Here is a 60000-nt window from a genome sequence, read left to right as displayed (position 1 = left end):
AAAAACAGCTGTAAATCCTAATGTTAGCTATAATATGTTGTGTTTGGGCCCAGAAGCCCTCCGACTTTAAGTTGCAGTGCTGCAGCTGTAAGTAATTCTCTCTCTGTTTCTCTCTTTCATTCTTTCTCTCCTCGTCCTCCCCTGTGTCTGGATAATGTAAACACCAGGAGGGAGGCAAAATCTCTGCCGTCACTACCTTTACAGCTGATCTGGAGACGGGGCTGCACTCACCGGGAGTCTGAGCCTGACACAGTCTAATGTACACAGAGGGTTAAGTGTGTTTAGTGTTTGGCTCGTTATGTTGCAACATTTTGTCGACAGTTAAACCCTATCCTGGAGCTTTTCCAGCTCAACATCAACACTGTCATAGCAGAGCCTTTTTTTGTGGAGACATCCTGCGTTCAAACATGATTAGCTCTCTCATCATTCACTTAAAACTTATAATTTTATGTGAGAAGGTTTTCAGAAAAATAATGTCTAGATTCCCTAATATGAGAAGATCTGGGTATCTGTGAACCCCAGAGGCTAGGCGAAGATCAACAAGTCAGGATTACAGGACATTTACAAGCAATGTATCATGCATGCTCTCCAGAGGATGAACCATTTGAATTTTAGACCCTCGATGAGATTTCCTAGGACAATCATCAGGTGGATCACAATATACCCAAATGAATTTCCATCATTTCATTTTATTGTGACTATTCGTGGTTCCCAGAAGACTTCTGAACACAATCATGCTCATCAGGGGACGATCCTTTGTTAATGTGGTTATTCCACAATTTACCTTTATCCTGGTGACACCCTGAGGTGAAACTTTAAAGTTTTAGCTCCTCTAACAACAAGGCAGTGAGAATAGTGCTGTTTGTTTTATCCAACAACTATTGTGGGGACTGCTGGACAACGACAGCTCTACTGGGGGGGGTTTTAGACTTCCTGCATTGTTTTCTGTTTGATGTCACAATCATGCAGCGACTTCCATAAAACCTCTAAACACTAGCATGTTACTTGAAGCTCTTTAAAAGCCATTTCTCACAGAAACATCGGTTCCCTTTACCCCCTTAAATACGTATACCCCCCCACTCATTCCCAACATCTCAAAACTGATTTCCAACCCCAAAATCCCAAGGCCACCACCACCCCCCCCCCCCCCTCTTATTTCTTTCTCTGCTGAAGTATTTGAACAAATTACCTCCATATGTGTCTGAAGGAGCCCCATGGGGACGGAGCCAAGAAGAATATACTGCTGACGGAACACAAACATTGACTTCATCAAACATTGTGAGCAGCGTGCTCTGATGCTCTCCATATGCTCACCTGGCACTGGCAGCCATTTGCTGACAGCACAGCAACATCTTACCAGCGAGGCTCTTTATCTTTTTATGACACATGCTTAATAATTGGAGATAAGGAGGTAAATGGAGGTTGGTCATGCAGCTTGCCATCACCGTTGAGGTAACATGTCACCATATAGCAGAGGGTTTGTGTTTCCTCAGGCCTTCCCGTGATACGGTAATCGAGTGATAATAAACATTTAATGTGTCAATCAAATGTAAACGTTTTGTGTGTACAACGGAGGTGAGCGAAATCCCAGAACCCCCTTCTATAGGGTCTCATGTGTTTTCATTTAGTAACCAGAGAAACGGCGCAGGGGGAAGAATGAGACAGGACAGAAATATTGAGAAAAGAAGAAAAAAAAAGGGAGCAGAGTAGGAAGACGGGGTATAACTTTCCCTGCGTGATTAACTTTAAATCTCAGGTACCGCACTCATTCTCGCTGAAACCTGTATTTCCTTTGGCACCTGGCCAGAGGCTTTTTGACCTTGTTCACTTCTCTTTCTCGTGTCACTCGGCAGGCGCTCGGTTGTGACCTTTAAAGCAATGAATACGCGTCTCTGGAGAAAGATCACTTTACAGGATGCCTTCGCAGGCCTTACAGAGAAAAATCACCCAATCAACAACAGCCATATTTCACTCAACCATCACTGTGTCCGGAGCTGTAGTCCTTCCTCAATGCTGACCTCCAACATTAGGAATGTGTGATTCACCAGGGGAGGAGAAGGGTGGACTCTGGTCCTATCTAGCTAACTCCGAGCTGCACTGCAACGGAGCAACAGGTCGATCCGGAGGAATCCTCCTCCCCAGACATCTAACGCCACAACATGCACAGATAGAGCGAGGGGGAGACATCGTCAAGAATTTGGCAATAACTGACTTTTCTGAGTAGAAGGGGAGCTATGAAACAAGCAAGGCTTTTTTATTGTGTAGCATTCAGTTTGGAGCCACTAGTGAGCTGTTTGACAGGTCGTTTAATGGAGGAATCAGAATTCCAACAACCCAGTTGACGTAAGGCTGAAGAATAGAGCAGAGCGACTGCTTGGTCGTGTCCAGCATTGTACAATGACACTCTACAAGTAAAGCTCTTTGAGGGCAAATTCAACAACTAGTTGTGATTCAAAACTAACTGGGGTTTTCGACTGATCATATTGACTCATAATTGATGATGTTGATGTTGAAAATACCTTTCCAAATCACGCTCAATTCTGACTTGGCCACATATTTGGCAACAGCAAAAACACCGGCTGCTGCAGGCAGCTGTTTTCAGTGAAAAAAAATTCGAAAGACCAACTGCACACTTCCTGCTCTGCACCAAAACAGCAAGCAGACCAAGTTATTGCTACTAGCTGATGAACATTGTGGAGCATTTAGAGAAGCATTTAGCAGCTGAAGGAAAGCAAAACAGAGCTGGAAACACTCGATCTTCTAACTAGAGAGTGAATATTTTTGACTCAAAATTGTCAGACCACCACAAACCTGACTCTAAAATGAATGCTAATGTTTCTCCATGTTTAAATAGACAACCGTTGGCTAACATAACTGCAATTACAACTTCAGTACAGTGTTTTCAGCTTGTTGCACTATCCCCAAGTGGCCCAAAAAAAATCAATCAATGCAGGTTTAAAAAAAGAAGAAGAAGAGGGAACATCGATTGTCACTCTTCAAATGAGATGCAGCATTGATTGGAAACACTCACTTCCCCCAGTGGTATCACTATTGATTATGAATGCCTGAATGGAATTGTGTTCTTCACGGTAACAGTGCAAACTGAGGAGTAATTGTATCACATGTACAGTGATGAGTTACCAGCATGTGTAATATGCTATGAAAGATTGGAGAGGTCTGATGTGGCAGTTAGTGACGTATGCAAAACTACCTGGAAACACTCGATCGTCAAAGTTAAACACAATATTAAACAATGTCACGTAGTTCAGCAAAGCTTACCTGCTTTTATTAGCCTTATATTAGCTAATTTGTGATATGAGACTATATAAATAAGATTCACTTGACTTGCCTATACTTAACCTCTCCACCCCTGCTGGTCCCGCTGAAAGTCCATTATTACGAACACATGTTGCATGGAAAACAATGGGAACCCCATCGTGTGGTCGACACAGCAGAATCCAGAAAGATGTAAAATATTTAGTACTATGCCTGTTAATGGAAAGGTATAAACATGATATAAAATATGTGTTTGTGCTTGGTAATATCACTGGTTGGTCAGATGTGTTTGTATGTACACTGGCAGGAACATTATATAAACACCTATTTTTTTTCTTGTGTACACAACAGTCCCGCCGCTCTCTACCTTTATTTGTTCAGCTTTGTTGTCCTTGTCCCTCGCTGTTATTTAAATTCATGTGAAAGTACATCCGGAGAGATGAAAAAGAAACTGAGACAAAATTCCTTGCATGTGCACACACACTGGGCAAATACATCTGATTCTGAGGAACAATATCTAAATGACGCAGAATCACCAGAATTATTTCCTGTGGTGCAATTGGCAATTGGAAGGAAGGAAAGGATAGAAGGGGGGTTTAAAAAGCTCTTCATTTTGGCACCGGCTGCTTTAGCTCCTCCTAACCCGAGGCGATGGAGACGCCAGAGTGATGCCTGGTCGTTCTCCTGCGCTCTGGGAGGAAAATCCTGTTTAACGTCTCCACAATAACATTCCCTGGGGTTATTTATTCAGGAATGTTAATGTGCTTGGAATCTACTGGCCCCGGTGGCCTCTGACACAGGCTCCTCTGGGCTTTCCTATCAAGCATTCGATCAGGCCCAGCACAAGCTCTTTGGTGCCGCCGACATCTGTTTAAACAACAAAGATTGATGCAGCAGGAATCTATTGATGACCCTGCAGTCCGACAGCACGGGCTATCTGTTTGTGCGCCATGTGCATCTCTGTTTTAGTTTTGCCCCAATTGACAATGCAAATTGCACTTTGGTATCGTAAGCTTTCCAGTGGAAACTAATGGGCTCCATAGCATGCCTCTCACACACTGTAAACTCTGTATTTATGTGTCTTCTCAGCTCTGCGATCTGTGCTTTATGTCATGGTTTGAATAAACACAACACAATTACAGGATGTAAATGGGCCTCTGCATACATATGAGATCCATTACGTTTCCACACTCATTTAATCTCTCTGTAGGTTCCTAAATGGAAACAGATGCACAAAGCAGCGTGATCGCCTAACTAAAAATTCATGAGCAGCGGGAGTTATTAACTAACTGTTTCTCTTTTAATCTTGGGCCTTTTTGCATAATTTTGAAACACGTCAGTTAGATCCTTAAAGGAACTGTTCAGCATTTTCGGTAAATATGCTTTGCGAATAGATTGATACCATTCTTATATTTGTACAGTAAATATGAAGCTACAGCTAGCAGCTGGCTAACTTAGCTTAGCATAAAGACTGAAAGCAGAGGGAAACAGCTAGCCTGGTTCTGTCCAAAGGTAACAAAAACAGACAGGTGAAGATTTCCACACTTGAGAGCTTATTTTTTTGGGGGGAAACATATGAACCATTGAGTGATTTCTGGCCTAATTGTGCTGTAAAGTTCAGGGGTCTCCTCCCTCCTTGATTGGCTTTGTTTGTACATGAGGGTCTTTCCACAGACCATGTGAACCTGGAGGATTTCCTGGCCTCAGCTGTTATGCTGTTTTTCTGACCCTTGACTCGATGCATGCAAACACACACACGCCACGCTTCAGGCTGATTCACTGGGGAATTAGGCTACAACACGAGAATAGTAAAATATCTATTCCTCTATTCCCAGGAACGTGTTCCCTATGTGTAAGAGACTTCAGGATAAATTCAATCCACGTGAGTGAATGTGTCTCTGCTTTTCTCGTTTCAGGTGGTTTGGCAAAAAAAAAAAAAAGTAGGGCAACTCCCCTATTAAACCCCCACATCTTCTTTATGATTCTTAGTAAATCACACTTAACAGCCCTGACAGATGCTGTAAAATCCTATCTGCTCATAATTCTGGCCTTTCAATGACACAATTTGACCATTTTTTTGTAATGTTTGAGTAAGTTTATGATTTCCCTAAAACTGGAAGTAGGAGGCCCCGACTCGTAAAAAACATAATTCCTTCTCTGTGTAACATTTTTTATGCTCACCCTCGACCTCATGTAACGCTGACCCCAGGGTTAGTCTGAGCTACCCTGAGAACACTTGCTAATACGTGGGTAATGTTTTACGGCCACCCCCCCCCTGGGCTCACAGTACCCAGATTTATTTATCGTCTCGTCATTCCAACTTCCCACTTGCGTTTTCATTCCATGGACATTACAAGAATGTTGTGTCAAGTATGACATATTTCCTGTCAGTATTATGCCTCTCCGATGAAATCATGGAATGCGCTCGCAGCGGTAGAGCATGTTTGTTAAGAAACCTGGAGAATTAATGGCCGAAACTCTCCTATAAAATTACAGAAAACATTATGATTCATAAGTTGAGATGACCTCAGAGTGTTGACTTGGGCTCAGTTTCCAGGGTTTGAAACGTAATCTGTACTCTTAAGAAAACAGAGCTAATGAATGAAATCCCAGTGGGAGCGAGAATCAGGCTTGATTGTTCAACCTCTGAGAATGTCGTCAAATATCTGAGCGCTTGAACGTCTGCTGCCATCTACAGGTCTTTGCAGAGGAAACAAGCTATTTGATTTGAGTTGGCTGATTCCCCAAAACACATCAACTGCCAGATCATGTCAACAGAAGCCGTACGTTATGAGCAAAAGTCAGAGCGTGTGGCTGAGCAGATGTCTCGTCTCTTACAAAGACTTTTTTTTGTTATGCTGCAGCAGACAGCGAGTGTGGAGGGAATATTAATGCTTCATCTTATGTCCGTTAGAAATGAAGGGGAATCAATTTAAAGCTTTTAAACATGAACGTTAGCAACAGCTGTAACAATACAACAGCTAACGTTTCAGATATATTTATGTGCACACACATTTATTATTTTAGTGGAAGGGAAGTTAACAGTTAGTCTAGCACTATGACCCAGGAAGGGACAGAGTCTATAAAAAGGGGTGGGAAGCTCACCTGGGCAGCATTTGTTTGGTTTTTTATTTTGTAGGTTTGAAAATATGTTTAAAATCTCAGTTTTAGTGAAATTTTAGAGCCATGAAATCTTTATTTTAGCTCATAGTATTAAATTAAAGATTTGTTGATTAAAAAAAATGTGTTATTTGTTTGATTCGTCATGTTCGGAGGGACTTGCTAAAGCACATCAGCCGTTATGCTCAAGCAGATCAGAGATGTTGTAACATTTTAGTCCTTTTAATACAATATTAACATGGTTCTTTATAAATATAGATTTCAGTCACCGATTGGGGGCTTGTGTTCCAGTCTAGCAAAGTGTATAATTTGTTTTTACATTACATATGTTTTGTAAAATGTTTCTTGTAAAGGTTCCTTTTGTATATCAATGTGCTCCTGTTTCTATTAGATTTTAATCGAAGATGCTACGAGAGCAGCCAACACTTTTCTTCAGACCTCTTCCCTTTTAGTGTGTTGTTAGCTGATCAATTAGAGGAGCCATATTCAGTTTTATTTGTTCTTGTGGGGCTTTTAGCTGTGTTAAAGGGGGGGGCTGAGTATGCATTGGAGTAGCCATCTTGCATGTGTGCATCATTGTGTGGTTTGAGTCGCCTTAGAGTGTCAAATTGGTTCATGTGTCTTGGTGGTTCATTCATAATTTGTCTACATATTTTGTGATGATTTCTTAAATCATATTTAAGTATATATATATATATATATCTAAATCCTACCTTGTATTCATATTCATTAATTCACCTGGGACTGTCTTATACTGGTCTCCACATAGCAGCTCCAGTGAAATGAACCAGGGGATTCTGTTGCACAGCTGAGATTTAAAGGTGACTGAACTGAGTTTAGCCTCTATACTGGAGTAAGGGAGGTAAGGCAATAGGCTAGTAATATTTCATCTTTTAAGTAGATCGAGAGATCGAGATTAATTCATTGAAACATGGTTCTACCCTCCTTTTATATTTTTGTTGTATTTAGTTGCTGTCTCTTATTTGTTGTGTTTGTATTTGTTTTGTGGGACTGTGTGCTATTTTTTTGTATATGATATAAATTGTTTTTTACAAACTTGAAATGAAGATATTAAGTGTTTTTCTGAGCATCCTCCCAACTACAGTGTGTATGTTGTAAGAGACTTATGCTTATCATGCTAATGGTCCATTGCATACTTTTATATGTTAATTACATTCTCTTTAAAACAGTTGGAAACGTTGGAGCTTCCTGATTCTCAGTCAAAGCCACTCGGCTGATAACAGCTGACACAAAGGTCTCCACCAGTCTGTGTTGGATGCAGTGGTGTTTGTCTCCCTCTAACAGTGGCCAGTGGTAAAACCCTCAACGTTTTAATTAAAGATGCCTCCGACTTTTTCACATAAAACTAACTTTGCCCTCTGAGGTCTCAGCTTAGTTTTCTGTAAACAGATGAAGCATCATAAACTTATTTTCAGTTCATGCATTCTGCTAGTTGCTTTATCTTTTTTTCTCAGGCTGCCACTGTCATCTATTAATATATTATTATTATTTGTATTATATACTATTTTAACAATTCACTTAATGCACAACTGGTCTTATCCTCAATCATAAAGGACGCAAGAACCTCCCATAACCGTTGCTCTGATTTTGAAAGCCATCAATATGGGGCAAGATGACGGATGAATAAAAATAAATCATCTATTTGAGTGTGTGGCAGATGTTAGCTTGCTAACTATTTATATCTCCGTGTCTAAAAGTGAGCTGTGCAACAGCACAGACCTGCTTCTTATACAGAATATCTTTGAGGGACAGTTCACCCCAAAATCAAAAATACCATAGATGAACCTGCTTACAACAAGGTCTGTGGATTATTTTGAATAACTGGTTCATGCTTTCTGTTAAGAGACACTGCTGTTGAGTTTTAAAAAAGGTTATTTGGTGCTTTGAGCACCGCAAGCCGAGTGCCATACAGTCCCATTACATTGGAGAGAAGGCAGACTGCAAAACAGGAACATCCATCTGCAAAACTAGGCAACGTATTTCAAAACAATCTTGATTGATAAATAGCACATGTAAGAGCAAAAGTATGCATTTTGGATTTTAGGAGAACTGTCCCTTTTAAGCACTTCCACAATATGATCCAAAATGTCTCAAAACACATTTTTACAACGTAATAAAATATATATATATCTTTGCCATTGCCTACACCTACTGTATATTAATTCAACTTATTTGAACAAGATATCTACATTTTAAAACAAAAACCTTTATCACCATAATACCCCCAAATGAATGAACAAACAGAGGTTGACATGAGGACATTTAAATTTGATCACAGGAAAAGTTAAAGACACTAATGATTCTGCATATCCTAAATTACATGTTATACAACTACAGGTTTACTGCCTTTAGTTACATGCTGATGGATTAAATATTTACATAATCAATTATAAGTAATACGTAGCCCTACTCTGTCTGGAATCAAGGTTAAACATATAAAGACAGGCTAATAAAGAGATTTTTTTTTACAGATTTAACGTGCGCTTCTCACATCACAAGCAGCTCGGTGCGCACAGGTGTTGCCTCTTCACGTGACTGCTGGTATATGGAACTCCCACCATTGTTTGAGGACTACACAAAGAGCATTTCCACTTTCCAGCAACACATTCTGTGCTACATACCATCAATACCTCAGCAGCGTGAATGGCGACGGCCTGTCAGCAGGTACAGGTGATCTGTCGTTCCAGCGTTTTCACGGCTCGTGCTGCGCCTCTGTGGCACGTTTGTCATTCGTGGTCACGGTTTGTTGTTGAGTGTTCAGGAATATAACGTGTGGGACTTTGCTGTAAGTGTGGGAGATTTATGGGTGCGCGGTTTCCCCGCTGTGGAGTCTTAACTTCTCACAGTGGAATTTGGAAAGCGACTTTACGCGCGAGCTCTTCTCCATCCAAAGCCACCGATCGGAGGACTTGGAAGTAAAATACGGCGCGGTGGGATGGATGAGGAAATCCTCAACGATTCCTTCCCAGATCTGACAGAAGTGGAAAATAAGGTTGGCATGAAAACACCGGAAAGTCTTCTGATTTGGATGAGGGATGCTGCGGACTGCGAAGATGGTTGGAGGTCCGATGTGGTCGACAGGGGAGACCGCAGCTCTGCCTTCAGCGATAGCTTTTCTGACAAAATAAGCAGCTTAAAACAAGAGATGGTAAAGACTCCTATTCTGTTATCAGCATTGAATCTATCATAGAGAATATACAGTAGCCTATAATTATGCATTTACCTAAATTAACCAACTTCTGTTTTGTGGTGTGTACTGTCTGAGTGCGCCTGCATGTCCACCTGCATATCTTTCCATGTTTGGCAAACACTTGCACAACTTGTTCCAGGAATAACTCCTCTGTTTATTCTGATGACAGACGAATGTTTTTTTCTCTGAACAGCAGAAATGTCAAAACCACTGCTTTCAGTTCGGAGCCACTTCACCTGCTTATTATTTATTTCTGATGACAGAGCGTGTCACCTGTCTCTTCACCCCACCCATCACCTGGCCTCTCTCTCATTCCTCTCAATTCATTTCACACATTCTGCTCATTCTCTGAACACCTTTTCACCTTAAGTTCCTCCAACATACTTCTAATTTAGTTTTGCTCTTTTGTTCTGCTTCATGCTTTGTTGTCAAATGAGTACACAAGCAAGGGCCTCACTAGTGTGTGTGTGTGTGTGTGTGTGTGTGTGTGTGTGTGTGTGTGTGTGTGTGTGTGTGTGTGGATGATTTATGTCTGATGGCCTCTGAGAGAGGTTAAATACATACCTCTCTCCCCCCATATACATACCTGCAGTGCACACACACACACACACACACACACACACACACACACACACACACACACACACATATCAAGTTCCCTTATATATACTTGTATCACACTTATCTAACTCCTCTCTATTCTTGCAGAGGTGGCTGCGTTCTGCCGATGTGAAGATTCTGCGCCAGCTGGTGGCCGTTCACGAGGGTATTGAGGCCATGCGTTGGTTGATGGAGGAGCGGGGGGCCTTAGCCAGCCGTGGCAGCAGCTTGACAAGCAGCCTGAGCAGCCTGGTCACTGTGGAGGAGCACGGGCTCTCGATGTCCCCCTGCAGGTACCGTACAGTTTAGGTTTGGCAGGTGTACAGGAAGCTGTTCTGATTGAAAATGTGCGCTAATTTAAAAAATAATAGATTATCTATGTGTTCCAATACCCAGACGACCATACTATTTAGTATGCCAGGAAAAAAGATTTAGTATGTCCCAATACATAATATATAAAATGCAGTATGCCAAAAATACCAGGATGTCCTACTTAATCCGGTTGCATTCAGTATGCAAGCCAACATGCTTTTCTGGCCAACAATCCTCGGCGCGGAATATATATGAGCAAGCTGGTCAAAGTTCATGTTATGATGAAGTATTTACCAATTGAATGCATACTGCATGCAACACGTTTGTACTTTGTCAAGGCAGATGTAGTATGTAGTACTCTTACAAGAAAAAGTAAGCAATTTGGAACCCAGTGCAGATGTACAAAAAAGTGTATTAAACAGAGTCATGCCATGGCCAAAATCTTGCCAAACTATTGGTTGGCGTGTCTTCAGTGTCACCAGGGGCATTTGTATTTCAGAAAGCAATATGTCCATAGAAGTGACATATAAACACAAATTGTATTATAAACTTCAGAGTTATAAAGATCATATGTGGCATGTTCAGTGTTCAAAAGAGAATATGTCAGTGAATTGTCATGAAAATGGTTTACTTTTCATAGGATAGCCTACAAGTAGTGTGGTTAAACTTTTGAACTTGAACAGAAAATTCCATATAATCGTTGCAGTGGTCATTAAACAAACAACTTCTGAAACCTAAAACAAAAAAAAAAATCTAAATTTGACTTCACTGCTTAATTTACTGCTTCAATCAGTCAGATTCAGAAATTCAGTAAAAACTTGGAGAAACGTGCAGGATGTAGATTTAAAGTATTTGTTAGCTTTAGGGCTCAGGCTTCATATGTGGCTCAGTAATTATATCGTTGCTCCCACAGAGAAAGTCAAAGTCCAACTCAGGATTTGACTGAAAACTCTGGCGAGGAATCAGCGGATCACCCACCGCACGCTGATGATGGCGAATCAAACCACAAGAGCTACTTTGACACGCCGATCCAAGAGTCTACTGAGGAAAGACCTCCGAGTCCTTCCACCTTCAAGTTTGAAGTCAGTCGTTCCGCACATGGCAGCCGTGGTCGGTCATTATCTGGTCTTGCCAACTGTTTGGTTGGTGCCAAATCAGAAAAGTCACAACCACAGGACTCAGATGTAGCTCCGTTACAAGACATCAAAGGCGACGCTGGCATCATCAGAAGAGCTCTCCTCAGATCTAACAGGGCAAGAAAAAAAGGGAATAATTTTCCCCTCACTAAACAGTCAGGAGAGACACAGACGGAGCACCAAACTCAGGAGAGTTTCAGAGCCCTGCAGCACAATACGATGGAAGAGGAAGAGAGCGCGCCTAATAGAGACTCGGCTTTGCTGGGCTATGATGCTCAGTGGTGCTGGGTGGAGTCACAGGACGATGTAACGTTTCTATGATCTTCTATAAAGCAAAATTTGAATGTATGATGTTTGGTTTGAAGCTATTCCCCTCAACAGTTAACTGCCAGTAATGCAGTGGGATTTAAAATGCATTTTGACACTGATGAATGAACGATGAATGATGCTTGAAGGTGAATGGGCCCCTTTCTCTTTTTCACTAATCATTTGCTTTTGATTGGGATGTACACTGTTTGATGTGTGTATTTTAGGTGTTCCAAGAGACAAAAAAACACTTTTATTAACAATTAAAAACATTACAAATATGAGGAAGCTCTACTAGGAAATATCTAAACATGTCCTTGTCTAATAAATGTTTTAGACATGGGTGACTTGAATTGCAGAGATACTGATCATGGACTCCTTTTTTCTGTCATTTTCATGTATACTGAATTTCATTTGATTGTCTTATCTTATTCATAATAATATCTTATATCACATATATTGTCCAGTCTCTTTGAAATATTTCACAGTTGTGGATGTAAGGCAATGAGCCTGTGAGGATTTTAAAGATGGTGTCATTGTTCTGCTGCAATGATGAGCTTAATATGTCGGTTGGTAATAAACAAGACAAAAAAAGAGTCTATATTAATGCTCTTGCTCGTCTCACAACCCAAACAGCAGAGAAGTATGAATGCTGAATGAATGTGGCATGTGTAAACATGAAATTCATTATAATGTAATGGTAAACACATTTAAAAATGGACATTAGTGATGATTATATACACATTAAAATTAGACATTTCAGAGCTGTTTCAATAGGACAGCGTTGCCTTCCATGGTTCTCTTAAGCTTGTACATTACCATTATAATTAACACACGCGCTGCATTCAAGGCCTAATATGTGCTGTACCTTATTCACTGCTGTGCATTATGTTTTGCATCAGCAACAAAAACTTGTTGTTTATGTCAATTAACAATATTTCAATATTATCTATTTTAAAATTACACAAATTATCAATGAAATGCCATTTTGTTCTCGGTCGTTCATGTGAATGATGTTAATTTTTCCGACGGGCCCAAAGGAAGCACGTGACGTCATGTATTTACATAGAAATCCAGGAAGTGCTGCGCGTGAAGAACTACTGCTCCTCAGCGATAGACTGGTTTGACATTACAGGTAGTTAAAGGACGGTGTAATGGTTCAGACGCTCGTGAGGGAAACATGGAGTATTGTTTTCTACGCGGTCTCCTTCTCGTCGCCCTGACGACTCGGATGTTAGCAGACGGTGAGTGTTGTTCAGCACGAGAGACGAAGACAGAGCTAACTAGACTGTGCTAACTGGTCCTTTTAGCATGTTTGCTAACTAGTTTACCTGAAGAAACGTTTTAGTCCTCTCCTGCACTCACGTTCACATTGTTCAAGAGACATTTCTGTCTTCACTATGATGGTATGAATGTGACGACGTGTGTCTTTACAGTATATGCCATCGAACCATTCTACTAATTGGTTATCCAACTTAATAACAACAAACTTCATCTCTCTGGCTACATTTCACCAGTGTGTTATTTTTAATTAAAATAATATATTGTATCATTAATGGTCTTTTATCACATACATAGAACAGCGTATTTGTATAAGATAAGATAATCCTTTATTAGTCCCGCAATGGGGAAATGTACAGGATCACAGCAGCAAAGTGGACAGTGGACACAAGGTACATGGTAAAAGACAAGAGCAGCAAGTATTATAAATAAGTAATAAACAGTAAAGAATATCAACTAAGTAAAAAAATCCACAATTACTAAATATAACTAAAAATAAAAATATTATATAGTATTTTTTTATTGCACAGTGTAATTATTGCACTGATTGTTTAGTGTTGTGTGGTCTACTGGGAGCACAGCTGGTTGTGCAGCCTGACAGCAGCAGAAGGAAGGACCTGCGGTACCTCTTCTTCACACACAGAGCTGCCAGGACGTCCCGCATGAGGTGGGAGGTGTTGTTCATCAGGGATGATAGCTTATCCATCATCCTCCTGACTCCCACCACCTCCACCGTATCCAGTGGACACCCCAGCACACTGCTGGCCTTCTTGATCAGTTTGTTGAGTCTGTTCCTGTCAGCTGTCGAGATGCTGCCGCCCCAGCAGACCACTCCATAGAAGATGGCTGATGCCACCACGGAGTCAAAGAAGGTCCTCAGGAGGGCTCCCTGCAGTCCAAAAGACCTGAGTCTCCTCAGCAGATAGAGTCTGCTCTGACATCTTTTTGTAGAGTGCGTGTGTGTGTGTGTGTGTGGTCAGTCCAGTCCAGTTTATTGTTCAAGTCAACACCCAGGTACTTATAAGATCTCACGATCTCAATGTCCATTCCCTGGATGTTCACTGGTACCGGAGGAGAGCGTTTACCCCGGCGGAAGTCCACCACCAGCTCCTTGGTTTTACCAGAGTTGATCTGGAGGCGGTTCCGCCGGTACCATCCTATAAAGTCCTGGTTCAGTTCCAGTTCCAGTTATTTACAAACTACTAACTTACTGACTCATACATTATGTATATTGCTTTACCACACTCAGCAGTGAATCTGTGTTTGTGCACTTTCATACAATGAACTCTTGTCCCCTGAAGATGGACAGGTGACGTTTGTCTCCGAGCTCTCGTCCAAACCGGCTCAGAAGTTGTCCAAGTACGGCTGGTACGGCAACGTGAGGCTGCAGAGGTTTCATATACCAGAGGAAACGGCCATCGCTCGCTGGCTGTTCTCCGTCACCAAGGGCCACACCTTCCACTGTGGGCAGCACAATGTCACCATGTGAGATCATGACAACGTCTACCCACTTTCTACTGTGATTTATTCTACTGTACTCTACCGTTGTGACTCTTCTTCATCTCTTTTTATCGTTTTTCTGGATTTACTGCTGACGCTTTTATTTTGTTCTTTGAAACTTATTTTGAAACTCTCTCTGTCTTTCTCTTTCTCTCTCTCTCTGTCTCTCTTTCTGTCTTTCTCTCTCTGTCTCTCTTTCTGTCTCTCTCTCACTCTGTCTGTTTGTCTCTCTGCTCTCTGTCTCTCTGTCTTGCTCTGTCTCTGTCTGTCTCTCTCTCTCTCTCTGTCTCTCTTGCTCTCTGTCTCTGTCGCTCTCTGTCTCTCTCTCTCTCTCTCTCTCTCTCTCTCTCTCTGTCTGTCTCTCTTGCTCTCTGTCTCTCTCTGTCTGTGTGTCTCTCTCTCTCTCTCTGTCTCTCTCTCTCTCTCTCTCTCTCTCTCTCTCTCTCTCTCTCTCTCTCTCTCTCTCTCTCTCTCTCTCTCTCTCTCTCTCGTAGCCATATTCAGTATGGTGCCCCTCCAGTGATAAACCCAACAGGGACGGTGTTTCCCAACGCTACACTATGGAGCCCCTGTCTGTCTCTGATCCTACCGGTGACTTCACAAAGCTCCACAACCTTCAACCTCTCCAATCCTGCTCCTGGTGATTGGTACGTTGGGGCCCACTTGCCTGAAGACGATGGGCGCATCGAGCAGAAGGTTTGTATACAGTATGTGCTTTTCACTTTTTGTAACCGTTTTCATGCGCCACTTGATGATCCTTTTATCCCAACCTGGTCCACCGTTGCAGGGGGGTCGGTGGATTGTGTCTTACATAAAGTAGCTAAACCACATTCTTCAGCTTCTTCTCTTTTTGGCCTCCGTTCATATTTCAGACTTGCAGCAGGTAGTGCGGTCTTATTTACCAACGGCTGGCCTTGAAAGAAACTTCCTACTTACATTTTATCTTACATCTCTATAATTGTATTTTTTTGTGTGCATTTGTCCCCCATTGTTGTACATTGTTTTATTTATTCATTTTTTCTATCAGGGCTTTCCGTCTTGCTCGTACTTCTTCCAGCCTCAGCTATCAATCAGGAGAGCGGTGGACACGCCCATTTTACCTCAGGGCACATTCCTCCGGCAGACTGCAGCGCCTGACCGACCTGCCCGCCTTAAGTAAGAACTGTCTTTGTGCACACCTACAGTTTCTCCTCTTATCAGTCTGTAAAAGTCCAGTTGATTTATCTGTGTCTGTCTCAGGCTGTATGTTCCACAGTTTGCCTCGTCTCTCTCTGTCTCTGTGGCCGACTGTTCGTCAGAGGAGGGGCCCGACGGTGGGAACTGTTCGCTGGTCCTCAGGCTTGGCTCTACCTCTCTGCAGCACCGCCCGGTAACGGTGAACTGCTCAGGGATCGGCTGCTCTGCAGCTCTTTCTAACCCACCTTGGGATGCCTGGGTACGAGTTGTCGTGGAGAGCAGCCTAGACAACCGTACCGTGAGCTTTAGTATCGTCTCAAACACCACAGGTGAACACAGACACACATTACATTACATTACATTACATTACAGTCATTTAGCAGACGCTTTTATCCAAAGCGACTTACAATAAGTGCATTCAACATTGGTAATCAAAAGAACTACTAGTCACCAGAAGTCATAAGTACATTTCCTTTTCCAAACAAGCATCTAAGAGCCTGAAGCAGAGCATAACTCAGAGCCAAAGTACAGTGCAGAAACAAGAAAAACAGTTAGTGCTATAAGTAATACGAATACAATAAGTGCAACAAGCTAATATGAATACAATAAGTGCTGAGTGGAAGGCTCAGGGTAGCACTTCCTGAAGAGGTGGGTTTTCAGCCTGATGAAAGATGGGCAGCGACTCCGCTGTCCTGACGTCAGTGGGGAGTTCATTCCACCACTGTGGGGCCAGGACAGAAAACAGATGTGACCGGGTCGATCGGCCGCCAGGAAATCTGAGCGACGGGGCAACCGATCGCCCCGAGGCAGCAGAGCGAACACACACACACACACACACCCACACACCCTTAAACAAACATTCCACACACCACGTCTCTGTTCCCTACCGGTGTGTGTAACTTACTCCATCCCGCTCTGTGTGTGTCTCCCTCAGTGGGGTGCAAGCCAAAAAGCGTCGGCCTCAAAGTAGATAACGACATCACCATGCTCCGAGGCAACCGCAGCTTTACCAACTCGACATCAGCCGGCAACGACTCCACGATGACGGACGCGGCCGCCTTAAGCAACGACTCGGCGTCCCTGTTCACCCCTCTGTCGGCGTGTGTGTGGAGCATCCCGGTGCTCTACGAGGAGGTAGACGTCCTGTCGCTCCGATTCACTCCGGCCAGTGGACCCAACGTCAGCATCACGGACACACATCCGACGCTGCTCACCTACCCGCTGTACGCACACGCCACCGGGGGAACACTCAACCTACAGCTCACGCTCAACTCTGTGAGTACTGGTGAAAGACTACACATTCACTCATACGCTATTCTGATCATTTGGATTTGAGAGTGTCAGGGTTAAGCTTACGTGCCGTTTACTTGTATGTGTGTGTGTGTGTGTGTGTGTGTGTGTGTGTGTGTGTGTGTGTGTAGACTAATGTAACCCTAGGAAATACTAGCAGCAGTGTGGTGGCCTGTCTCTCTCCGCGGGCTCCAGTCCTCGAACTCAACCACTCTCAACCCTGTCGCACAGGTAGCACAGACAGTCACAGTAGAACTTCTAAGCTCTTATTAATAAGAAATAGGTCTCATTGAACCCTGTAGACAAAACTAGATCGTATGAGAAACGTCTCTTGTGTGTATCTGCAGCTTTGTTTGGAGGGTACGGAGTTCAAGTGAATGCCAGCGTTCCCAAAGCTGTGGTCCGGCTGCCTTTCCCTCAGTCAACAACATGGTACCTCACCCTGCAGCTTACATGCAACAGGTAACACACACACACACACACACACACACACACACACACACACACACACACGTTGCATTTCTATCTCCATCTAAAAATGTGTGTCTTGAATATCTTCTACATATTTTCTGAACCTATGACATATTGTCCTTGTGCATCCTTCCTTAGATCTGGATAACACTACTCTCAACAGACAATAATGGGTTTTTTTAAAAATTCACACACATATAGTCTACACGCATGTCACATCATAAACATGTTCACACCATGTTGTAAACTCACCTATATGTGCTAAATGTTGGGAATTAAAGTGCATAAAACTAGTGTGTGTGTGTGTGCGTGTGCGTGTGCGTGTGTGTGTGTGTGTGTGTGTGTGTGTGCGTGCGTGTGTGTGTCTCTCTTGCAGCAGTGACTGTGGAAATACATCATTGGTGTCTGTGGTCCCGGAGGTGTTCATCAGTGCCTGTGTAGAGGACTGTGGGACATACGGTGAATGTAGACTACTGAGATCCTACAGCTACCTGTACGCTGCCTGTGTTTGCAAGGCTGGTAAGAGACACACACACACACACACACACACACACACACACACACACACACACACACACACACACACACACACACACACATACACACACACACATACTTTTCTTTGACTTAAATAACTGAAGTAACAAGTCTCTTTGCTTAAACTAAAATAAGAAGTGTCCTCACTGTATCCTGTCTTGTAATTTACTGATTAATTCCGCTATGTATTTATTTGATGTGTGTGTGTGTGTGTGTGTGTGTCTGTGTGTGTGTGTGTGTGTGTTTGCAGGCTGGAGCGGTTGGGGCTGCACTGATAATTCAACAGCTCAGTCGTTCCGCCGCCAGTTGACGGCCACTATGCTGCTCACGCTCAGTAACCTGTCCTTCCTGCCGGCCATGGCGGTGGCCATCAAACGCTGCTACATCACTGAGGCCTCCGTCTACCTTTTCACAATGTTCTTCTCTACGGTAACACACACACACACACACACACACACTCAGAAACACACAAACACAGGCATAATGTAGGGAAATTGCATTTTAGCCATGTTTCTAGAGGACTGTTCATCTTCTAGAAGTATAAAGTTATGTAAGAGGGAAGGATCTCCTTTGAGTTTACGTTCTGTCAGTCATTTACGTCCATTAAAGGAGTTGTTTTTGCCACTGACAGGTTCTGATAGTGTCTGACATTATGGAAAGAGTCGCTCAAGGAGAAGTCTCATTCTGAAATCTAACGAGGTGACTTGGTGCTGGAAGACAACAGTAGAAACACGAGTGTTCTGTACAGAAAGCGCTCATTGTTATCCAAAAGATTTTTAAAGTTAACGGGCTGAACATTTAAGATGATTTCAATAATGTGGATGAGGTGTTTTGAATCCGGAGTACATGGATGAAGAGCTCCACCAAATTTTAAGAGGGTGGGAGAGGGAGAGAGAGAGAGAGCTGATGACGCTCTGGGACACTATGAGGCCCACAGAGGAAGAGAGTGGGACATTCAGATTTCACAACAAAAAGTTCTCTTTGAGCGGGACTTGGACACAATAACAAACGGAGCGGATCAAGATAAAGGTAAGGAAATGCTTTATTTTGAATGTTGACAGACACTCTTTTTATTACGCCAGTGGCAAAAACAAACACTTTTAGTGAACTCACTTCTTAAGCATTTAGTTAACTCCCTTTAATCGCTTCTTACTACCAGGTATGGTAGTAGAAATGTCTGTTTACTATGTAGTCCTATTAATGGGGTAGAAGCCTCCAGTTCAAAATATAGATCAATCCAGATCACACAACACACACATTTTAAGCGTTTGTCCCATTCTGGATTATTATTATTTGTCCCATTTCTGTAATAAGATGATTTTTGAGTTATATTAGTCCTTTATGACCACATCTATATGCATGTGTTATATGTGACTGTGGGGAAGAAGAGCCTTCATTCTTATTAAGGCAGTTTAGTGACATTCAGAGTAATGTTTTTTTTTTTCTTCTTCTTCTCTTCGTATTGTAGTTTTACCACGCCTGTGACCAGCCGGGTGTAGCAGTAATGTGTATAATGGACTACGATACCCTACAGTATTGTGACTTTCTGGGGTCGGTCTGTTCCATCTGGGTCACCATCCTGTGCATGGCTCGCATCAGAGACACATTCAAATATGTAAGACGCCGCCTACTGCCTGTTATCACGCCGAACTTTTAAAATGAATACATTTGAAGTGCTGTGATTTGTTTGTAACGGTCTTTCTCTTGCGTTGTGCAGACTCTGTTCCTGCTCGGGGCTCTGCTTATCGCCATGTCAATGCAGCTGGACCGCAAAGGCCTGTGGAACCTGTTGGGTCCCGTCCTCTGTGCCATACTGTGCATGGTCACTGCCTGGGTGAGACGTCCAATAAAGGGAGTTTATGAGTTCTGATGGGAATATGCTGCTGACTTCCTCGTTGATAAGAAAAAAACTAGGCGGTCCCAATGGGGAGAAAAGAAAGATTGTTAATAAAACAATGAACGTTCGGTGATTCAGTTTTTTCTTTGTTTACAGGTGTACCGAGGAGTGCAGCGACGTCATTGTTACCCGCCCTCGTGGAGACGCTGGGTCTTCTTCCTGATCCCCGGGGCAACCTGTGCCCTCGTCGGGGTATGTTTGTACATCTTCACCGAGACGGAGGACAACTACTACTACACACACTCGCTGTGGCACATCCTGGTGGCCAGCTGCGTGGTGTTCCTGCTGCCGCCGAAGGAGAAGAACAGGGAGGCGGTGGGCTGGAGCAGGGGCTGGAGCTGGAGCTGGAGCTGGAGCTGGAGCTGGAGACCCCGGGTTTGTGGGTACACCCTCTGTCAGAGCGACAAGGATGAGCTCTACGCTGTCACATAGGAGGACGGGAGAGGCTGTACGGAAGCAGACATTCACATAAGGTAAAAAGATATTGTGTTGACAAAATCTTTTAAGACTCTGACTCTTCAAAAGTCTCTTAATATCTTGAATAAAACATTTAAAAAATCTAATTTAGACCTATGTTCTCACAGGTCTACCATTTTCATGTTCAAATGTACAGATGGTTTGAAACTCTTCTTATATTTGAATGCAAAACATCTGTAAAAGTCTTAAATAATCTTGCAGACATCCTGAAATACACACACACACACACACACACACACACACACACACACACACACACACACACACACACACACACCCACACACACACACACCCACCATTTAATCCAAATGAAATCGGCTGAAAAACCGTCAAGGTGGTCCATTCCACAAGCTTAGGTATGACCATTAAAACCTCCAGGTAGCAAACCACCTGACCTTTGACCTCATGACCAGCGGCCTGTACTATGAAGCGAGTTCAACGCGTCACCGCTCAGCGGCGGTCATCATCTCGGTAAATCAACCCTGGGTTCCTCAATCTGGCTCTGAATGCGTTCGCACAACGGGGCCGTTTTTTCAGCATTTGACTGATCGCAAACACGGACAGGTCTGTTGATAGTCGAGCGGCACGTTTTACAAACGATAACATTAGACGAATACGAAGACTTCCAGGCTGAAAGCAACACTGTTTGCAGCTGCAAAACGTAGGAAGAACAGCTGGCAACAAAAAAAAATCGCTGACTGTGTGAATGTGTAGATTAAGAGGCTGAACTGAAAACACAAATGCAATGATAGTTAGATCTATCGTCCTCTAGGTGGGGGATGTTATGAGCTTTTTTTATTCACGCATTCACGCCTGTCAGTTTCCACAGGAAGTGAGGTTTAGGCAACCAAACTAAATGTAGGTTTAGCATAACAGCGTGGTTGATGTTAACTTTACTGACGAATGACTTCTGGTTTACTTCTAGTTTTCGTCCTGCGTTTGTTTGTTTAACCCTGACGTTACCTCGCTCTCCGTAGTACAGGGCCCTGCTATTTGTACATATTGTGTTTGTACATGTAGGCTATGAAATCAATGTTTTGAAATATTTATATAAGGAATCGCACTTTGTGGAGCTACTTTTAATCTTTATATTCAGATTATCATTGAGTCCGCTGATAAAATACACAATATTTATAGTCGATGTAAACACTCCTCTCGTTCTTCGATCTTCCTGAATTCAGTGCAAAAAATAAATAAATTGAAAACTATTTCATCTTTTTGATCCATTTGAGATGCGCTTGATTATTAACTGCCATGTAGTTTAAACAACCTTTCAAATAGTTTGGCGTCTGCTTGATAAGTTGCTGACCACGTGTGTCATGCCTTCCCACAATCCACCTCTTTACTGTACTGTAGGCCTGTAGTAGACGGCCCGATGTTATGTCCACCTTTCTTTTCTCGTCTGCTCTCTGATCGTCTCCCGTTTTATTTTCCCACTCTTTTATGATTAAAGAGCTAACTCCGCTATGTAATGTACATTGCCCATATGTATATGAGTGGCCGCTATGAATGTATATTCAGATTGCTGTGTCCAGTGCCTCCTCTTGTCTTTATCTTCCTGTAAAGAGTGCTCTGTATGAATGTGTGTGTGTTTTTGTCTCCAGTGAAGCTACTGAGCACTATGCATACTTTATGTAATGTAAGACATATGAAATATGTGTTGTCTTTTTTTCTAAGCGTCCCATGTTGTGATGATTTCCTCATTATGATTTTGCACAGGTTCAAATTGAACGCTTCTGGCACACTTGAATAGCCTTCCTTTCTTTGAGATATTGTGTTTTTACTCTTGTATGAGAGCGTGTGAATCACCTTTTTAAGTTGTCACATTTAATTAAGAGTATGAAAGGCATTCGACCACTACAACACGCTGTAGCTCTCATGTGTGTAAGGATGAAGAAATGTGATGTTCCATGTAAAACATGATTTTACTTCCTTTATCGGTCTACTACTTTTCAATCTGTTAAGAAAATCCAAACCGCATTTATCCCACCAAAAATAAATCTGTGGTATAAAAAGAACGGCTTCATGTTTTTTATTTTTTTTCCTCAGGGACACACACACACACACACACACACACACACACACACACACACACACACACACACACACACACACACACACACACACACACACACTCGTCACGCAACAAGAGTGGATGGGGCAATGGAGGAAAGCGGATTATCATAATCCTCAGAAATATAGCAAGTGCTTGTTTGTTGGAATACACATTTTTGTGTGTGTGTGTGTGTGTGTGTGTGTGTGTGTGTGTGTGCACGCACTTGTATAAGTATATTTGCTTGTGTGCCCATATATGGCTTACCTCCATTAGTAAATCCGGTGGGCTCTCATGTCCTGCAGTGCTGACACAGATCAGTGCTGCAGATCACAGCATCTAGCCTTACCGCTCATTGTTTTCGATATCGAAGCAGCAAAGGCCGACATTTAATCCCTGGTATGAACCAAGCTTATAGAAACTGGATTCGACATTCCCCATATGCAACTCCAAGCTATATTTCATTAGATCTAAATGCCCTCCTCTTTAAAACTCCTTGTCAACAGTTTATAACAAAGGTTTTCTATTTATAGACACAGCTGTAAAACACAGACTGAGTGGTGCTCCTTGTGATGAATAACCTGACAGCTGTAAAATCAGTGGAATGCCGCTTTAACCTGAATTACCACTTAAAAGGGAACTTTGCTCCGTAGTATTGGTAATATGTTATAAGGTTTTAACATAATTAATAGGGGTGAAAAAAGAATGTGTTGTCAGCAAAATGATGTTTATTTCTTGTAAATATTCTGTCCTTTTGAAATACCTTGTCAGCCCTCACCTGTATATACAATGATCTGAACTCTCTCATGTTCACACTCAGCCCTTAACCTGTGATGACGGGTAGACAAGATGAAAAAGGTCGTGACCCACTAATTTACACGGGTAAACAACGCGAGTTACTTTGACCACATGCAGCCAGTAGAGGGAGCCAATCCAGTAGAGGAAACGGCAGTTTCCATGGAATCAATGGAGGGAATCAAAATCTGAAAGGTTATTAGATGAAGGGTAAAAAAAGAAATGAATCAGACACAGTAGCAGAAGATAAAGAGAACAGCGGGGAGCAGACCTGAGCCAATAGCAGCTGGTTGTTCAGCTCCTGGAAGTTGCTGTCGAATGAACGGAGTGACTGGAGCTCTATAATTCAATATTACAAAGTCATCACATGTGGAGTTTAAGAAATGCTCAAACAAACCATACAAAGGCTTTGTGCTTAAAATAGACCCGAGGGCTACAAAGAAACAGACGACGTGAGAGGAAGAGAAGAAACGAATGAGAAGAATTCACAGGAAAAGAAGTAAAGAAAATGAAAGCATATCCACACATTCGTAGTTTACCACAGTATGCAAAGCCGAGAGCAAAACACAACACTGAATGCTCTTGTGACATTTTATTGGGATGAAAACATGCTCGAGCAAAAATGAACAGCGAGACCCATGACAAATGAGAATTTCCAGCATGGAATGAACAAAACAGCGGACTGTACGATAATCACACACATGCTGAGGCAAAGTTTTGACAAAATACATATTTTACATCTCCATTGCTCCATAAACAACCCTTTTTTGCCTAAGCCTGCTTATGAGGGTAGATTCTATATAAAGGCTGTAGAGGCAGAAAGGAAGACTTGGTCTTAGAAATCAAGAACAGGGGCTGAGGACTGAGATGCAGGACTGAGATGGGATGTAGATGCAGAATGACTATGCAGCACTAAAAGCTTTTTTTTTTTTTTTTTTTTTTTTTCTTCCTCCTCTGCTGTTTACTGCTCGTGCTCTGGGAATAAGATGTGCTGCTGCTGAGGTACGCATCAACACCTGTAACGGAGATATCCTCGGTCTGGTACTGTCGCAGTGAAGTGAAAAGCTCTGCTTTCACACCGAAAGTTTGACTTGCAAGAAAAAAAGTCCTTGGGTGGTTATTATGATGACCAACGAAGACCAACGGAGACTGAGATTGCGTCTCAAGGTGTCTTTTTTTTTTTGGCCCGACATCAGACATGGGAGCCGGCTGCAGAGTTGGTACCTGCTTGTCCGGCCCCCTTTACGTGCCCGTCTTCTTCTGTCGCGTGGATGACAGCCTGAGCAGGCGAGGGGCTGGAGTGCCGCTGGCGCCTCATGAAGGGGAACACACTGAGAGGAAGAAGCGTAACGTTGGAGAATTAAATCTATTCATGTAAACGTAAAAGTAAAAGTGGTAATTAATGTGTACTTTTACCTTTTCTTTGTCTCCTGGGGGACAATAGCTTTGGCCAGCATGTTCTTATATAGGTCAGACTTAAGGTATCTTGGGTAAGAGTCCTTTACACACACAAACACACAAAATCAGCATCACCACCTAAATATGTTCTAATAAAACTTAAAAATAAACTTTAAAGTTGCCATTGTGATGTGTCTTCTTTAATAAAATGTGCTTAGTTTGCATTCTGTCTGTTTGGATGACATTCTTTTTGTTTATCTCTGTTTTTGGGAATTGAACTCCTAGGAGAGGAAAAGGGCATCAAAATCCGGAAAACCCAATTCAAATGATCATTATTACGTTGGTGATACGCGGTCATACCGATCCTTGTCCCCTTCAGATCTAAAACATGCATTAAATCGCTGTTAAATCATACCCTTACAGGCATCCATTGATTTTTTTTTATTCTTCTTTCCTGAATGGTATAAAAATCAATTAGCAGATTTATGAAGCTTGTTAAGAGATCCTCATATTCTACAGGAATCAATTGAAACCATTGGATGCCTGGAAGACACGAAAAGGTGCATTCAGATTCTTCACACAGTCGCATGTTTGGGAAATAATTTGCTGAAATTGTAATTTATAATATGGTCCATTCAGACTGAGCTTGTGTTAAGTGTCCTGTTATTCTAGAGCCACACCTAAAAGGTGAAAGTCTCAAACTACAACGTGTCAGAGGTCAAACCTTCTTCATGAGAAAGTAGATGTGCATTTGTGCGTCGTCCATGACAAAACGGTGCGGATGTCTGATCCCCTCGAGAGTTTTATCCATCGTCTTGCTGTCGATGTTGACCCAACGAGCAGCTCCGGGAGCCAGGAAGGTTCTGAGCCGCACACAAACGAGTTGCAGTCACCCGACAGTGAATATAAGCGGTGCACTTTCTGTGCGTTTGTGTGCGTTTGTACGCTTACTTGTAGATCTCTTCCACTTTCTCTATGATCCTGGAGCTTTCTCCGTGCCTGATATCCTCACAGGCCTGCCAGAAACACAGGTTCTCCGCTAGCAGAGAGACAGACAGTGAGACGTTGGGTATGTATGGAGGTGGACAGCGCAACATGTGACAAACAATGAGAGACTTTTTATATATCGTGGTTAGCCTCTGGGGGAAAACCTTTGGCCCTTGGCAATATTTCATAAGTCTGCATGAGTGAACAGATCCCTTTCCTGCTTTATGTCTCGACTCGTCCTCCCTATCTATTCTTTCCATTCCCTCAACTAACCATGTCCTTAACTTCATCTTCTTTTCCACTACCTCATCTCATCTCGTCTTTCACTGCTGGGATTGGAAAATTGTCATTCGGGGAAATAATAAAATTCTAAATACTAATAAGTTTAAGTTTAAGATGATTGAACAGTTGCATTCATTTTTCTCTCTTTGATATTGTGATACACTTCTCCATATGTAATTCCACTGAACATATTTTGACTATATTCCAACTCTTCCTCACCGCTAAACTCTTTCTCCAGGTAGATCATGAACTCCCGCCTCCCCATGATGTCTTTGAGAAGCTCCATGAAGCTGAAGCTCCAGCGTTCCACTCTCAGACGCGTCGGCGTCGGCACACTGCTCATAAAAAACAACACAAGCATCATCAGCTGACACTATGACTCACTGCGGTAACTTTGTAGAGACGTTACAGAGGCTGAAACCAGCTGAACTAAATTTACTTCCATTCTTTGGACCACAACAGTGGACCGTGGTTTGGATTTGTTATAACGTGTGTGTGTGTGTGTGTATCTGTGTGTATTTTCTCACATTTCTAAATTCATTGTCCAATGCGCGGTGTCATCAGAGATCCAGGGGTTACTGGGAAGGCAGCCTTGCATAATGGGGTCGTGGTTCTGGTACTGCTCGCTGTATTTCACAAAACTGCACATACACACACACATGCAGAGGCACATCATACACAAAAAAAAACACACACAGTTCTATTGGATTAGTGCTGCCGATCATAAGAGTTAATGGCCACTAATTCCGACTTGCCTCGGGAAGCATCCATTAGTGGCTCTTATAGCGGGAGCACTAAGCCTTATGTGCATGTGTGTGTGTGTGTGTGTGTGTGTGTGTGTGTGTGTGTGTGTGTGTGTGTGTGTGTGTGCGTGCGTGCATGCTGGAGACGTAGCGCTCGGTCCAGGCAGTCCAGTACTGCAAGTCCATTAGTTCTTGTGTGCATGTGCGTGTGTGTGTGTGTGTGTGTGTGTGTGTGTGTGTGTGTGTGTGTGTGTGTGTGTGTCCGCACACGTTTGTTCATCAAAATTGACACATACCCTTCTAGGCAGATGGAAGACTTGACGCGGTTCCTTCCGAGGGCCCTTCGACAGGTTTCAATCTGTAAACAAAAGGCAAAAGGCGCACAAAGCGAGCTAAAATACACACTCAGTGCACTCAAAGTGAGGGTGTATACATCATATACGATGTTTACCTCATTTTTGTAGTGGTCGCTGTTCTGGTTCTGTTAAAAGAAACACAGTGTCATCACTTTGGGTCACACAATAAGTGCGTTTTACATGTATACAGTCATATCAATAGTAGAAGGCAGCCTCCCTGTGTCTGTATGTGTTCACCCATAACAACAGTGGCTTTAAATATTAAATATGTACATTCTGACAAATGAGGGATGTGCAGTGTGAGATTATGTACTGGTCATAACATAGAATATATATATAATTATCATCACAGATGGCCATTTGTCTTTGCTGCTGCTGCTGCTAATTAGAAATGGTTCTAATCAGCCAACCGTTTCCATGTGGGACAATGAAGGGGGCTATCATGTCATGTTCAACCTCTATTTATAATTATAAAGATATTGTAATATACTGTAAGTGTCCATACTATAGTGAAGCTTACTTTCACACTTACTTTGAAACAATCCCAGCAGCAAGGCAGAAGGAAAACAATAAAACAGGGACGGAAGAGATGCACAGGAGACACGTTATCAACAGCAGAGATCACTTTTCAGAGGGAAACGGGACATAAAGAAATGTGATGATGTCACTGACCAGCGTAACTCGTGCGCTGAAGGTATTCGGTCTCTCCAGACCCATGTCCAACACATTATGTGCCCCAGGCTGAAAGAAATACACACACATTAAATAACTAAGTGTAGTGTGTGTGTGTGTGTGTGTGTGTGTGTGTGTGTGTGTGTGTGTGATGAGAACATGCGTGAGAGTGAGCACTTATCCTTCCTTGAGCTTTCCACTCCACTGGCTCTGATTTTTACTCTCAAGCTTCTCTTTCTTTTTCTCCATGTCCTCGTCCCTAATTCATAAGAGCGAGACAAGATGGAGTCCCTCCTCCAAACCCTCCACCTCTGGTTCACCCTCCCCCTTCCTGCACCCCACTTCTTTCCCTCTGATCCTTCTCTCTACCTGTCTCCGTCTAAGAATCATCATATGGACTGCAGTGGTGTTCAGACAACATAAAGAAAGTGGAATATGATGATTATTCTTTTTCTCTCCCCCTGCCCCCCTCTCTGTCTCTCTCTCTCTCTCTCTCTCTCTCTCTCTCTCTCTCTGTCCCTCTCTCTGTCCCTCTCTCTCTCTCTCTCTCTCTCTCTCTCTCTCTCTCTGTCCCCCTCTCTGTCCCTCTCTCTGTCCCTCTCTCTCTCTCTCTCTCTGTCTCTCTCTCTCTCTCTCTCTCTCTGTCTCTCTGTCCCTCTCTCTCTCTCTCTCTGTTTCTCTGTCCCTCTCACTTTCTCTCTCTCTCTGTCTCTGTCTCTCTCTCTCTCTCTCTCTCTCTGTCTGTCTCTGTCTGTCTCTCTGTCCCTCTCACTTTCTCTCTCTCTCTCTCTCTCTGTCCCTCGCTCCCTCTCTCTCTCTCTCTCTCTCTCTCTCTCTCTCTCTCTGTCCCCCTCTCTGTCCCTCTCTCTCTCTCTCTGTCTCTCTCTCTCTCTCTCTCTCTCTCTGTCTCTCTGTCCCTCTCACTTTCTCTCTCTCTCTGTCTCTGTCTCTCTCTCTCTCTCTCTCTCTCTCTCTCTCTGTCTGTCTCTGTCTGTCTCTCTGTCCCTCTCACTTTCTCTCTCTCTCTCTGTCTCTCTGTCCCTCTCTCCCTCTCTGTCTCCCTCTCTCTCTCTCTCTCTCTCTCTCTCTGTGTAGTGTAATGCGGTACATAGTCTAATACAACACAGTAGAGTACAATAACAGTTACTGTACCGGGGGTCTGTTGATGAGCCAGTAGGCCTGCTCCTGACATTCTAGAACAATGCGGTCAGCCTTCCGCCTCTGTTTGGATGCTCTAAACATAAATCACACTGTAAGTTTGTGTATGTGTGTGTGTGTGTGTGTGTGCGTTTGTCTGTGTGTGTGTGTGTGTGTGTGTGTGTGTAAGTGTACCTGAGTTGCTCTCTGGCTTGCATCACCACAAAGTCCCAGGTGTGGTTGATCCTCTTGTGTAGCACACTGTACCTCTCCTAAAAAGTAAGAGGAAGAAGGACAAGGGACGAAGAAGAAAAGCGAAAACACAAGAGAGAAAAGAGGACGAGAATTTACAAAAAGTAATAATGACTACTGCATAATTCACAATGCACACACACACACACACACACACACACACACACACATTCTCTCACTTACTTACACACATAGACACACACTTTGCTCACCTTTTCATACTCCATCAGTTCTCCTTGTTTTCTTATGTTCTTTTTAGCCAAATAGATTGCTGATGGCATATAAGAAGGAAAACAGTAAATAAATAAACGAATGAAAGAGGCTAAGAGATGTGTAACTTGATCTCCTGTGAAAGCGTATCAGAACTCTTAGTTTTATTTGAAGCGGAAGCTTTCTATTCACGTTTTATAATGTGATGATGGATGGATAATATCTGTTCTCCCTCACAACTAAATATATAATATATAAAGGGACTTTACTGAGATCCCCTCTTACCCCTTCCGGGGTTTTTTTTTTTTTTTGCATTGCCTTACCATAGTCCAGCTCTGATGCGGGCCACCGGGTACTCGTCCAGAAGTAAGGAGTCTAAGAAAAACAAGTGATCTTTTTTTTTACATTTCTGATAGAGGTTGATCGTGAAGCGGGTGATTCAAAAGTGGCAGCAGAGAGTGGCAGATGGATGGGGGATTAGAAAGTGGGCTAATGGAGTGAGAGAGCGAAAAAAGGAAGACAGCCAGTGATCACTTTAGTCAAAAGTGGAAAAGCATTTAAACTGGAAGGAGGGACGGTGGGGTTTTTTTTTTACAAGCAGGCAGAATAAACATACTGCGTGAGGGAGGGCCGACTCACCTGGAAGCGGTAGGGCGACTCGTCGGGCCGTAACACGAGAGATCTCGGCTCTTTGAGAGGGTAAATGTACCCGTATCTCACCAGCATCCCACTAAGGTGCAGTGCTTCTGTTAAACAACCACGGAAGACACAAATCATCCTCACGGTTTCCTCGCGGTTTCAGGTTCTTTAGGTGAGGGCTACTTTAAGGCAGGTTTATCACTGTGTGATGAAAGAGCTGTTTCATTAGTGGTAAAGCTCTCAAATTCAGCAAACTGAAAGTGGAAAATCAATAATAATCAATCCATCTGTTGGCCACAAGGAATACTTACAGTTGTGTAAAATGTAAAATACTGTGGGCCTAATCTATCGTTCCTTTTCTTCTTTTTTTTTATCAAACACCTGGACCCTGTCAGCAATCTCTCTCAAATCAAGGCTTTGTCCCAGTGATGAAATGCGTCATCAATCTTCAGTCTCTCCTCATTTGTTAAAGAGCCCTACTTCCATGACTGACAGCTACCAAAAACAGCTGTGTGATGCATTTTAATCAGCTCTTACCACTCTCTCTCTCTCTCTCTCTCTCTCTCTCTCTCTCTCTCTCTCTCTCTCTCTCTCTCTCTCTCTCTCCCTTGCTGCTCTGAGGCAAAAGGGACCAGCAGGCTATTTTTTTTCCGACCTCTAATTTACTTCACCTATGATAAAGTCTCCTGAGGTGAAAACTACCACAGGGACGCTAATTAAACCCAGATCATCAGGTGAGTTAATCAAACTTGGATCCTCTGGGGCTTATCCCGTTCTGTTTACTTGAAACAGCAACCCCCACATTACACGCACACGCACACGCACGCACACACACACACGCACACACACACACACACACACACACACACACACACACACGCACACACACGCACACACACTTCACCACGTCAGTTTGAGAGAAAACACCATATCCTGGCAACACACTAGCAACAACACACAACAAGCAAGGGAGACGGAAACAGAGAATCTCTTTCTCTCTCTCTCTCTCTCTCTCTCTCTCTCTCTCTCTCTCTCTCTCTCTTTCTCACATAAACACAAAATCTATGTATCAATACACTTACCCTCCTCACAGATACTGTATTTCTGGATCAACCAGGCAATCATATCACGGCCTGAAGAAAAAGAAAGAGTAAAAAAGCAACAAAAAAAAGGAGACAAGAAAAGAGGACAAACTTTCTCCTTCTACTCTGCAAAGCACACAGTATTCTCCAAAATTCCACTGCTGCATTATGCATGATTACTAGGACAAACACAAGCTCCGATGTGCATGTCCACATAGAGATGCTAATGCCCACTGACATAAAGGGACACATATACACGCACACACACACACACACACACACACACACACACACACACACACACACACACACACACACACACACACACACTCACCTGTCATGGCGTGTGGAATGACAGTGATAAGGAGCCTCTGGTTCCTCATCTTCATACCCATGTCAGGGTCCTGCATGGCCACAATCACTTTCTCCATCTGTCAAGGGAAGACACACACACACACACACACACACACACACACACACACACACACACACACACACACACACACACACACACACACACACACACAAATGTATTCACACACGAAAATGCACACACATACATATGCAGATACACAGAACATAGAAAAACACACATGCATAGGTCAAATATTCTGATGAAACACATATTGATGTTCCACCCTTTCATACAGTAACTTGCTCTCATCTTCGCACCGGCTTTATATTTTTCGGATTCACACAGTAGGTCATGATATATCACATTTTATGTAATAAGTAAAGCAGACACAATTATTGAATCATACCTTCCGAAAGCATGCCATTTGCTCTCGGTTCCAGCCTCCTTTAGCCAGGGTGTTGATGGTCATCTTGCGGGCTGCTTGGGATCACTCGACGGGACGGTAAAGTGCAGGACCGAAGTGCAGCCGGGAGCGCGCCTCAGAGTGCACCACTGTTCTCTTTTTTTCCCCCCATCGGGCGGTCCGGTGGCTGGCGTGCGCGCCCCTGTGTAGATTAGACGGGATTACAGTTTGTCAAAGTGATTTCCAATATAATATATAGTCCCTGTACAGAAGCGAAAACAACTATTTGTCCATACGCGTTTGTTTCTCTGTAACTGATATGTTTAAGCTCAATGAAAATGTTTTAAATCTTGAAAAACTTGAGGCTTTGTTTGCTAAAATAGGCTAATTTATAAATATATCCAACGGAAATGTGGAGCCTAATGAATAAATGTAGCTATCGGTTTTTTCCCCCCCGTTTGTGTAATTATGTGCGTTATAACAAACAAAGATTACTTTTTATTTTTGAAAAACCTTACAGTGTTGGGTGAAATAACTTTTACTCCATGTTTTGAGGATTTTTAATGTGCCCCCGTGTAATTTACTCTTACCAACAAAGAATGTTGTTGACATAAAAATAACAGCACATGCACTGACTCGGCTGAAAACGTCTATTGCCCAAGTTTTGTCCCACGCAGGCTTCCGTAGTAGCAGGAAGTGGTGCTATCGACGTTTGGAGACCATTCACTAGTCTCAGCCAACGTCGGCTAACTCCTTAAGTATATTGAGAGCTTTTTGCAGAGGTAAGACATCAACGAATTAAATACATGTGTTTTCTTTAATACAAAAAAGGCCTCAACGATAACGTTAGCTAACCCACGAGAGGTTTGTTGCGCAATTTAAAAACTGTCTCTTTAGCTAACCTTGCTAACCAGCAGCTGTAGCAGGCTGAAGGAGAAGCGACTGAGTGTGAAGCTGGTCCACCAGCCTACACTAACACAGATATATAGCAACGTAACGTTACAATTAGACTTCGTGGTTGCTATTGTTGTATCGGTGTTCCTTGTACAGTAGGCTTTTTTTCTATTTCGTGTATAGAGAAGTAAACAAACTAAGAATCAGTGTATTGTTGTGTTAGATTTTGTTTTATTGTAGTTTTTCTCTGCAGTACATGAGACACATCTCTGACAAATCCATTCAAGACATTGTAAAGCAAAGTCTACAAGATCATGCCCAAGTAGCATAAATTGATGATTGCTGAAAATCACTCCCAACATGTTTGTACGGGTGTCTGTTAGGTGGTGATGGGTGACATTCGTCAGTCGTTGCTGCCTCGCGATGTGCTGAGTGCAGCCAAGGAGCTGCTGTATCACCTGGACATCTACATCTGTAACATGGTGCAGTCCGGGAGGCAGCCTCCTCAGGTCGACTCCAAAACCCAGGAGCTGGTGGAGGAGTTCATTCTGCATGCACCTAAGGACAGAAACAACCCAGCTAGGGTAAGGCATGACCCCTCAAATACAAATATATATATATATATATATATATATATATATATATATATATATATATATACACACAGTACATCTCAACGCAAACATCTGGACCGGTCTTGTGTTTGTCTTTCAGAGGATGAGTGCTCTTCAGGAGCTCCAGCTCTTGGAGATCATGTGCAGCTGCTTCCAGGAACAGAGCCGCGATACCGTCCGTCAGCTCATGTTCTCGGCCCTCTTTAGTCTCCAAGGCAACCAGGCAGACGAAAGTCGCATGGCGCTTTTAGGCAAGCTGGTCTCCATGGCAATCGCTGTGGGCAGGGTTCCCATCTTGGAATGTGCTGCTACCTGGTTACAGGTGTGTGTTCAAGCTAACCTTCACACTTTAATATGCATTGTGTGTAGTATGTGTTTTTGAGTAATATTGTGTGGGATGTATTTCAACTATTTATTTTACTCGCTCCATGTTTGTGTACTATGGATGTACTAAAAACAATATGCTTGTGGTTATGATTCCCTCAGAGAACCCACCGTGTGTACTGTGTGCGCCTGGCTCAGGTTCTAGTAGACGACTACTGTAGCATGGTGCCGGGCTCTGGGCCCACGCTGCAGAACATCCACAACGCCAGCCCACGCTTCTGCTGCCAGTTCATCACTGCTGTCACCACCCTCTATGACCTCACCACAGGTTGTACAACACAAATGTACAAAAACATCTAAAAAAAAAAAAATCGAAAACATTTTACATCCTTATTAATTATGTGTGTGTGTGTTTTCAGAGGAGCTCACCCCTCCTTTAGAACTCCTCCAGATGATTGTGTCGTGGATCCAAGATGACCCCGGTCTGGTCCTAATCAACTTCCTGAACACGGCCCTCTCTGGCAATCAGCCAATCAGCTCACTTGATGTCACACCGTTAGGGGGGTTGGTGCGCTGGTGCGTCAAAGCCCCCCTGGCCTACAGGAGAGACAAGAAGGCGGGGTTAACCAATGGCACCGCTGAGGGGGAGCCAGAGGTGGGGCCTCTTTTCTCTGCTCTCCATCTGAGTGTCCTACAGGTGTGTGGTGTGTTTTTAGATGCATTTACCTCACGGTATACATTTATATGAAGTGTACAAAACACTTCCAACATACGGAGTGAAGATAATCAAGTTGTCTTATGCCTCATGTAGGTCCTCATGCTTTTGCCAAACATACTAAATGAGAAGGGGCTTTACGGTCGCCTGGCGCTGCTCCAGATGGAGTCACTGGCCGCACTGACCTCAGACCTCTCCAGGCTGTTGGACCAGGCCGACAAACACACTCACGCGTCGTCCACAGATGCACGTGGACTGTCTCAGCTGGCCCTGGACCGGCTGGCTCAGGCCCTGCAGGTGGCCATGGCCAACGGAGCTCTACTCTGCTCGAGAGGTGAGATTATTAAAATGAAGATTATAAGTGGTCCAGATGTGGAGGCTAGAAAAGTGGATGAAGGGGAGTAATTCGATTTTAATTACAAATTCTTGCCTTGTCATAAGTTGCCTCAAGGGACAAAGTGGTTGCATTATTGGGTCAGAGGCTGCAAATTAATTTGACAGATATTCAAATACATACATCCAGGAAGTGTCTTGAGGTCTTTTTACAAGAGAGACCTCAATAAATCCATCTGCGTAGTGGAGTATCATAAACCGAATGTGCACTTTTTCAATAGTTGGAGATTCACTTCTCTGGTAATGAAGCTCGGTTAGGGCTTGTCCGGTCGTGCCTCACCTGGTTGACAGATTATTTGATTCGAAACAGAACTTGTATACTTGAAGCTTCACTTTTCACGTCCTGTTGGTGTTTTTGTGATTTTGAAAATGAAACGAGCCGAATAGCCTCACAGTTTCCTAGCTAGTGCATTTTCCTAGTTTTATAGGGACTGAAACTCAAATGAGCATCAGGCTTCCACATAACCTTCAACAGATGTGTGACGAATAAGCGACGGCGAAACAAGAAACTGACTAACGGGTTTCATCGGTTGTCACATGGATTTTCTTCATCGAGCTGTGGTGCTGTATGTTCGAGTGCTTATTTCATGCTGCCTTGTCTCTACAGAGGACCTGAGAGCCATCTGTTCCCGCCTGCCGCACAACAAGTAAGAGCCATTAGCTGTCCATTGTCCTTTTACCAAGCACAGCATCAGCTTCAGGGTCATCTACCTATGTAGAGTACGCCTTCATGTTCAGAGTAAACCTCTTCTAATGTCTTATTACAGTATAACATCATGTGCAGGGTCACACTGTAAATTGAGGTTTAGTAAACTCACCAGATAATTTACAGATGAATAAAAGCAAATTGAATTCCTGTAATTTAAGTGTGGGGGGGAAAATAAAAGGTTAAGACATAAATACTTAATTTCTGCAGCCATTTCAGGCTACTTTTCCTCGACAAATATAGAGCAATCCTCAGCCTATCCCCCTGCCAAAAAGTGCCAGGTTAATTCCACACACACTTAATGTTGTTAATAATGTAAAGAATATATTACATATAAAGAAAATTCATTTTTCCTCTTACAAATCTAAATTGTTCTAGTGCGAGTTGCCCAGTTTTGCAGTTATCGGCCGTAGAAATGTCTTCTTCTCTTGAATATAATGGGACCAAAAATATATATATATATTTGAAAAACTCAACAGCAATGTCTCTCTTCAGAAATCATGACCCAGTTACTCCACAGACAGTTTTGAGAAGTTTTATGTATTTCCTTTCTGTTGAACGACACCCGCCAACCGTATCGCAGCCTAGAAGCAAGTGTGACTTGATACTCGCTACTGCTAGCTCACCTAGCTAGCACCCCTGAGCTAGCTAGCGCGACAGCTCGTCCAAGGAGGACGCCATTACGAGCCGCTCGTCCATGAGGAGATGCACGTTTCCTTCTTCACTGTGAAACGGCTGGCGGGTAATAAAATAGTTCCTAAAAATAGCCATCTAGAGTGCCATCTAGTCCCATTATATTGGAGATTTTAGATATTTCTAAAATGAGCGTAGTTGTGATGGGGGTCATTTGTATGCTGGATGTTTCTTAACCCTTGTCCTTTGTTGTGATGTATAACTTGTGCCTAAAAATGATGAATGACGTTTTTTTTGTTTCATATTATTTTTTCTCTTTATGTCTTGCTTTCCTTCAACAGTTTGCTCCAGTTGGTGTTGTCAGGCCCAGTGCTGTACTACAACAACATCCACACGCCTCCGCTGGCCTTCAGCCCGCACGCTGCTCATTCCCCCATCGCCTCCCACCCTGCACACCCTGCACACCCTGCACACCCTGCACACCCTGCACACCCTGCACACACACCTCTAGCCACCCATCCCTCCTCTCACCCTCAGTACCCTGCTCAGCCTTTCATGACGGGGATGCCGTTCCCCTTCCGACCCAGCCACTAAAAGAAATAATGTCGAACTTGTTTGCAGATGTGAAGTTGTGTGTATGTATTTGTTGCTGTGCATGAATTAATGAATGTATGTGTGAGTGATGTATTATGTGTTATGATGTTAATGAGCAGATTTGCTTCTGCTGAAAGTCTGTGAGGCTAACATGTTTGTCCAATAAATATTTTTTTACCTCACTTTTGATGCTGTTCTTCATAACAACCACTTGTGGGCACTGGTGTCTCACTTCCAGCATCTTTAATGTACTTCAGGACTTCATTTGAATTTTTGCAAAGTACAATACGGCATGGAAAGAGAACTCTGCTGTTGCTTTATTATACTTCATGCACATAGTATGTGCTGGTTTTTTTTTTACTGTATGGAACAAGAGTTAAAGAGCTCTTAATTGTGGAAAAATATTAGAATATATTAGTTAGAAAAAAAACAAACTGCTTCTTATAATTTACACCACGCAAGACTCGTACATTTAAATGAAATACAATGGAATACACATAAGGGGAGATACAGGAAAAGCATGACTGGACCCATGTAAGTGCAGGCATACACACCACCGGAGGAGGCTACATGCTGAGCTCAAAGGGCCCAAATATCTAAGACTAGACTGTTCACCTCTGTCCTAAACCAACGTGGCTCATTACGTAACCAAAGATGTCAGAGTCTTTTGGAGCCGAGCCCTGTGTGCTCACACTTGGCCCTGTTTCTAGACAGATAGCATATCGTTCGTCTGCAGCACACCAAAAAAATTAAAAAAAAAGATGTTCAACCCTCCCAAGAACCCCAACTGCGCTCATCCTGGATGAGAATTGCATCATCCATAAGTAGTTTCAGTGACTTCGACATTTAAGTACTTTCCACATTGGTACAAGCGGGAATTGGAGATTTAGTTGAGTTTCGTGGATCCTAATGGGCATGTGTGTCTGTCTTTTTCTGTCTGTCTTTTTCTCTTTTTTTTAACCTACTTCCTGATATTCTATGCATGCTCTGTGTGTGCTGAGAAGGAAACAAACAAAAATAGCGAGAGATACCTTTGCGTGCTACTACTCGGTATTGTTGCCATAGTTATCAGTCACTGCTTCCTTATTTATTTTACCAGTAATGTCTTACAATGGTGCAGCTGTAATTTCTTTAAGACTTCCTGGAGCTTCTGTGCCAAGACGCATCAAGTCTCGAGTCACCTCCATGTGAGCGGCACCTTGGATTCCAGATGTCGCCTCACATTGTCTCTCACAAGTGTACCGTGAGACGCTGATTGTACTGCGTAAACTGCAGATTGTCTGTGGGCTCCCCCCCCCCCCTGCAGAGCTCAGGGGCGGGACAGTGATAAGAGTATCTTTTCTGGGAAAGTGATGCATTACTGTTAGGCTGGTGGAAGGCGACAACAGATAATGTTTAAGTGAAAAAGGCGGGATCGAAGAGAGAGAGAGAGAGAGAGAGAGAGAGAGAGAGAGAATGTGTGGTCACACACTTGATCAGGCTTACAGAGTCTATACACTTGTGTCGGTATTGGCAAAATCACTTCAAAAAGACGGGAGATTACACTTTCAAAATGATCTTTTACTTTTAACCTAAGATTTGTGAAGGTTTCATGATCATACGTGTATTTCTTGGTGTGAACAAAGCTCACAATTGCTCTCCTGCACCTTGTACATGATTGCTTAACTATTCAACCTAAGTTTGAAAAATTGCTTGACACCAAACATGCTGGTCAGAGCTGGTTCTGTCTGTGCACCGGTTATACTGTATAGTTCTAATGGTTTTTAGGAGAAATCTTGGTTTGGGTTGGTCCTCCTGCCCCTTGCAGGTGTGCATTGTGGTTGCGTAGGACTGTCTGTGTCAGCAGCTGCAGACTCATGGTTTCCTGTCGGAAAACTAACTCCCAAGGCCAAACACCAAATCTGATTCATTGAGAATTCAATTTTCCCAGCTAACCATAAACCAGATGGGTGAACCTTTATTTTGAGTCCCTCTGAATTTAACCATGTCAGTCATTAACCCATGCATATCTGGACTGCTGGGGCGTTTGTCAGATGAATTTCACAATGATGGTTTAAGCTTCAAGTGGGGAAACCCTAAAACTGATTCATGCTTGAAAAAACACAAATCAGAAACAGAGAAGATAACAGCACCGTTTTCGCTAACTTACTTTCCCTCTAGGTTGTTATTTTGCATACTAGAACACAGGTGTTCATTGGTTTAACCCACTTCCTCTACCGTCAATAACATAACTGCAACAGCCTGACATGAGAATTAAATGAGAAGACATTAAACCTTTACTGCAGGTAGACAAATACATCTCTTTCACCTAGCTTTTGGGAATCAGTGTACTGTCAGTAAATGTGTATACAGCTTAAGGTATCATCAACAGGCTGGTTTTGTCAGATCCTACAACATAGGACTTTATCCACAAAAGATTAGAAGCCCAGCTGTGGTTGACTCGAGACCACCCTCAAAGAAAAGATTACCGCCACTGAGAGTTTACATCCTGCAAAGCCTGAGCTCATAATTAACTTCACCTCAGAAACAAAACAGATCTGAGCAGTCTCTGTTTTTGACGAGGACACCAAACAGCTTTTAAATGGGATTTTGCAGCATTATGGGAAATGGAAGACATTTCCCTCTCACACAGGTCTGAGCTCCTCCAAGAAATGAAATTCATGATGTGTGCTTGGACAAGAAGACAAAGGCATATGCTGACAACACTAGCATGTTGATGTTCAGCAGGTAATATTTACCAGATTCACTACCTTAGTCTAACCTGAAAGCATGCGTGCATTTGGTAATCAGCAACACCATCATAGAGATGTTAATCAAATCATATGATTTAGCATTGAGGAACTAGTGGTGCTGTTGTACTCTACTGCATTATGTTTCTAATATTCTTCCCCTAAAAAATGTAAACACCTCTCAAAATAATGCAGTCCACTACAACAACACCTTTAACTGTAACCTCAGTCAGAAACATATCATTGAATTCAAACATTTCTGACAATGTAAACAAAATCGGAGCATTACGAGCTTCATAACGATAGATGTTTGTGGCAGAGTTGTTGTATTGGACTGCGTTAGATTGTAAAGGTGGGCCAAAATAAAATAAAGTGGACACTGAGTGTGTTTCTCTCTGAACCACAACGTCCACCTCGTATGGCGTGAGTGAAAAGTCACGTGATTATCAAAGTCAGTAGGAGTTAACCGCTGGGGACCTTAACATGTCTGCACAAAATGTCATTTAAATCCATCACACAGTTGTTGAGATATTTTAGTTTGTATCAAAGAGGTGGAGCGTTAGAGCCACACCGCTCTGGATTGGCTAAAGTCTATTTTGAAATCAAGCTTATTCACAGATATTATACAACTTCTGAGGAAGTCAAGAACTCCTCTGAAGTTCCTCAGTGATGTTAATAGTTAACATGTATAATCTCTTATCGCCTTGTCCCACAACAGATGGGGACACTCTTACTAGTCGGTTTACCTGTTAACATTTTAAAAAAAACAACTACATTTCTTGTGCTTCTGCTTTGGACCAACAGTTAAATGCTCGTCAACCATTACTACTTGATGATATTTGTTTGAAAAAGAGGATGTTTTCACATAAATGAGGGAACTAAGGTGTTGCACGAGGTGTTTCTTAACCATTTCAGCACCGTGGTTTGGGCTTGCAGCCTCCTGGTTCTGCGTGTGCATACTGTACATGTGTTTCTTAATAAATTATAATAAATCCCAGACGTTTCCAGTGAAAGTCCAGAACCACCTCCACCTTGCAATGTTATTATTATTATGTTGTTTTTTTTCTGAGAAAACCTTTCCTGTACTGTTTCCGCACAGTTGGAGGATTGTAATAGTGCCATGAGTGGCAGCCTCAGATATTATGGACATTTGTTAGCTTGCTGTGCTGTTCACCTCTAACGTGTCTGACTCAGAGGTAACGATTCAGACAAACAGCGCAGGCTAAGGAGCCATTATTACCTGTCGCTTGACACCAGCCAGTGTCGAGTAATGACACAGAAAAAGGAGACGATTCAATCTGCTGACAGTCTCTATGGTGACTTTACATTCTTGGCCTGTGACTGCAGGAAACTGCAACAACGACTTTCTGTGAAAAATGCGGTTGAACTTTCAGAACTGTAAATCTTTGCATGTGAGACCGCCGTTTCTAAGAGAAGACAGAAATAAATTCCTATCATGTCCACCGTTTTGTTTAGCAGGAGATATACGGCAACTTTATTGGGCACGAACATGCGTGTTCTAAAAACCAGTGGACTTCAGAATCAGTGGAACAGTTTGCACATACGAGCAATTTGACCTTGTGGTTTGGTGCATAACAATAAAGTCAGTGCAAAAAGTCAAGAGAAAATCTGCAAAAGAAAATATGTTTTAAAATATGAAAATATATCAGTTTTTTTTAAAGTGGAAGAGCTGTAGAGTTCACAGTATAAAGTAAGGTTTAAGGTGATTGTTGTTCTATATAACTACCTGGAAATGAATATAGATTTTCACATCAGCTCCCTTTTTATGTCACTTGACATTTAAAAGCGATGATGGAAAGTGACCAAAGATGTGGGAAAATTATACTGTGGGAAAATTATTAAAATCTGAGCTCAGACCTCCCAATGACTGGTTTGCACTAAACATACACTAGCAGCCTGGCAGCAGGCATAGACATGTAATTACTGAAGACCCAAAAGAGCAATTATAGGGACAATAACACAACCTTATTAAGGCTGTTTTAGTTCAAGAATCAATAATTAAAAGTGATGGTAAATAAATGTGATTGTGAAACAAACTTTCAAAAAAAGAAGAACCATGTTTACGAAGATTTACTAATAATTTACCAACACTGGCGTCTGCTTTGGTCGTGCCCACCACCAATGCCCAATCCCAGGAGCTCTTGATTTGTCAACCCTGTCTGTATGGACATAACAGTGGGTGACATAATAACCACGTTATCAATATTGTCTCAATTTTAAGCTGTTGGAATAGGAGTTGCGTTTTTCTGTTAAATAAAGGCCAATCACACTACATCTGCCTTCACACTAAATCATTTACCAGAGTTGGCTCATGTGTATATTAGAAAAAGGAGCTGAAATGGTCCCAGACAATTTAACTGGAAAAAAAAAAATCTGTGCGTCTGACTTAGTCAGCACACTAATGACCAAACTAAATAGGCCTGCACCCACTTTACTTTCCTAGAGCTGGTATTTTCACAGCTGCAGCATAAAGAAAGCACTATTTTGTGGACTGCAAGGTCTGAAAAGTTACCAGTCCTCAGCACATTGGTGTTATGTTAGTTCTCATTTCAAGGTGAGCAGACAGATGGGAGTCGTCGATTTAGTCCGTGAACACACAGGACAGGGTTCATTCAAGGTGATCCATGACTGAGGTGACCCCTGGTGTGGTTATTTATATTGGAAATAAAAAAAGCTAGTCTACAATATGCAACATGAACGGTGAATGTCTCATTATTTTTTAGGATTTATCTCTCCTGGTATGGCTATTCTATTCATATAGGCCTTAATATATAATAATAATATTTATAATTTATAATAATAAATATAGTGGAGTCCAAAGTGCATTTTTCCCCTAAAAATGTAGTGAGGTAGAGGCATTAATTAGCACAAAAGGGAAATAATCAAGTAAACCTGTCTCAAAAGTGCACGCCAGTAGCTGAATATACAGGTTCTTATCGTACTTCCTACCACTGATGGTGACCTTATTTCAACTTCTGGTTTTCTGTTTAACCTCAAACAGAGCAGCATTGTGTTATTACACGTTTAAAGTTATCTACTGGGGTATATTGTTCCCTTACAACGGCTTACCTCTCTATTAAAATGAGTACAAACACGTGGAAAGAAAAAGATTGCCCCTTGCCATGTATAAAAACCATACTGACAAAAGCACACGGAGCCCTCGCTCATCAACAACCCGATAGGAGGACACACAGGGTCTCGCGATGGTCTCGTTTGGCGCGAGCGCGACGCCGGACGTGACGTTCAAGCTACGCCTAGTAGTAAGCACCAGCCAATCCGATAGGTATAACTGCAAGAAGCATGGTCAAGGGCACCGGCTGAACCACACAGCCGATACCAAGGAAGCAGCAAAAGGGGAGCAACCTCGTGTCGAGAGCTGTCACAGAAGAAGTATCTTTGAGCGGTGTGGAAGAACAGGTGAGCGTTTTATCCGACACATTACGGCTAACGTTAGCTAGTTCAAACCGAGCCGGAGGCGCTTATTGTCCTGAAATATACAACGCTAACACAACAGTACTCTGTCTGCGGAAGGACACATACCCCTTTGTGTTTCTTTTAGAGAGTGTGTTTTAACGAATGCCAAATACACTGCATGTGTGCACGCTAACGTGGACGCGTCCGAGCACGTTTTAAGAAAGCTTAACGTCACAGCAGCGGAAGGCGGTGACGCCACATGTCACTTGTGTTAAGACATGTCTCCTCTCTTCTTCTTCTTCTTCGTTGTATATGTATGAATCGGTATTCACATCGTTGGTTGTCTCGTTGCCAATGCAACGAGGGGCGCCATAATGAGAGAAGCCGGTAGTCACGTTCAAGCGAGCCCAACGTGGGCTGAACACGAGCTGGTGTCTGATCCTTGAATGACTTCCTGCTCGCGGGTCACCGTGTCAGTAGGTAGACATTATACTGTCCCTGTTTACTGACCTTCACAGGCGGCAATAGGCTGCAGCAAAGATAAGATATCTTTACTACAATAGTCAAGCTGTAATCTCACGTCTGGACTGGAGTTTTTAAATAATCCAACCTTGCATGTGCATATTTAGGTGAAGCTTTATTAAAAAAAAAAAAGCGATTTGACAGTTGCTTTTGTCAACATATGGTAGAACTGGAGCTATATTTGGTTATGGAGGAGTTGTCCCTAAGGTGGTATTAGTCATGACTTAAACATTTAACACAGACTAGCAGCAGGTTAACTGTTGCCTTCATTTGTCTTATAAAAATAATATTTATTAGAATGATTTTAAGTCACAAACACCGGTAAAACCATATAATTCAGGATAGAAGTGTTAAGAAACGACCCATTTGTGTATGTAGTGGTATTAGTTATTTGAGTGTATCTTTTCCTGCCTCAAGTTTTAACGGTCAAATCTGCCATCTGGTGGGAGCCCTGTGTGCACAGGAGGTAGGACCGCTGCTGTCAAATTGTACCAAAACCTGCATTATAGTAAGAGGGGAAAGAAAAATAAAAAATTATCTGAAGTTGCTCATCTTCCACTCTGCACAGAATTAAACCACATCCTGACTTTGCAGCTCATATCTATAATTCATAATGTGCTGCTGCGTTTTTTTTAAGAATACTTGTGCAGGCCCAATACTCTGGGATTTTTTTTCCTGCCTCACTGTTCTACTTCTGGCTCATGTTTCCCATCAGCTGCTTGGAGCTTTCCCCCCAGTGTGACTCTCACATGATGTGCCAGAGCACAATGACTCCTACAATGACCCCTCTCCCCTTCTCCTCTCCTGCTGCCCCCGTTCTCTTTTTCCTCACCATTGCTTTGTTTCCCACACCTTACTTTGTCCTCGACGATGTTTCCTACTCTGTACCTTTTTTGTTCACGGTGGAAACAGTGGATGAGACCAATCTGTGATGTAGTGTTTAAAAAAAAACAAACAAAGATTTTACATTGACTTCCTTAATAAATGGATTCATTTGATTAAGAGTCTTTGAACGTATCTTATCCTGGTTTGTACACGTCTATACTTGCTTCTGTTAAGCCGTATAATTGGGAGTTTGTCAAGTGTGTATTCTACAAGGTAAACGGGCATATTGGTTAAACAATGGATGTGATGTGGTATTATACATTTAGTAAGTTTTAATCTAAGCTTGGCCTGTCTGCTGCAGGTTGTTACATTTCCTATGAAGACCATTATTGATGTGTAACCCCTAACCCAATGTAATCATTTTCAACATCTTAAATCTGTATCTACATTATTTATACATGACTTAATCTCATCCTGTACATGGGTGCATGCTGTACTCTGTTAAAAAAACAACAACACACATTTGATTTAAAACGTCGCCATTTCCTGATGCTTTGTTCATGTTTCCAGTAAAGGAACTACTAGTTAGACAGGGTTTCCACTTAATTGTATGCTATTTAGATGTGAGGAGGAGCCCAGAGTGCTCGACTCTCTTACTGTAACAAGAAGAAGTCCATGAGGCTCTTCTTGGAACAATGGAGTGAGAAAATCCCATCATGCGGTTTTATGACATGTGACAACAGATTGTTCCTGCAGGAGTTGAAGTGCTCCCACAATGAGAGGTTAGTAGGCAGTTTGTTCAACAACAACAGCAGCTGACTGTACACTTAAACACAAAAGGTGTATTAAGAGCCTGCCCATTTGCTGAGGGCAAAGCCCTTTTAGACAAATAGGCCAGGTCTTTAAAACCTACGATGATGGTTATTAAGTCCTCATCGTTATGGCCAATGCATTTATGGTTGCACTGCCTAGTAATAATCACGTCATGTAATGTTGTTACGGTATAACTTAAGTTGTTGCTGAAGTGTTGGCATTATAAAATAGCTACATTGGCTGCCCGCCAACTGGAGTTGCGTGCATGCTAGCTGAAGTTAATGTAGTGAAAGAGTCGATTCTTCAGTAATTGTGTAAAGGACTGTTTCACCTCCGACCTCTTCCTCCCCCTCTTAACAACCCTTAGAGTTCACAATAGTTCTGTTGTAACAGGAGACCAAAAGTCTTCTTGACACAGTTTCCATAACCTACTTTTTCTGAAGCAATTGTTACTTTTTTTTTTTTCAAAGGGATTTGTTCAGTTCCTAAGAACCCTTTGAGGAAGCCATGTTTGATCCTGGAAGTTCACCTTTCAAACACTGACTTTAATCTGTCTGCAGTCCTTGAAGTTAAATGAATGTTGAAGTTGATCTATTTTCAGTCTCTTGCAGGTTTTCTGCTTTTTTTTGTTCTTTTTTTTTGCATTCTTTCAGTAAGGAAATGGAAAGTTGTTTCACACCTTTTCTTTTTTTGGCTGTGACTACAACTGCTTCAATAAAATCTGTCCGACTTCCTCTCTTGTTCAGTCATAGGTTGTGCTCATTTAGCGTTAATAAAGTCTAACAGGTTCTGCCTGCAAGTGTCGTTCCCAGAAGGGCGTGACTCCAGTCTGCTCTCGATATCTCTTTTGCACACACTTGGCTAAAAAATGAGTCAATGTAGATACAAGTCGTGGTTCAGAGAATGCTACAAGCAAAGTGACCCCCCCCCTTTTTTTTTTTTTTAAGAACGTTTATTGAGGGTCTTGTCTGTGCCCATTTGTGCTCTGTTTTATATTGCTAATATCCATAGGTCTCTCAACTGAAAAAGTGGCTAATCTGATTAAAGTATTAGGGCCGGGTATGTTTGGTATGTAAGATTAGACGTCGCTCTGCCCACCTTTTTAGAGAGCAATTAGCTTCACAAAGCAGCTAAGTCTGTTCCGATACCATTTTATAAGTCCATATCTGTCAAGTGTCACGGTTGCGTGCAAAGCAGGCTATGACTAAGAACAATGTGAGGCTGCTCTCTTTTTATTTCTTCTTTATTTTTAGTTTTGTGACCCTGAGGTTTAATGTACTCGGTTGTATCACCCTCAAGGTTGAAGAAGTCAAGGGAGTCCCGCGGTTGTCTGAGGCCGTCCCACGTTCTAAAGTTAGCTTCACTAAAGTTAGCTGGCAGAGCTAAGTTATTGTGCGGCACGGTTCCAAACATGGCTGCACCCTCATATTTGTTTTATTGTCATACGCTTGAAGTACACGGTTGGGTTTTTAATCCATGCTGTTGGGAGTTTAGCGAAGGCCGTGTTTTTTTTTGACGCTGCATGTTAGTGCTGGCCTGACTGATCGTTTGTCTCTCTTTTGGGACATTTGCCCACACTGCTCTCCTCACGCAATGTCCCGTCTGCGATCTCCTTCCTGGAGAGCTTGTGAATTGGCCTGAAGGGATCATCATTTCTCTGCTTTTGTGTTTGCTCGGCACACATCAATCTCTCCGTCAAGCTCGGCATCGTTTCGTTAGATGGTGCGCCAATAAAGTTGTCAGCCTATTATGACCATGTGTTGATTATTTGGTTTCTATCGGAGTCTATTCTCAACAAAGCAGTGTTTTTATTCGGTCCAAAGTTCAGTAAGTGTGGCAATGGTTAAACCCACAAGGCCATATACTTCTCTACCACAGGGCTTGATAAGATCGTTTTTTGTTTGAAACGTTTTGGTCTGTTTTGTTCTTTAAAGGTCAGACGGGATAGAAGAGGTCATGATTGTTTTGTGTCAAATAGTCCTGAATGCACCTTGTTGCTGCGATAAGAATTGGGGAAGAGTTGCTTTGCTTTTGGATTAAGAAGTTAGTTTGTTGGTTTAAGGTGAAACGGTGCTCTCTTTAAATGGAAATGCCTTTTTTGTTAGAGGGTTTTACGGTCACGTCGCCTACGAACGCATTATGCAAATGCTTTGACTCCAAAATAGGTCTCATTTGGTTTGCACTCATTTGGATGTAAAGGGATTCTGCAGGTACATCTCCTCTCCAGTGCATGTTTTCAACGGTCGACGATTTAATCCGAGCAGATGAGTTGCTTTACAAACCGTCTATCGGTGGAACTGGACTCCGATAGCGGCCGTTTCACATAGAGGCTCCATGCTGCTGAAAACATCTGTGTTCATGTGATTAACTCCCAATAATAATCTCAACAACGGTTCCACTCTATCATCTCTTTGTCCACAATGCAAGACGGGGAGAGGAAATCAAAGAAATGATTCAACTGTTACTTTAACTTGCCTTTTTTCCAAATAATCCATCCACGCTAAGACGACTAGCATGCTACAGCTAATGGAGAACAACCGGTGCACCGCCAACACTTCCTGGGTGAAACTTGTGCTCCAAAATGTCCCTTCCTCTTGTGCGAGTGGTAGACATACATGGACTACTTTTGTCATTGTTTGGGTCGCCGGGCGTACCGAAAGGTTGTCTCAAACCAAACGTCCTGTACTGAACGGTTGGGGACAAATGCACAGAGGGGTGCATCACTATGTCATACATTGTATTTGGTTACCTTAGTTATTGGCAAATAAAGTGAATTGGGCCAAATAGTTCATTGGATTGACAGAATGTCACTGGTGATACTCAAAATAAACCCTTAGCCAGCAGGAGACAGAGCGGCAGAAGACCAGGAAGTGACTATATGCAGCGTCCAAGGGTCAAATATCGGTGAATCAATTTTCACTGAGTGGTGAGAAATTCTAGACTGTAGCATTGTCTCTCTTACACCTTTTTAATGTGCATTCATAATGGATGTAGTGATTCATCTGATGTGTATAAGAACTGTGCAGAAGAGCATGAGATATGACAGTAAAGTGGGTCCAATTGGTTATTCTCAAACCTAAGAGATGCCGGTTTTGACTCCTCTCAGCCCCGAGTGCTGCTGAAGCATCATACATAGCAAGCGTCTCTCCTGAGGGTGATCGCATGCAGCGCTCTTATTCCACCGATGGTGCGGTACAATAGTTAAGAAAATATACGGACGACCTGGGTTTCAGGTCTTGTTGCTCTGTTAAATTGAAACCTTGCTTTGATTGGCTCTCTTTTTGATTCAAAGCTAGTTGTGCTGTTATTGTATCGGCGGTGGAGTTCACACGGAGTCTGTGTTGACCTGTGCTGGTCTGACACTGGTCTTTTGTACCTCGGAACAGTGCTGCCTTTCAAGTGCGCAGCAAAGGAAACCCTGTGGATGTTTGGACAAGAGGTGGGACGTTATTCCGTTATTCCCACAAGTGAAACGGTATCACACCGTATAGACATAAAAACGTGAATTCCACGTAAAATCCACCTTTTTGAGTTTAACGCTCATCCCTTGTCGACTTGAAAAATGGCTGGTTTAAAAAAAAAAAAAGAAGGTATTTTATCTATAGCCATTTCATTTACAGGGAATTTAAAACTCATCATGGTGTTTGGATATATCGTCACTTTTACAAACCTCAAACCGTGAGAAAGACGACAATCATTCCATCTTTAGGCCCAATGCTTCACTTATACTTTCCTTCTTTGTTTCCCTTTTGTAGACTGAAGCAGCAATGGACCAGGCAAGGTCAACAATATCCAAAATTGTAAGTATTATAACCTAAATCCTTAAATGATAAGCTTTGCTCTGAGAAGTTATTTTTCCATCATTACCTCTTCTGAAGTGTTGTTATAACTGCCTTTTGTTGCACAATTGAATGCTCTTTCATCTTGGGAACAAATAATTATTATTACTTTTTACATTTCGTCAACACCATCCTGAATGATATTCAGGCAGTGTGGCATGAGGATATTTTCAGTGCAGTAAATGTTGTGTATTAGTGATGGGAATATTTTCCAATCACTGCAAGGGACAACAACTTTTAGAATAAGGCATTCTGTATAGTTAACGATGAATTATTACACTTTCTAGCTCTCGAAAAAACACAACCTCGTGTCTCGTTATAAAGTCCAAATGATCCCGTCAATAAGTACGGTAACATTAATCAATGAGTGAGCAACAAAATGAACTTACAGCCAGTGTTTTCTGACGGCTATCGCTGAAAGTCTAAGAACACTGAACATGAGCACTACGCAGTGCTGGTTCCACCAATGGTGAACTACTTCCTGTCAGATTTGATCAAAAACGACAAAATATATTAAAATTTTCTCTTACTCAGCACAACTCTAGTGGTAGTGGTTCTCCATTTTCCTCTTGGCAGTTCTTCGCGGGAGAAGATCTACTGCGTAGTTCTCAATATCAGTCATCTTTCATCCTTTTTTAGCTCTCCAAAAGCAACGTCTGTAAGTTAATTTTGTTATACTCTTGTTTGACGTGATGTTATGCATATTACTTATGAAAGATTTTTGATCAGTATTGGCACATGACAAGGTACTGCTTTTTTTTTTTTTTTTTTAGCTTATGCCTGAAAACCTAACTATGACGGAGAAATAGAAACGGAAACTGATCTCTTTTGTTTAACTGCCCAACTGTAACTGTTAAAAATTAGTCAACAAACGTCTTATCTGTGGGGTGGGGTGTTTCCAGAAGTTCTGAGGCTTTTTTCCAGATAGTAAGTAGTCGAACGGTCCATTGGAGGTGTCATGCTAATGACTCAAAGTGCGAGCTAAAATAAAAAGGCAATTCTGGAAGAGGAAATGTGAATTCCCCCAACCTGGCAACCCAAAAGTTGTTCTTTATTACTGATCAAATAAACATCAATAAATGATTTTATTCACGTTATTTAGGGCATTAGCTATAACTTGTATGCGCCCAAGATATTTAAGGTGTGTCTTTTTAGAAACTGTGTTTCACTTCTGTCGTCATAACTGTACAACACACTTGATCATCGCTTTCGGCCGAGGCTCAATTTCCAACATTCGTGTTCTCTGCTCTATAAAGTGTCGTTCTGTCGTTGCAGTTTAACGGGGAGCCGCACAGCTACACCCGTTTCAACCTGACCCAGAACATGGAAGGCGACAACAGCCAGGTGGAGATGAAGCTGTCGTCGGAAATGGACGAGGAGGTCGGGGGAAACGGCGTGGGAGTCCACCTCAACCAAAACTCCAACTCCAAACCCTCCGTGGCTCAAAAGCTCGGACGCAAACCAAAGAACCTCTGCTTCATGGCCGCCGCCACCCTCCTCATCTTCATCATTGGTGAGAGTGACGGGGCTGTGTTTTTATATTTCACTGTAAAATAACTCGGCGTATCAATCTTAGGACGCATGCTTTGACTCTGTATAGATGGTGGCACTAGTGAACGCTGCATCTCTTTTCCTACCCGTGCTGATGACTCATAGCTTTGTGGTTTAATTAAACCCCGGTTTAGATACAGTTGTAGGTTAAGTCTCAGGAAGAGAAACTGATTTTTCTAAGACTTGCCCTGAGCAACCTTAAGGCTCATGTGGGGGATGTCTCAAAATCTTCTTTTTTTTATCATCAGAAAAGCTGTAGCGGAAGGTTGACAGCAACAAAGACACTAAAGGCTCTTATATCTAGAATTCAGGCTTTGGCTTGTAGTCGTTGATTCAACGAGATGTAACTGACTGGATGTGTGAGGAAGAAGTACCTTTCTCTGCGGTCTAAGGTCTACATACTGTACAATACTGTCATGTGTAGCCTTTAACTAATGCTGGCTGTGTGGATTAGACAGTAACTTGATGCCTCTAGTCTGTCCTTGGATGTGTACTGCCCTTCTGCCCCTGGTTGCTCCTCCATTTTAAAACCACTGCTGCTTACAGGGTACCTGATTGGCTACCTGGTTCATCGTAAGAAGGACTTGGCTCCCACCTGTGAGGCCTCTAAGGACCCTATAATAGATTCGTTTGTCCACGAGACTGGCGCTGCCCCCCTCATGGACTGGGACGATGTCAAAAAGCTCCTCGCTCAGAAACTTGCCGCCGCCAAATTTGAACCCGTCTTCCGGTAAATGTATAAGCCGCACACAAAATGTCTTTATTTGAATTATAATTCAATTGTTTCCAGTTTTCTCGTCTCCTTGTTCTTTTCCCCTCATGTTGTCGTTCCTCCTCTTTTAGTGACTTTTCCAGCGCCAACCACCGGGCTGGTTCTACAGGTGATAACTCTCTGGCGAACAAGGTGCTCAACAAGTTCAAAGAGTACGGCATGAAGACCTGGACCGATGAGCATTTCGTGAAGGTTCAGGACGCCCCAGCTTCTGGATCCAACAGATTTGTTTTCAAGAACGGGAGGGAGGAGCGTCCAGTGGGATTCCTCTCCTACAGCGGCAATGGAACAGTGACGGTAATCTAAAAGCTAGAGTAGAAAAAAACCCTTGTATTATTTAGAGAATAATGCAGTTTATTTATTATATTTTTTTTTTGTTCCAGGGTGCCGTCTTGTATGCATTTTACGGGCGGGAAGATGACTTCAAGTTGCTGCGGGAAAAGAACATCAACCTGACTGACCGGGTCATGCTGGTCCGTGCGGGACGGATCAGTTTTGCTGAGAAGGTGGGTGGTTAGTAAGAAATTCAGTATGACTGTTAGATTACTGTAAACTTTCTTCTTACCTGTGATTTTGTGATATGATTGTGCTAATATAAATGTGTTTTTTTTTTTTTTTTTTTTTTTGCTTGTAGGTAGCCAATGCTGCCAAAGTGGGTGCCTCTGCTGTGTTGATCTACCAAGACTCTATTGGAGAATCCACTGAGCTCTATGGACACGTGAGTGCTGACAGTTTATATTCCTGACGATGGTTCCACATTGGTTCATTACTGGAGGCTACTGTTACCCCTACTGGAGGGTTCGGAGTTATCAGTTCTTGAGAAGTAAGGGATTGAGATTTCCATAAAATAACGCTATTGAGCAATTATTGGCAGCCTCACAATCGTTCTCTTTCTCCACATCTTTAAATAAAAAAAAAAAAAAAAGAAAGACTTTAGCTGTTATGTTTTTCACATAATTTTCTTAATTTGAAGTTTAGAAGTTTGAGAGTAAGGCTGCTGGGGAGATTAGTTCGGAACACAAAAACATTCAACGTGTCGCTGTTGAATCAAAGCTGTTGGCAAACTTAACAAAACGTTCCGTCTGACCGTCTGCTGTGTCTTCTTATGTCTCCACAGGTCCACATGGGTTCAGGGGATCCCTACACCCCCGGCTTCCCCTCCTTCAACCACACCCAGTTTCCACCCGTCCAGTCCTCAGGCCTGCCAAAGATCCTGGCTCAGACCATCACAAAAGAAATGGCTAACAGCATTCTGAGGTAAAGCTCACATTTGCTGTGGACACCCTGAAACGATGTACTGTAATATTAAACATTCCTCTTGCGCGGTGATTGTTTACTTATGGTTGACTTTGAAGTGGCGTACAAAGCGTTAAAATGAGTATCGTCTGTGTCCTACAGGCATCTGGGGGGTGAGAATGCACCCCCGGCATGGACAGCCGTCAGCAAGCTGGGAGACAAGAGCGACGTTATTGTTGTCGAGGTCAACAACGTTCTTACTGAGAAAAAGATCAGCAATGTCTTTGGGGTCATCAAAGGCTTTGTGGATGCAGGTAAAAGGAGTTGTTGATTTACAAACGGAGGTACTGTGATCAGGAAGTCTTCCTGAAAATGAGTAATCTTTCTTTCTTTTTTTTTAAATTGTAGATCGATATGTGGTTATCGGCGCTCAGAGGGATGCTTGGGGTGCAGGTTTTGCTGCGTCGACCGTCGGCACCAGCGTCCTTGCTGAGTTGGCGCGTTCCATCTCGGATATGGTGAAGAATGGTACGTTAAATGTGAAATTGTGCCCAATTTTGTATTAATATTGCTGGAATGGATCGACTCTTCACATTTAGATCCTACAATAACCATTTAGTAGCTAAAGAAAAATGTAATATTTCTCATGTAGTAAGGGCGCTGCTGCTTCTGTTAATGCATTTCTCATCTTCTTGTCAGATGGATTCAAACCGAGGAGAAGCATCGTGTTCGCCAGTTGGAGCGCTGGAGAATATGGGAGTGTTGGCGCCACCGAGTGGTTGGAGGTGAGAACGATCCCCCCCCCCCACTGCATATTTCTTAATCGGCAGCTTTTATGCTGTAATAATACTGATCGGTTTTAGGACTCTAACTTAATTTAGTTTGGTTTTTTTCTATATCCAGGGTTATCTTTCCTCTCTGAGCATGAAAGCCTTCTCCTACATCAGCCTGGATAAAGTTGTAACAGGTATTTACTCCAGGTTTTCAGGCTGTTAAATATTGAAAGCTTCCATATGCTTACAATATGACAGAATATGTGATTTTTTTTTCAGAATGACTAAATATGAGCCGTGTTTTCCAGGTCAGATGAAATTTAAAGTGTCAGCCAGCCCCTTGATGCACGGCCTGATCGAGGGCACTATGAAAGAGGTACAATCAATACAAGCCTGCACTATTGTCATGATTTAAATACTATTATCAATTTTGTTTGTGAATGATAAGATATAAATCTGCAATTCTCTTCCTCTCAGGTGAACTCTCCAAACAAGGCTGAGACTCTCTTCTCCCGATTTGTAAAGCGCAACTTTGAGAATGATGTGTAAGTGGGACCAGGCTGTTGATCCCGTCAATGTGTAGACATCGACATGACGTCCAAGCCGTTTCCTCATCATCTTGTTTGTTTATTTTCCAGGTTGGAGCCTTTTAAGTTGGATGATGCTGCGTTTCCTTTCCTTGCCTTCTCTGGCATTCCCTCAGTCTCGTTTGGATTCACCTCTGTTGACTCGGTAAGTCGTCCCGTCGTACTACGTGTTCCATCGAATCTTTTTCAGTCGATAGCCGTGGCCCAGGACACGCCTGTCCATCGAGGCATTACGCTACAGTGCGGTTCATCCTGGGGATGTAATAATCGACGCATCTTGCATTCCCCTCTCAGGACTACATATACTCTGGCACAACGCTGGACACCCGGGAGAAACTGAACATGGCCACGGGCAACCAGGTCACTCAGATGGCTGAAATGGCGACCCGGTTCGCAGGTCACATAGTGCTGAGGCTGGTCCACGATCACCTGCTGCGGTTGGACGTGATGAAGTACAACAATATCATCCGCTCTGAAGTGGTTAAGATCAACGGAAAAGTCAGTGCGGTTAAGGCGGTGAGTGTCCTGTTGTCTTCTTGCTGACATGGATTGCTGACTTTGATTTGTTACCTCAGAGTCTGTATGTCTGTCTGCAAAGAGATTTTGTTTTTAACTCTACCTTCAAATTCACTATTTGTAAAGTAGCCGAGTTACTCGATTCTATTTCCTTTTTAATTTTTTTTTTTTTGTCTAATTGCGGCTTTGTTTATGTAACCCAAATGTGTCCAAAAGATGCACATCTGTATAGTTTTGTTTATTCAGAATACTAAATATCGTGTGTGTGTGTGTGTGTGTGTGTGTGTGTGTGTGTGTGTGTGTGTGTGTGTGTGTGTGTGTGTGTGTGTGTGTGTGTGTGTGTGTGTGTGTGTGTGTGTGTGTGTGTGTGTGTGTGTGTGTGTGTGTGTGTGTGTGTGTGTGTGTGTGTGTGTGTGTGTGTGTTCAGATGAAGCTGTTGCCCAAATCCCTGACAGTGAATTGGTTAATCTCGGCCTCTGGCTCCTTCGGCCGCGCCGCTACCAAGCTGGTGGAAGACACCCAGAACAGTGACCTGGAGGACATGGAGATGTGCCGTATCCTCAATGACCGCATAATGACGGTAAGACCCCGACTACAGACGTTCACCAACTGTGTGAATGCTCCTGTTCAGCTCCTAACATGTCTCAGCTGAGGGGAAGCTTGAATCAATCTGTTTCATGTGCTTTGCTGTACTTTTTTTAAATTTTTTATGAAGGCCCTGTAATCTGTGGCAGAGTTTCTTCATGTAGGACATCTATTGCTTGTAGCAAGACAGTTGCTACAACTGTAGTTTTTGGGGTATTTCATGAGACATTTCTGCGTTTTTGGCTTATGCTCCTCTCTCTGGTTTGAAGTGGGTGGTTTCGGCAGTTGGGAAGAGATGATGTCATGTACCTCCTTGCCCAAATCAGAATTTGGCAACATTTGAGTCGATATTTTGCCAGATCACTGTCAATCAAATCTGATAGAACCACACCTACAGAGTCCCAATGAAGCAGATCAGCAGAGTTCTTGAGTCTTAAAACAAAACGATCAAAGCCGTTTTTTTACAAACTAGTCACTTTTTACAAACAACAATAGCAGTGACTTTAAAGAAAGCATTGCAAATGTCCCTCTTTCATCGTCCCGTTGTCCTCGTCTTGTTTCTGTAGGTGGAAAGGAACTTCCTGTCCCCCTATGTGTCTCCCAGAGAGAGCCCTTTCCGCCACATCCTGCTGGGCTCCGGTCCTCACACTCTCAAGGCTCTGTCCAACCACCTGGAAGGCCTCAGGACCGACCACCCCGATGCAGACGCCGACCTGTTCCGCAACCAGTTTGCCCTGGCGACCTGGACCGTTCAGGGCTGCGCCAACTCGCTAGCAGGGAACATCTGGTCTCTGGATAATGAAATCTAAAAAAAAGAAGTAATTTCACCCCCTTCTCCCTCGTTCATGTTTGGCCCTCGTATCACAGCTGGCAGTCACAGATGCACAGCTTTTTTTTTTTTGCTTTTTTTTTCTCGAGGAAATTATAAAATTGGGACCGTAACTAAATGGATACCAAATTTCAGTCATCACCTCCAACGTTTGAGCGATGAGCTCATCGCCGTTCTTTGTGAAACTCTCCAAAAAGCCAAACATTAATTCTAAAAATGTACTTCCGCCTTATGCCTTAACTAAAAGAAAGTTTAAAGGGTCGTTTACTTTTTCCCTCCCTCAACTTTTTGGAACGAGAGATTCCTCAATGATTTTCAACAAATCCGACATTCTGAATACTTTGGTGCTAGTAACGACTACCTTCAGATGCCCGTGACGTGTGGCGGTACTTCTTAAATTGGCGTTACCTCATGAAAGCGTTTCAGTGAACTTGAGGCTTCTTCAGCACAGTATCATCAGGTCATAATATAATAATGTCTGCCAGCTCAGAGACGAATACAACTCAAATGGCCAGTATGGTATTCATAAGCTAATGACTATCCAACCGTTTACCGCAATTATTACAAATCAAATCTGCTGGTATTTCCACTGCTGCTGCAGCCTCGTGTTCAAACCTGAGCTGGTTAGTATTGGTAGCTATAATTTCATACTGTGCTGAAATCTGCTGCTCAACTAAAGTTGCTGGGGAAAAAAAAAGACCGAAAATGTGTTTTTAAAAAATAAGTTATGTTGCATCGAACACATCTCGGAATATATTTTGGACAATCGGCTGTTGTAACTTGCCGTCACTTAACACTCATGCTGCATTGATCTTTTAGAACCTAAATGATAACAAATGAATCAGAATGTCTTTATTTACCTGAATCGTCTGCCTCCTCCTGACATGAGGGCAAACCTCTGTAGGCCTTCACAACAAAGCTAGAAGGCCTCCAGCCGCGTGGCACTGAAACCGTACGTCTATTTATTGTGTTATTTATTTATCAGTGGCAGGGTTCACTATAAATATTTTTTTATTGCCTTTTATAAAAAAATTAGTGTATAATTATCGGGAGCAGTGCCTTCCATAATTATGACAGTTATACTGTCGAAATGACAAGAGCAGCATCTGCTTAACGGAAGCGTACATGTTGACTGACGGCCAGAACCGATCACTGAACAAACCGGCTCCTCTCAGGAAGCTGCACTACTCTGAGGGGATTATTATTCTTATTTCAAACTGACACTGGATTGGTCTTTTAGAACAAGGCCAGCTCTCATATCACACCTCTGGCTGTCGGTACTGGTCCCTCGGTCCATGTACGCCTCTCGTCCTCACAACATTATCGGTTGCAGTGTCTTCCATAATGTGAAAAAGAAGAAGGTAGTTTTTGCCTACCAGTGTGTGTCCGTATCGGAGGCAGTGCCCTCCATATTTCACTGTAGGAATGGATGTTTTTATTATCGGGAACAGTGTTTCCCATAATGTTTGTATATATACAGCAGAGTGCTACGCAATGCACCATGGCGTCCGCATCTTCAGATCCCTTCAGTGATGTTTCCGTGCTTCAGTAGCTTCTTCTTGTGGAAAAAGTTTCACATCAGCTCTTTATGAAAACATTAGTGAGGTACAGAAGCTGTCTTTAAATTGTTCAGGGTTTCTTTAGTGAGCGGTTTTCTCATTTCGATAAGATACCGATCTTTTTTTTCTTTCTCTTTTTTTTTTTTTTTTTTCTCATGATATGAAAAGTCTTTGCTTAAAGAGAAGAATGTTACGAACATGTTTGGGACCACAGGTTACAGCGGTGTGGTCCAACATTTCCAGAAAAGGTCGCCTCACTAAATAGGTTTTGGTGAGTTGGTCACTGTGAAAGTGAATTCTAGCTTCTCCTCTGAGGTTCATTCTGTGTTAAGAGATTTCCTTGTGCCTTTTTGTTTCATCACTGTTTCTACACATAGTACTTAAAGAGGTTTTGGACGACGTGTATTTGTTTAGTTTAGTTTTGACATCTCTGTATTTTTTTTATTTTTATTTTTTTCCTCCTGTTATCTGCTTGAATCAAAGTTACTGGTTTAAAGGCCTGTTCTGCTACAACACCTTGACATATATATTCACAGGAATAATGACAGTAATAAATGGGGTTTCAAAATTACACACTGAATGTTACAATAATTAACGACGTCCTCCTTTTAGCAAATCTGCTATGCCTTGTCACTTACGATCTTATCAGCAGAAAAACCTGCAGTGTTGTTGTTTTAGATCAGTGGCTGTTTAACATGATCTATTGTCTTCATAGTGAGTGAACTGACCTGCTGGGCTTCAATGAGGCATGTTCTGGAAATCACATTTCTAATATTGGCTTCTCGCTGAGGACGCAGATTTAGGAATTTGTTGACAAAATTGGTCTTTGGTCTTTCAGTTTGAATTGTTAAAGCAATGCATTTTTTTTTTTTTTTCTTAAACTGTATTCAAACTTTCTTAGCTTCACGCTGTCATTGCTGCAATAAACAATCACATCACAGCTGTTGAGTCGTGGTATGATCATTGGTCTGACTGAAATGTTACAAATGCTCATTTGGAGATTGATTTCTGAATATGCTCACATTCTGAAAGTCTCTTGGCATGAGCAGAACACTGTCACGTAGTTCTGCTTACAATGAATAACTCCCTGTTAAAACTGCATTGAGATCATCATTGCTAAACACAATTCTGACTCTTACTTCTTCCACATTACTTTTAGACAGCCCTCTGCATTACATTACTTTTGATTATGTGTGAGAGAGAGAGGGGTTACTTATTTTGACTTCACCTGGACATCTTGTATCAGTACAACTTTTGCAATGGAGAATATTTTAATATACATTTTCGATCAGGAAGGAGGACTGGATGCAATTTAATTAGGTAGATAGTGAAACGTATAAGACACTGTTTCTGACTGTTATATCTTTAATATTCCTCATTGTGTTTCATCAGTGATTACTTTCCAACCAGTGCAGAACCTAATAAGGATTTATCACGAGCCACACTATCCCAAAAACAAAACGTTCCTGTGACCACCATTGACCAGATGATGGAGACAAAGTAAACCATGTTTGTGTTCAACTTGAAGCTTTTTATCTGTCACCTTTAGTCTCTCACTGCAGTATGGTAGTTCATGAAGTTAATGTCTGCATTTAAATAGGAGGTGAGCATTAAAACGGTCCAAAACATGTTCCTGTCTAAACTGAAAAGTGTTTTGAGAGGTGAATTATTAACTATTGAATCCCATCACATGTACTTCACGTGAACCATTAACACTACGACTTTTTTTTTTCTTTTTTTTTTCTACTGCTTAACCATGATTTGAAATTATGTCTGAATACATTTTACAACTTTTTGTGTGGAAGTTGCAGCTACAAAGTGCAGCAATATTGCAAATATGTGGCATGTTACTTTAAGAGTGGGCTGACAGCATGAATGTGCACACAGAGATGTGAGACACGTACAGAGCTTTCACTTCGCTGCGGATTCCTGCTGCAGCGAACATCAAGAAGAGTGGTGGAGGAAATGAAATGAGAAGAAACGTATGAACAGGGAATTAAAATAGAATAGGAAATATGTAAATTACCAACTGACTACTTCACCAGTCAGTGAGGAAATGTACATGAACCCAAGAGCAACATGCAAAATCCACAAAGAAATCCTCTTTTAGTGTGACAAGTATAAATATGTAATGACTAAACCAACACTGCACACACTTTAAACTATAGTAGTTTTTTACTTTTAGGCTAATACATGAGAAATTAGGCAGTATCCAGTTGTGAAAACATATGTATGAAGAATAATTCAAAATGTATGCAGTGTAAGCAATTGGAAATGCCACTTATTTACGCTTGCAAGAAAGTATATGCATGTTTCCTAAACTGTTTTATTCAATACACTTAGATTAAAAGACAGAAACAAGTGCACAAAAACAGAGCCGGTCTGTCTCCCGTTACTGGAGTGAGCCATCTTCAGACACACAGACGATCTTTGTGTTGTACAAAGACAGCAAAGAAACTGGCGCCAGCAGCCACAGTACTGAAATCACGACTGTGTGTGTTTTTGGGACCAGGCTGGTGTGCAAGTGTAACGTTGAAGACGGACCGGTGCAGACTTAATTCAGTCTCCTTCACGCCACGGCCGAGGCCTCTTGACGCGTTA

The 60000-nt window shown here is 42.4% G+C and overlaps 5 protein-coding genes across 7 annotated transcripts; 4 read left to right on the top strand and 1 right to left on the bottom strand.

Annotated features, from left to right (window-relative positions):
• Nucleotides 1-9249: 9249 nt before the first annotated feature.
• On the top strand, nt 9250-11976 carry LOC137892613 (leucine rich adaptor protein 1-like). The gene is made up of 4 exons (XM_068737893.1): nt 9250-9565; nt 10316-10500; nt 11433-11601; nt 11812-11976. The coding sequence occupies exons 1-4, from the start codon at nt 9353-9355 to the stop codon at nt 11974-11976; spliced, it is 732 nt and encodes a 243-aa protein (XP_068593994.1). The 5' UTR covers nt 9250-9352.
• Nucleotides 11977-13061: 1085 nt separating this feature from the next.
• Nucleotides 13062-20886, top strand: pgap6 (post-glycosylphosphatidylinositol attachment to proteins 6). The gene is made up of 13 exons (XM_068701504.1): nt 13062-13205; nt 14544-14727; nt 15237-15438; nt 15770-15897; nt 15982-16247; nt 16853-17193; nt 17340-17439; nt 17556-17670; nt 18056-18198; nt 18467-18645; nt 19685-19831; nt 19934-20050; nt 20210-20886. The coding sequence occupies exons 1-13, from the start codon at nt 13142-13144 to the stop codon at nt 20543-20545; spliced, it is 2322 nt and encodes a 773-aa protein (XP_068557605.1). The 5' UTR covers nt 13062-13141; the 3' UTR covers nt 20546-20886.
• A 3116-nt stretch (nt 20887-24002) lies between these two features.
• rgs11 (regulator of G protein signaling 11) lies at nt 24003-32067 on the bottom strand. Of its 3 annotated transcripts, none has more exons than XM_068738173.1 (17): nt 31959-32067; nt 31532-31628; nt 31198-31248; nt 30116-30222; nt 29800-29851; nt 29479-29537; nt 29210-29286; nt 29030-29111; nt 27878-27946; nt 27301-27330; nt 27146-27207; nt 26634-26747; nt 26326-26441; nt 25789-25876; nt 25562-25700; nt 24856-24938; nt 24003-24770 (listed from the first exon to the last, which is right to left on the bottom strand). In XM_068738173.1, exons 1-17 carry the CDS (start codon nt 32019-32021, stop codon nt 24632-24634), a joined length of 1428 nt encoding a protein of 475 aa, XP_068594274.1. In that variant the 5' UTR covers nt 32022-32067; the 3' UTR covers nt 24003-24631. The 3 variants fall into 3 exon arrangements, with proteins under 3 accessions (XP_068594274.1, XP_068594276.1, XP_068594275.1); XM_068738175.1 differs by having other exon boundaries at nt 27301-27324; XM_068738174.1 differs by having other exon boundaries at nt 30116-30219.
• A 591-nt stretch (nt 32068-32658) lies between these two features.
• ints15 (integrator complex subunit 15) lies at nt 32659-37010 on the top strand. The gene is made up of 8 exons (XM_068738076.1): nt 32659-32737; nt 33233-33433; nt 33564-33785; nt 33950-34115; nt 34207-34484; nt 34599-34836; nt 35503-35542; nt 36576-37010. Exons 2-8 carry the CDS (start codon nt 33239-33241, stop codon nt 36826-36828), a joined length of 1392 nt encoding a protein of 463 aa, XP_068594177.1. The 5' UTR covers nt 32659-32737; nt 33233-33238; the 3' UTR covers nt 36829-37010.
• Nucleotides 37011-42872: 5862 nt separating this feature from the next.
• On the top strand, nt 42873-58339 carry LOC137865921 (transferrin receptor protein 1-like). The gene is made up of 18 exons (XM_068701503.1): nt 42873-42995; nt 48908-48952; nt 50267-50504; nt 51089-51272; nt 51386-51611; nt 51698-51820; nt 51949-52032; nt 52432-52571; nt 52713-52864; nt 52959-53078; nt 53250-53335; nt 53454-53517; nt 53632-53699; nt 53801-53868; nt 53962-54055; nt 54205-54426; nt 54854-55006; nt 55578-58339. The coding sequence occupies exons 2-18, from the start codon at nt 48920-48922 to the stop codon at nt 55818-55820; spliced, it is 2298 nt and encodes a 765-aa protein (XP_068557604.1). The 5' UTR covers nt 42873-42995; nt 48908-48919; the 3' UTR covers nt 55821-58339.
• Nucleotides 58340-60000: the final 1661 nt, after the last annotated feature.

This window comes from Cebidichthys violaceus, unplaced genomic scaffold (genome assembly GCF_023349555.1).
Source record: "Cebidichthys violaceus isolate CVI_PGR_0920_01 unplaced genomic scaffold, fCebVio1.0.p SCAF_8, whole genome shotgun sequence".
Classification (NCBI taxonomy): domain Eukaryota; kingdom Metazoa; phylum Chordata; class Actinopteri; order Perciformes; family Stichaeidae; genus Cebidichthys; species Cebidichthys violaceus.
The sequence above is the reverse complement of the archived record's forward strand: the minus strand, read 5'-3'. Positions and strand labels throughout refer to the sequence as shown.

Bases quoted from the DNA above. Each gene is read 5' to 3' on its own strand.
- rgs11 (XM_068738173.1), bottom strand. From the start codon at position 32,021: ATGACCATCAACACCCTGGCTAAAGGAGGCTGGAACCGAGAGCAAATG. The intron at 29,112-29,209 runs GTACACTTACAC...ATTTATGTTTAG, and splicing joins CAAGCCAGAGAGCAACTCAG to AGCATCCAAACAGAGGCGGA. The intron at 26,442-26,633 runs GTGAGAAAATAC...TTTTATGAGCAG, and splicing joins TGGACAATGAATTTAGAAAT to TGTGCCGACGCCGACGCGTC.
- pgap6 (XM_068701504.1), top strand. From the start codon at position 13,142: ATGGAGTATTGTTTTCTACGCGGTCTCCTTCTCGTCGCCCTGACGACT. The intron at 13,206-14,543 runs GTGAGTGTTGTT...TGTCCCCTGAAG, and splicing joins GACTCGGATGTTAGCAGACG to ATGGACAGGTGACGTTTGTC. The intron at 17,194-17,339 runs GTGAGTACTGGT...GTGTGTGTGTAG, and splicing joins TACAGCTCACGCTCAACTCT to ACTAATGTAACCCTAGGAAA.
- ints15 (XM_068738076.1), top strand. From the start codon at position 33,239: ATGGGTGACATTCGTCAGTCGTTGCTGCCTCGCGATGTGCTGAGTGCA. The intron at 34,837-35,502 runs GTGAGATTATTA...TTGTCTCTACAG, and splicing joins AGCTCTACTCTGCTCGAGAG to AGGACCTGAGAGCCATCTGT. The intron at 35,543-36,575 runs GTAAGAGCCATT...TTCCTTCAACAG, and splicing joins TCCCGCCTGCCGCACAACAA to TTTGCTCCAGTTGGTGTTGT.
- LOC137892613 (XM_068737893.1), top strand. From the start codon at position 9,353: ATGGATGAGGAAATCCTCAACGATTCCTTCCCAGATCTGACAGAAGTG. The intron at 9,566-10,315 runs GTAAAGACTCCT...CTATTCTTGCAG, and splicing joins GCAGCTTAAAACAAGAGATG to AGGTGGCTGCGTTCTGCCGA. The intron at 11,602-11,811 runs GTCAGTCGTTCC...CTCACTAAACAG, and splicing joins CTTCCACCTTCAAGTTTGAA to TCAGGAGAGACACAGACGGA.
- LOC137865921 (XM_068701503.1), top strand. From the start codon at position 48,920: ATGGACCAGGCAAGGTCAACAATATCCAAAATT. The intron at 52,572-52,712 runs GTAAAGCTCACA...TGTGTCCTACAG, and splicing joins ATGGCTAACAGCATTCTGAG to GCATCTGGGGGGTGAGAATG. The intron at 53,336-53,453 runs GTGAGAACGATC...TTCTATATCCAG, and splicing joins GCGCCACCGAGTGGTTGGAG to GGTTATCTTTCCTCTCTGAG.